Consider the following 70,874-nt stretch of genomic DNA (forward strand, 5'->3'; position numbering starts at 1 on the left):
AGAAGGAAGTTGGGCCAGATCGTCCGTAGGCTTCGTGTTCTGGTTACTATCACTTTGAAGCAAATTACTCCCCAAATTTAGTGGGGTCCATATGACGAGCATTTTATTTTGCTTAGGATACTAAGGGTCAGCAGGTCAGAAGGGCTCGGTTGGACAATTCTCGCTTGGGGTCCCTCATGCAGCTGCAGTCCACGCGGGCTGCAGACCTCTCAAGCTCATGTTCACCGTGCCGTGTTCCCAGGGCCCGCAGGTGATGGCGGCTGTCAGCTGGGAGTTCAGCCGCACCTGGCAGCAGAAGCACCTACAAACACACGGCTCCTCTAGCACCTGCAGTCTCGGGGCAGTTGGACTTCCTATGTGGCGGCTGGGTTCCCCCAGAACCACTATCCCTAGAATGCCAGGTAGAAGTGGCATGGCCTTCTTAAGCGAGCCTCAGAAGCCATACAGCATCACTTCCGCTGTACTCCGTGGGTCAAAGGAAACATTTACTCATCCAGGTTCAAGGGGAGGAGCATAGACTCCACTTGAAGTATTAAAGGATTGGGGCCACTTTTTTAAAAAAAGGATTTTATTTATTTGACAGAGAGAAAGTGCACGAGAGAGCGCACAAGCGGGGGGGGGGGAGGAGGCAGAGGGAGAGGGAGAAGCAGGTTCCCCACTGAGCAGGGAGCCCGATGTGGGGCTTGATGTGGGGCTTGATGTGGGGCTTGATGCGGGGCTCCATCCCAGGACCCCGGGATCATGACCTGAGCCAAAGGCAGACGCTTAACCAACTGAGCCACCCAGGCGCCCCCTGAGGCCATTTTTTTTTAAACCACCACATCCTGTGGTGTGTAGAATCCTTCAACCCTGGCCCGAGCCCTTATGGGTGGACTGAGGCTGTGTGGCTGGTTGCGGCTGTTTGCTGGGGGTGGCAGGACAGTGTGCAGGATCAGTGATACTCCCTTCTTTGGAAACAATGCCTTCTCTCCCCGCCTTTCTTGGTTTCTTTGGTTTTGGGGCTGAAACCATCCTTTCTGAATGGCTCTGCGAGAATGGCTCATGGCATGGGTGATGGGACCCCCAGAATGAGACGGGTCCCACGGACTTACTCCAGTTGCAAAAAGGAAGGAAGCAACTATTTAATGAGTACCTGCTGTATTTCAGTATGGAAAGGATTCTACACTGTATTCTAGGAGGTATTCCAGAAGGAGTTCATTTTTCCCTCACAGCAATTTGATTGTCCTCCTCCATTTACAAACTAGAAATGGCGGTCCAGAGGCTTGTGACTTGCCCAAGGTCATACAGTTGGTGACCAAGCCATGATTCAAACCGAAGCATGCCACCTGCCTCAGGCAAACCCAAGGCAGAAGGGGCTCTTCTCATGTCTCCCACATGTCTTCCTCCCTGTCTGCTCTCTCTACCCATAGCCCCAGCTCAGCCACTCACCTCCCCGTCAGAACGAACCTGTTCTGTGCCCCAGTTTTGTGTCTGTAAGTTGATATTCCCCCAAGGAGGATGCTCCCACCCAGATGCCAATGGTTGCAGATCCCTAGCACCCTGCGATGAGCCCGTGACAGGGGGAGCCACAAATTCTTTGGTCCCCTTCCCATCGGCAAGTGGGGTCTGTATGCCCTCCTATTAACTCTGGGCAGATGCGGTGATCACAGAAAACAACAGAAGTGACATTGTGTCATTTTCCAGGCCCTCACCTTAAGAAATTGGCAGTTCCTACTCTGTCTCTTAAAATGGCCTGCCTCTCTGGGTACCCTGAGCCATCACTTAAGAAGTCTGGCCACCCAGAGATGCACTATGCTGGAGAAGCCAGGTATAGACCCTCTTCTGGTGACATTCCCAGCTGAGCCCAGTCTGCCCGCCATTCTTACTGAGGTGTCAGCCATTGGGATGGACGTGAGTAAGGCTGCCTTGGGCCCTCCACACCAGCTTCTCTGCAGTTTAACACCGCTGAGTGACCTCGGTTGCCACCAGAAGAGTCACTCAGACAAGCCCTGCCTGAATCCCTCACCTCAAAAACCATGAGATATAATAAAATGGTTGCTTTAAGCCACTAAGATTTGGGGTAACTTGATACCCCATGGGGGCAACATGCATAATCTCATCCAATTCATTCATTATACCTATTTTACAGACTAGGACATTTAAGCTCAGAGGGATTAAATAACTTGCCCTAGGTCTCCTGGAAGGCGGGAGGCCCATCTGGCATTTGAACTTGAACTTGGAAAGTCGGACTCCATAGCTCCTTCAAAGCCACTGCTTCTTTGTGGCTCTAAGTGTGCCTCCTGGCGGGGGGAGGGGGTCGACATTTCAACCAAAAACACTCCCTTCAACGAAAGGATTGAATGAATTTACAAAGAGGGACATTTTCAGCATGGGGACTTTCTCGACTGAGAGGTACGTGGGGGGATTTGGAGTCTGGGGGTGGTGGGGAGAGGTGTTCCCTTCAGAAAACTCAGGACAACAGAGGTTGATTTACTCATCTTTGTGCATCCATCGTTGGCACAGGACCTGTCACTGTGGATGCTTAATAAATGTTCCTTCAACGAACAGACTAACCCACAAAGGCGGAAGTGCTGGTGTTAGGGAGGAGGGTAGGGGATCTAAGATCTGGAGCGAAAGGTTCTCCTGCCATCTGGTGGCTATTTCTGGAATGATACTGTTTTCTTCTAAGACAGGAGAAGGACATGGAGGGCTCATTGGGGGGCCTTGGCTGTGTGTGCAGGAGGTGAGGAAGCAGCATTGCCGACTGGAGCGGGGTGCAGTAGGGGGGCCTTACCTTCCACTGAAGTTTGCAAAAGATCAGAACTTAGTGTGTGGCTTGCTCCCCGTGACCCCTCGAGCCTCCTGCCATCCCTCTCCTATCTCCCAGCCCCCAGCTCTCCCCTGAGGTGAGTTTCCACATGCCCCCGCCTTGCAGAATGACAGGTATGGCTCTTCCTGGCACTTAGGTAGAGTTTCCCCATAAGTGGACACCAAACACCATCCTCATGTCAGACAGAGCCTCATTCTCCACACTTGGGAAAACCCAGAGCACAAAACGCCTCCCCCCGAAGCTGTTCACATGAGATTTTGTGTGCGGATGACTTGGACCCCAAGAAGGCCTGCCACAAGCGTGCATGTTGTTCAACACCCAGGATGATTCTTAGGAAAATAAACATGCATCCCTCCTCATTGTCCCCGAACTCCCCAGCCAGCCAGCACCCACAACCTCACTGCGGTCCTCTCTGCCCCATCCCATCCATGTTTGTCCCCCAGAGCTTCTGCTGGGATCTCTGGCTTCCCCATGCCCTCTCCCTGAGCCTGGGGCAGATCAGAAAGGCAAGAGGGGTTAGGTAAGAACAGACACTTTATTGTACACCATGGGCAGCGGGTGAAGAGAGGAAGGAGGGGATCTGGGAGTGACAATGCCTCGTCCCCTCCCCTGGGCTGAGTGGTCTTGACCCAGGGCTCTGGCCAGTCATGGGGCACATGGATTTGAATTGTTCTGAACTTGCATCAGAACCAAAAGGGATACCTGCTGTGTGTGCTTGGGTCTGTACAAAGCAGCGCTCGGGGTGAGGAGGGACCCTGGGCCCTTCTTCCCCAACCCCAGTCATCAGGCTCCAGTGAGGGGGCAGCAGGCCCCCAGTTTCAGGGCCTAGTGGACGCTCAGGGAGTCAGGTGTGTTCCAACCTGTTGTCTCTTCTCTTTTCCACCATGGGAGTACTCTGGGGGGGGGGGGGGATGCAGCTGTGAGGAGGAGCAGAAGGGGAGCCCCCTGCCCATAATACTGCAGGCCTGCTCAGGGCCTGGCACCACGCGGCTTCTAGGCCCCCAGCCTCAGCCTCTGGCAGGTGACTCGGGAATTCTTCTCCTGGCACTAGGAAAGTGCAAGTCCCCTCAGATTTATTGCTGGAGGGCCAAAGCCAACCTTGCTGGTATCAACTAGAGTGCCCTCCCTGTCCATCCCCATCTGGATCTCAGGCTTCATGCTGCCTCAGTGGAGAGGGCTCCCTGAGCAAGAAGCTGGTGATTGGGCCTGGAGGACAGGCAGGGCGGGGGACCAGGGGACTCTTTCGGGCACGCCCTGCCCTGCCCTGCCCTGAGTCCGCTGTCCCCTGTGGGCACTGCATGGACAGCACCAAAGCCAGTAAGGGATGGGGACCCTGTACAGGGATGTGGGGGCCTGCCCCTCTCCGGCCCCCTTCTGCTCCTCTGGGGAATCTGGGGCTGGATTGTACCTCATCAGATGCCCCACCTGTTCTTGACTCCCCCCTGGCCTCGCCCCGCTTCCGGCTCCCCTGAGGAGTGAGGAGAGGAGTATGAGTCAGAAGCACAGGGGAAGAGCAGCTGTTCCTTTCAGAACACTCTCAGAACCGTCTCAAGGACAAATGCGGGACAGAGGTGCTGTGAGCTGCTCTCCTGGGGTCTCACCATCTTAAGAAACCCTGTGCTTTTCCTCAGGATGAAGAGCCCGTGAGTCCAGTGGAACAGCAAGAGGTTGGCTAGAAAATAAATGTAGGGGCTTCCCCCCCTCCAAAGCCTCTCCTTCCCTGTTTCTGGCAAGCCCAGTGGTATGAAGGCAATGAGTCACCAGCAAGAAACACCTGCCTTTCCCCACAGCACCCTGCCCCGAGGCCTTCCTTGCCTGACAGAGCTGAGAGGAGAAGATGGCGGCCGGGGGTGGGGGGAGGGCAGGGTGGTCTTTAGGAACACGGTGAACACTGGGGATCACAAATCACCATGCACACGCCACACACATACACACGCGCACGCGCACACACTAAGCTCCAGGCCCTATGTCTAACACAGCAGAGACACAGCCAGGACAGGGCCTGGCCTACGGCAGAAGGCTGCAAGCATTACCCAGCCTCTAGGAACCAAGCCGATGGCCCGGCTCAGCCGCCCTGGTGCAGGCTGGCAGGCTGGGGCCTGGCCCAGCCACACGCTACAAAATTAAAAATATATCAAATATACAATGAAAATAGATCTGTACAGCACTGAGGATGAAAATAGTCCACCAGCCACAGTATAATATTGGGTTTGTCAGTTAACAGCATTTACACCCACATGTACAGATTGAATGTACAATAGAAATAGAATATATAGAAGAGTATATATAGTAGAGAGTCTCTCCTGGGGCATTGCTTTTCCTGTTGCTAAATCTGCTGAGATTAGGCAGGGGGCCAGGTAGGAGGTGTTAGGTGAGGGTGCCTAAGGCGGGATGTTGTGCCCCAAAGGCTCATGTCTTTGGGGAGATGTGGGCCTCCTTCTCCCCTCACACTCAGAAAGGACAGGTGTGGCCGGAGGGCTGGAAACGGGAGCGGATATGGAGGAAGGAATGAGTCAAGAAAATGGCAGGGTGGGAGGATGGACCCCCAGGCAAGGTGGGGGGGAGTGGGAGCAAGGGGCTAAGGGATGAAGGAGGGAACCCCGGGCCTCATCTGTCCCTCCCCGTGCTGAGAACACGAGAGGAACTCAGGACCTTCCGCGAAGGTGCCCAGGCCTAGCACTGTGGCCTGATGCTCTGCCCACCACAGGTCTCACAGATGGAGTTCTGCTGGCCCGGCCTGCCTGCCTGCCTGCCGGCCATCCATCCACAACCGCGCACCCATGCATCCATCCACGCACCAGTCCATCCATCGCTCTGCAGACAGGATTCTCCAGCCGGGCTCTGATCCTCCCAGCCTGCACTCTGAGGGCAGCCCTCTTCCGGGGAAGGCCTCAGGTCAGGGTGGGTGGGGGTGCTGGGGGTGCCCAGCCCGGCCCTTCCTCCCGGCAGCCTCCAGTGTCCACAGCACTGCCTGTGTGCCCTCCCCACCACGGGCTGGGCATCTTGGGGGAAGGTTCCCGAGGTTATTTGCACACGACGGGCACACCGCACGGGCTGGGCTCGCACAAGGAGAGTGAGCGGCAGCCCAAAGGGGCAGTGAAATTATCCGTCTTTCCCCAGGTGTGAGGTTTCCTGGGTACGAGCCCCTGAACTCCAGAGACCCCCCATTCCAGGAGAGAAGCTGCCACTGGCGAGAAAGTTGAGCCCCAGGTGAGAGAGGGATTGTGCTTCACAATTGCACTCCAAACCATCTGAATTGTGCTGTGAACCATCAGGTGTGCTCTGGAAACCTCTCTGTGCACTGTCCCCTCCTCTCTCGAGGAAGGAGGCACAGGCCACTAGTGTGGGCTCCCGGCTGGGGATGGAGAGGGCAGGCAAAGCCCTAGTGGGGGTGGGGAAGGGCCCGGGGCAATCCTCTCCCAGGCAGGATGCGGGACACACGCTGCCCCAGGCAGGGCCAAGGACGTGGGAGATGTCCCCCCAGAGCCCCAGGCTGAGGGGCACCCATGCCTAGCCCCCCTCCCGCTGCCAAGGCTGGCGCTCAAGCCAAAGTGCACCAGCTGTCTCGAAAAACAGAACTTGGGGACTTCTACAAGATTCCATCCCAAGTCTGAGCCCTGAGTCCCGGCACAATCGTCCCATCCCCAACCTTAAATCAGTCCGCCTCTGGGATGCCCCACACCGCATCCTACCCCACCCGGTGCCCTCACCACCAGCTGGCAGCACAGAGGGATGCCCAGGACCTAAGAACTGCAGGTGCCAGGAAACAGGGGGGGGGGGAGCGACCCCTACAGTGGCCACTCGCCATCTCCCCTGTGCTGGGAATCAGGGCTTCTGGACTGTTCCCGTTTGTTAGTTGCGATTTGGTGAGAAGATCTCAGGTTTGACGGGTTGAGAGCCTGCACTGGGGGCGGAGTCTCTCCCAGCCCCTGCTCAGGTGTAGGGGGAAGCTGGCTGGGACTGGGGTGGGGGATGAGGCAGGGCAGACCCCCTCTCCTTGGGCAGAGGGCCTAGCCTAGAAAGAGAGGCCAGGCTGGGACGAGCGGGCTGGATGGGTGTGAGGGGGCGGAGGTGGGCAGGGCGGGGTGGTGGTCACAGCTCCGACTCAGGGGTGCCAGCCAGGAGGTAGCTGCTCCCATAGCGTCCGTTGGGGTCGCCGCCGGTCTCCAGGAGGGACGTGCTGCCGGGCCCCAGGTAGGAGCGGTGGGTGGGCATGGGGGACGGCGCCTCGCTGGGCACCTTGCTGAGGATGAAGCGGGTCTCGTCGTTCTCCTCCAGGTTGGAGATGTCCTTCATCATGCGGCCCTTCTTGTAGGACACGGAGAGGGTGTTGGAGCCGTCGGAGAGCAGGTGGAAGTGCCGAAGGATGAACACCACAGGGATGGGCAGGGTCGCCACAACAATGAGGGTGATCAGGAGCGCCATGGCCCAGTTGGGAAAGTACAGGTAGCGCTCTGCAGCCTAGTGGGGGGGACGCAGGTGAGGGCTGTGACAAGCTCACCCTCCCGGGACCTCCAGGCCCGTCTCTTCCTGCCCTCTCCCCGCCCCGACCCACCATCCTGGCCAGGCACCAGCAGAGATGGAGGCCATCAGGGTTGCTACTTGAGTTAACTGGTCCCCTTGGTCAAGGGCCTGAGCTCCCCTGGGTCTCAGTTTCTACATCTGTAAAATGGGTGGGTGATTCTGCTCCACAGACACGGAGAGAGAACATGGGTTAGAACTGGGCAAGTGTGTCAACCTTTCTGAGTCTCAGTCTCCCCATGTGTGCTAGGGGATAATGCCTCCTCTCTCTCTGGGCTGTTGTAAAAATAGAGGCCCTGGCAGGGCCTGGCACACAGCAGCTACCCTATGAGGATTTCTCTCTATTGCCTGTTGCTTTCAGGTCCCCCCTCACCTCCTCCTTGATCCAGGCACTGTACCCCGGGGGCGTGACCCCCAGCTGGATGATGCTGGCCGTGGTGAGCACAGCCATACACAGGGGAGACACGAACTTCCACATGTAGAAGTAGAAGCGATAGGGCCGGAAGCCCAGCATCTCCGTCAGCTCCTGCATGAACCTGCCAGGTGCACAGAGGGCCCAGCGTTGGCATCCCCACCGCGCCTGAGCATTCCCCCACAACTGCCTCCTCCAGGAAGACTTCACTGACCACCAGTCCCTCCCTCCCAGGCTCTTCCATTCTTCACATTCAGGGCTCCCAGTTTATTATTCGGTGGCCCAGCTGGCTGGGCAGGCTCTGGTGTCCCCTGCTAACTTCCTCTGAATACCTCACGTCACACCCCACCCAGGGATATGTTATAGTCCACGGGACATGCCGGGCAGGCGGACCGGCACCAAGGACTTCTGCGTTCACCAGGCGCCCAGCCCCACTCACACTGGCCTGGCCCTAGGCCGCCCCTGCTGGAAACGAGGTGACGTGCACGTCCCTAGTGTCCAGGGGCCCTGACTTGGGGGTTTCTAACCTCCCGCTCTGTGGGGGGGATGACCATAGCTGCAGGCTGTGTATATGAATGTCATAAGAAAAAAATCATCTCTACTTGAATAACACCTAACTGAAATCTTGCGTTTCTTTCTGTTGTAAATGCAAGCAACCACAGGGGTATTAGCAGTACCTGAGACTTCGTCACCAATTGATTAAATGACAGATATCTCCCTCTCACATTACAACTGAGCCTACCGACAAACATCATTTATATTCCTCACTATTTCACAATTACCATTATGATTACCCTAGCAAGATCTTCTGACTTAATGCAGTAAAAAATAACACACATTCATAAAAAACTGCACATATATTACTGTATCAGATTTTAAATTGTATTTTTGCTATTTTTCAATTTAATTCATTTCCTATATAATCCTATATGTTTTATTTTGTCCACTTAAACAATATTCTGCGAAGGCACACGGGGCTTCACCAGACTGCAGAAGAGTCAGGGCCCCTTCTAGCCCTGGCTCCCGGGGCTTCTCCCGTCTCACCACGTCCCCACCCACATTCTTGTAAGAAGGACATGGCTGTAGCAGGGCCGTGAGAGAGCCTGATTCCAAGACCCCGTCCAGACATCAAGGGAGCCCCCAGCCTTGCAGAGAGAGTGGGAGGGGCCTGGCCCTGGGACTTCCCAGGCTCACAGATTTGTTAAATGAGGAACGAGGCTAGGGGCTGACAGAGAGTGTGGCTCTGCCCTAGGCTCAGGCCATGAGACCCAATCCTTCCTTACCGCTGCCTGCCCTTACCCCACCTGGCCCCACACTTCGGGCCGTAACCACATCTCATCGCACACCCCTATGTCGATCACCTGAAAACTGCCTCGGGCTGCTGAAGTTCAAGAACTCCTTGACAGCGGGGGCCTCCTGTATACTCACTCAGTGCTTAAGAAAGTTAACAGAACTCTAAAGAGTTGGTTGTCAGGTTCGGGGCTAACTTAAGGCAGTTTAGGGTAATGCCAGGACCTGAACCCAGGAGGCTCACGTGCTCAGCCTGGCTCTGCCTCTCACCAGCCACGTGGCCTTGGGCAGTCATGTCCTCTCTCTGAGTCTCATTTTTTCCTAATGATCTCTAAGGGCACTTTCAGCTCTGACATTCTCAGAAGCAGCCCAGGGAACGCAGCATTCTCCAGGGGGTCGGAAGAGGACAGACCCCTCTTCCCATCCAACCCCTTCCCCATGTCCCCCTTACTTCTTGGTTCCATAGATCCAGGCCACAGCAATGTTCTCAAGGATGACGATGACAGTAAGCGGCAGGGTGGCCGAGTAGTCATCAAACATAGTGACAAAGTAGTTTCCGGAGCGCTGGACGAACAACAGCCCCACGAAGAATGCAAAGACACAGCAGCCCACTACAGAGAGCCGGGAGGCCAGTGTGGGGGCACAGGTGCAGGGTAGGCAGGGCCCGGGGGGCTTGGGGGGCACCCAGGCCCCTCCCTTCCCACCCCTCCTCCCAGAAGGCCTTCAAGGGGGGAGGGATCCAGATGCTGAGGTTCTGAGCTCCCACTCCTTTAGGAGAGGAGCAGCCCAGGGCCGGGAGTGACAGAGATGGAACGGGGTGCAGGCCAGCATGGGGGAGGACACCCCTGCCCAAGAGGATTCAGCAGGCCCTCAGAGACAGGAGCAAATGACCCAAGGAAGAGGCCGCCCCCTAGCTCAGGTTTGGCCCAGACACCCAGACAGCCTTCTCCTGGCCCTTGAGTGCTCTTCTCTGGGAGAGAAGCCGGGCTCCAACTGCATCCCAGTGGGGGCAGCAGGGAGCCTTCTCAGTATGGAGTCTGTCTAAAGTCAGAGGAGTGTCCTGATTGTCGTCCCTGAGGGCAGCCCAGCAGGCCAGCGGCGGCTGCGAGGAGGAGTTACCTGTGAACATCTCCTTGGGCACCTTGAAGGTGTCGATGATGGGTGTGGTGATGCCAGCCATGGTCCCAATCATACTGCCCAGGCCCAGGTTGATGAGCATCAGGAAGAACATGACAGACCAGAACGGGGAGGCGGGGAAGTGCGTCATGGCCTCTGTGAAGGCGATGAAGGCCAGCCCTGTGCCCTGCACGGACTGAGGGTGGGGTGGAAGGCGAGGGCTCAGTGAGGCCCACACCACTCCTGGGAGCCCCTTGCCTCCTTATCTTTGCCCCTGGGGCTTTAAGAATAACTCTTCTCTCTTTCACAGGAATCTGTGCCCTCACCAAAATCCTCTTGCCTTTTGACCAGTGGGTCTCAAACTTGGGTGAGTGTCAGAATCCGTCCTACCCCAGGGAATAAGATACCGATTTAAAAGTTCACCTGTGGGATCTGGAAGCTACGAGTTGTACAGCAACCCCAGGTGATTCAAATGAAGATGCTCACATTTAGAAAGACGCCCAGCTTGAGACCTTCCTCCTCTAGGAAGTCTTCCCTGATTGCTCCAGTCACAACTATGGGAGTTCCCAGTCCTGAGCTCCAGACTTCCATATAGTGGGCTCAGCCTCAGCTGCCTAATGGAACCACATTGGAGCCTTTAAAATACCAATGCCTGGGTCTCACCCTGGAGACAGTGATTTGATTGGTCTGGGGGTAGAGCTGGGTATCTGGGTTTTATTAAGTTCCCAGGTGACTCTGATGGGTAGCCAAGAGAGAGCCACTGTGTTAATGCTTGGGCCCCTGCTCATGGGGCAAGTGACCACACGCTGCCCACTGACATCACTTCTCCACTGAAGAAGGGCAGGGTTGGCCTGGGATCAAGGGAGCTGGCTCTGCCCCATGGAAGCCTTGGCACCGTTTGGGTCCCAAGACCCTGTGGGCATGTCTCTCTCCTGTTACCCCCTCTAACAGAACAGTCACTCTGAAAACTTCCAGCTGTGCAAATGGGACTAGAAGCACGGTGTCCACCCCTGGGCCTGAGCATTAATGAGGGTGCAGTATCCCCGTGCTCTACCCCAGGGGCGAAGTCATCGTGGCAGTGGGAGCTGCAGGGCGGACAGTGGGAGGAGGGAACAGAAGCAGCAAGGGGTGACTCAGAGCATGAAGATCAGAACGCTGGCTCCCCTTACTAGCTGTGAGGCCTCGGGAACACTCCCAACTTACCGGCTACACAGCTCTAGAGCAGGGGACAATATTAATGCTCAATTCATAGCACTGTCCTGAGGGCCAAAGGAGGTAGACAGCAGAGGCAAACACTAACGAAAATGCTTATTTTCTGTGAGCTACGTACAAAGCACAGTTGCAAGGGCCTTACAAATGGCAGCGACCCCCCCCCCACACACACACACACAGAAACCCATTCAATGAATCTGAAAGTCGTTCTGTAGAATTCCTGTGATTTCTGTGATAGGCGCGTCTGCCTTATCTCCTCGTCCAGACAACCTACCTCCGGGCAGGGGTTTGGCTGATCCCTTTCTTCTCTCCCTCCCTGGATACATAGCAGGTCCCTGTTTCTCAAGCAAGTGAATGCATCCCTGGCAGCCTTCTGAGGCCTGTATGCGAGCTCCAGCCACCCAAGGCCCGTCTCTGGGTCCCACGCTCCCACGTCTGCCTTCCTGCCCACCCCGGAAAGGGCAGCCTGTCCCACACCTTGTCCAGCTCGTCCTCCAGAAGGCAGGGGTCAAGGCCCAGGGATGTGAAGCGGTCCTCCTTCACGGCCCTGATGACTTTGTACATCTCCGTGTAGTCCTTGGCAGTCAGGTGCGAGAAGTTGACGTGGGGAGGGATGAGGTCCCGGCTCAAGACGTTGGTGTGGAGGTACCCCAGGATTTTCTCGGCATTCCTGCAGCACAAAGCAGAGAGGGCCAGGTACAGAGGCAGGGGTGAGTACGGTCCTGGAGGCGCCTCCCAGACACCCAGGCAGGACACCCCCCCTCTTCCGCCTGCCCGCCATGGGCCATTGACAGAGACATCTCTGACACTGAGCCTGGGATCCAGGGGCCGGGAACAGAGAGAGCTCCACCACCCCCGGGGGTGGGGGGGGACAGGGACTCTGGGACTCTAGGTCACCCCCCGCCTGGGCAAGACAGACAGGAGGAGAGACGCCACCTACTCGACCACACACTTCTCGTTCATGATGTTGGCCTTGAAGCCCAGCACGGCAAACACCACGAGGGTGGCCAGCACCGAGGTGAAGAAGTTAATGAAGGACACCAGCGCAGCGTCGAAGTGGCAGTTGTTGTCTTGCTTGTTGTAGCTGGAGAAGGCGATGACACCCCCGAAGCCCAGCCCCAGGGCAAAGAAGACCTGGGTGGCCGCCTCCCGCCACACCTGGGGGTCCAGCATCTTGTCCAGCTGTGGGGGGAGGACCAGAGACACACAGATGATGGTTTCCCACGACACCCCTTTCCGCATGGCAGAGTGGGAAAGCTGGGGCTGTGTGAACTTGGGCGTCCCCCCTAGTCCCCACGTGCAGAACATGGGGAACGAGAGTATCGGCTTCAGAGGATGATTGTGAGGCTTAAGATCAAATAAATGCTATGTGCTTACTCAGTAACTTCTCAGTCAATTTTAACTGCCACCTTTGCTTACCTTGGAGCTATTATACTGAGGAATAGCTTCAGGGCCATTAGGTATGAGGCATGGCGCACAACTCCAGGGAGTGCCATTCACTTGAATGGTGCCTCCTAGAGTTGTGCAGTGTACAGCCTGCACACCAGTACCAGAAAACTAAGAACACCGATATTTCCCTGATAACCTCCTCCACTTCAAACCATGAGAAAGGACACCAACTTCTCCCTCCTGCCCACCTGATCTCCCTTTCCCCAGAAAAAAAAAAAAAAGGACCAATGTTCATTCATACACATCGACATACTCCAGATCACAGAAGGACCCTTCCCCCCTCCCACCCACCCAACTTAAAACACAGAACCCAGACACTTCCTGGAGAGGGGAAACCCCTGCCTGACCCTCCATGTGCCCTCAGACCTGACAGAACCCTGAGCTACACCAGCATGTAGAGGGCAGGGGGCAATTCCCAAAGTGCTTTTCGTATCCATTTTCCTTTTACTGTTTGCTCCTCAAGGGACCATGGCTTGGACCCAGCACGGGGCTGTTGAGTTGGACAGACCCAGGTCTAAACCTGACTCCCATCTTTAAATAGCTGAGAAGGCTTAGGAAAATGACAGTGCCTGTTTTATTTATTTTTTATTGTTATGTTAATCACCATACATTACATCATTAGTTTTTGATGTAGTGTTCCATGATTCATTGTTTGTGCATAACACCCAGTGTTCCATGCAGAACATGCCCTCTTTAATACCCAACACCAGGCTAACCCGTCCTCCCACCCCCCTCCCCTCTAGAACCCTCAGTTTGTTTTTCAGAGTCCATCGTCTCTCATGGTTCCTCTCCCCCTCTGATTTTCCCCCCTTCATTCTTCCCCTCCTGCTATCTTCTTCTTTTTTTTTTTTCTTAGCATATATTGCATTATTTGTTTCAGAGGTACAGATCTGAGATTCAACAGTCTTGCACAATTCACAGCCCTTACCAGAGCACATACCCTTCCCAGTGTCCATCACCCAGCCACCCCATCCTTGCCACCCCCCACCACTCCAGCAACCCCAGTTTGTTTCCTGCGATTAAGAATTCCTCATATCAGTGAGGTCATATGATACATGTCTTTCTCTGATTGACTTATTTCGCTCAGCATAACACCCCCCAGTTCCATCCACGTCGTTGCAAATGGCAAGCTCTCATTCCTTTTGATCGCTGCATAATATTCCATTGTATATATATACCACTTCTTCTTTATCCATTCATCTATCGATGGACATCTTGGCTCTTTCCACAGTTCGGCTATTGTGGACATTGCTGCTATAAATATCGGGGTGCATGTACCCCTTCGGATCCCTACATTTGTATCTTTGGGGTAAATACCCAGTAGTGATAGTGCCTGTTTTATGAGGCTCAGTTTTCCCATCTGAAAAATGGGAATAATAATACAGTGTCCCTCCCATGGTGCTTGTGAGGATCAGATGTGGCAGCAACAACTAATACCCGGCACATAAGTAGCAAAATTAATCCTGCCAAAATGCCTCTGACCTAGACGGGACAGGTTTTTGGTGTTTTTTTTGGTGAGGGGCAGGAATTATTATTCACATTTCGAAAGAGCGAACTGAGACCCCAAGGTGGAAATTCCTTGCTCCAAGTGACGGAGCTGGTTGTTGGGGCAGAGAAGTTACTCAAGTACAGATGGTCTGATGCAGCCCACGACAACGTCCTAGCACCGTCTCCTGACGCCTCTACTCCTCAGAGCATTGCCCCCTGGACCTCTGCTGCTGAGGTCGACCCAAGTGACAGACCAGGGAGACAAGGAGGCGCTAGAGAGTTTGCCATCCCTGCAGGCACCAGCCCTAGCTGGTCCTGGCCCAGCCGCCCCTCGCTGTGTGCCTGTGGCTCAGTCCTTCCTCATGGGCACACTGAGGCATCGGACTTGAAGCTATGTTACAGCCCTAGCCCCCAGGACAGAGGCCCAGCCGTCCATCACCTCAGCAGCTCCCTAGGCACATGGGAACACCTGGCGTCACTCCACATCGGAGAAGGTGTGGGCAAGCTTGGGGGCCAGAGGAGGCACTGCAGGCTGAGGAGGAAGGGGAGGACAATGGGAGCAGAGCCTTCAGGGTCAGTATGCAAATGGAGCCCTGGCCCGAAAGTATGTGTGCTCTGGGGGAGATTAAGGTCCCCTACCTTGCACAAAATAAAGTCAGCTCTGGTCCACCAAGAAAGCCCAGAACGCAGACATTCAGGAGCTAACAGCCCCCGACTTCCCTCAGAAGACGTGACCCCCCTTCATTTCCCCCCCCCCCCACTCTCTACATCCTCAGTGGTAATGTGTGGCCTCCCTGTGACTATGACTCATCCATCCAACACAGAGCACCTATGTGGGCCAGGCCCAGTGCTAGGTGATGGGGAGCCATAGAGGGCAAGAACAGGCAAGGTCCCAGCTCCTGGGGAGTTGACATTCTAATTGGAGAGGTGGCCATTGTGAAATGACCCCGCAAACAGATGCTGAGTGGCAATTAGGACAGGGGCTGTGCAGGCCAGGCACCCAACGCTCCGAGAGCCTGTAGTGGGGGGACTTGAGCCAGGCAGGATGCCACAGAAGGCTTCCCCAGGAGGAAGGGATCCTTGAACTGACATCTGAGAGATACAAAAGCAAGGCTAAGAGCAGGAAGAGCATTCCCGCAGAGGGAACAGTGTGTGCAGAGGCCCAGAGGTGAGGCAGGACAGAGGGGGGCAGGTGAAAGTTAAGGGAAGAGCCCAGGCTGCCAGAAGCAGCAAGGACAAGGCAGGAGAGGAAAAGGTGAGGCTGGGAGGCAGAGGAGTCAGACCAAAGGTCCTAAGAAAGCACCTAATCTGGGAAACCGCTAAGAGATGTAGAGGAGGAGGGTAGCAACCAAGCCGACCTTAGCCACGGACTGGAGATGGGGGGATGCTGAAGAGTCAGGTGTCAAGGCAACAGCCACACTTCTGGCCCGCCTACCTGGCGGGATGCAGATGGAGTCCGAGGAAAAGGGGCAGGTCTTGATGGGGTTGGAACAGGGCAGATCAAGGCATTCGCTGCAGAAATGCTGAATTTAATGTGTCTTTACACTATCTAAGAGGAGAAGTCAAGTGGGCAGGCAGACAAGTGGGTCTAGAGTCCAGAGAAGAGGCTGAGCCGGAGATGTAACTTGTGAGGAGCAGGTGTGCCGGAAGGAACTGAGGCCCTAACTGTGGAGCGCTGAGAAGAGGCGAGCCAGGGGCCCAGGTGAGGGGGTCTCACAAGGGAGGGAGAGGAGGTGAGCAGCCCAGATGGGAGGAAGAGCAAGAGAGGGCTGGATCAGAGGCCACAGGAAGCAAGCGGGCCTGGGAGGAGGAGGGCCCCGTGCGACCCGGAAAAATACACTAGGGTGAGCCGGTCCCGGGTGGCTCGGAGCATTTGGGAAGCGATGGGGCCCGAGTCAGGTAGGAGCCAGGAGAGCCGAGAAGCAGAGGGGAAGAAATGAAGGTGAAGTGGATAATCAACTCCTTGGAGAAGCTCGCCTTGGAACAGGAGGAGAAAGACGGCAGGTTCAGGCAAAGGCTATGAAAACTATTGATTTGTTGTCTCGTTTTTGTCTTTAATGCAGTGACTTGATGATAGGTAAAAGCAGATGGAGGGCAGGCGGTCTAGAGGGGCGGGAGCTGTCTCCCATCAGAGACCCTGGAGCTGCTCATGGAGGGACCAGGACAAAAGAACGGGATGGGGCAGGGCGCCTGGGTGGCTCAGTTGGTTAAGCGACTGCCTTCGGCTCAGGTCATGATCCCAGGGTCCTGGGATCGAGTCCCGCATCGGGCTCCCTGCTCTGTGGGGAGCCTGCTTCTCCCTCTCCCACTCCCCCCGCTTGTGTTCCCTCTCTCGCTGTGTCTCTCTCTGTCAAATAAATAAATAAAATCTTTAAAAAATAAAAAAATAAAAAAAAAAAAGAACGGGATGGGGCAGGCAAGTGCAGGCGGGTTGGGATGTTCCTTATCTGCAAGGGAGTTTCTGTCTCGGTGGCTCCTGTTAAACCCGTAAAGCAGGAGGCCAAATCATCTGTTAGGGGTGAAGTCGGGACTTGCAGACAGGTGGAAGAGGTTGAAAACAGTCACAGTGAAGTATGGAGAGTGAGACGCCAGGGAAATGGGGTAGGGTTAGCCCACACTGTTGAGGGTGCACTGTGCTCAAAATGGCCTCTTTACGAAAGTAGAATGACAGGCCCACATTTCCTTATCTAAAAGCCCTGAGGCCAGACTGGTTGTGGAATTTGGGCTCTTGTGCCTAACTCTCTTTTAGAAAGGTAATGTAGTGAATATGCCACATAATTACATAACACCCCCAGCAGGGTCTGGGGCAGCACCCCGTAATCAAACACATCAGTATTTTTGCAGCAGAATATGAATATGAATATTCACAGCAAGTGAATCAATAGAGACTAAAAATAGCCTCACATCTGTTCAGGTCATTTTGCCGCCAAATGAGTTCAAGGAGAAAGAAAAAACAACTTTTGTTTTTCGGGGCTATTTGGATTTTGGCATCTTGAGTAAGGAAACAGAGGCCTATACAGAAATTTGAAGATTATTTTAAAAAGGAGAACAAAGTAATCATTGTCCCACTGGGAAAGGCCTTCTGTATCTCCCCTCTCCTGGATGGGTTCTTAAATGATTCTCCCAGAAAGTTCTGGAAATGCGTGGAGGGATTACTTGTGCCTGGAAGGCATGCAGGTATTCACTGATGCTCACAAATGTCAGTCATGCCAGTTTCACCAATCAGCTGGAACCTAGGCATCTCCCTTGGGCTAGAAACGTAGACCTAATGGCTGGGCTCTGGGTGGTCTGGTGAGTTCCAAGCAGGAAGAACACAAGATTTTGTAAGAGAGGGTAAATTGAGATGGACACAGCCCTGGTCATCTCCCTTGCATGTGGAAAAATCCCTGATCATTCTCCACTGTGTGCTGGAAAATATTTTCCCCACTTTTTGTCCCTATCTCCAAATGCAGTGAACTTACTCTTGAAAAACACTGCGGTATCTTACCTCTGGCCTTTGCCCAGGCTGTTCCCTCTGCCTGGAATTCCCTTCCTCCTACCCACATTCTGGCAAAACTATTTATTTCTCAAAACCCGGCACAAATATCACCTCCTCTCTGAAGCCTTTCCTGATGCCTCTGGCAGAGCTTGTCATGGTCCTTGGGCTCTCCCAGCTCTGGTCAACCCCTGCATATCAGAGTTATACGTCTGCCTTCTTTTCAACACTTTGTGTTTCTTAGGGGCGGAGCCCATCTCCTGTTCATCTTTGAATGCAATGTCTGGTACACGGAAGGCAAGGAAAAGAGTTGGGGGTAAGAGAGACAGACAAGGCTGCTTCCTGAAGGTGAGCTGAGCAGGAAGGACCAGACCAGGCACTGTGAAATTGTCCTGGCCTTTTTGTGCTAGGATGCAGGCTTCTAGGACAAGAAGATCCTTATGGTTTTAAACTTCTACTTTCTAAAGCATGGCTATTTTAATGCTGGCTTCTTCTCCTTTCCTCTGGTTTTTCTACCTCTCCCTTCCCCCTCCCCTCCCCCACTCCTCCTCTTCTTCATCTTCTTCTGATGATTTTTCATTTTTCATCTATATCAGTCATTACTAAAGTTTTTACTAAAGGGTCTGAATCATCTGTGAGACCCAAACATGTCATTGTTAGGATTTTCATCATTCCCTAAATCTAAAAATAAGACATGGGTAAATTCCTAGGCCCAGCCACTGTTCAGGGCCAAGTTCCACAAATGTTGGCAGCTACCCTAGGGAGGCCGCCATCATCCCAAACTGCATCATTGGAGCTCACCCTATAACTTGGAGGACAGACTCTCAAAGGACAGGGTAGGAATGTCTTATATGTGATGATTTGGAATGGGAGTAAAAATTATTTGTATGTTAAGACTGTATTTGCTATTCTTTCTTCATTTTTAAAAATTATGGAACATTTACTATAAAATGTACAAAAATGGAGAAGATAGTATAATAAACCCCCATGTACCCAACACTCATTTTCAACAGCTCCCAACATAGGGCCAACCGGTCTCCTCTGTACCCCCATGCTCCATCCCTAGATTATTTCGAAGAAAATTGGTGGATCCAAATGTGATATTAATGAGGCCCCCAAAAAGAATCTGACACTGCCAAAACTTAACCTTTGAGGAGAAAAGTGCCCTGTGTGAGCAGCCCCTGGGCACCCTCCCCAGTGGGGCTTGGAGGGACTCCCGTGCTGATGGAGATGACCAGATCTCTATGTTCAGCTGCGGGTAAAGTGAGTCAGGCACCTTTAGGATTCAATGCCTGTTGTTCCTTGAATTTAAAGGGGCTCTATCAGGATTTCTGGGGTGCTGGTACATAATTCCAACAAGGTCCTCGGGGCACCTGGGTGGCTCAGTTGGTTATGTGCCTTTAGCTCGGGTCATGATCTCAGGGTCCTGGGATCAAGTCCTACATCAGGCTTCCTGCTCAGCAGGGAGTCTGCTTCTCCCTCTATCCCCTGCTCATGCTCTCTCTCTCTCAAATAAATAAATAAAATCTTTTTAAAAATTAAAAGCAAACAAAGGGGATCTATCAGGATTTCTGGGGTGCATGATTCTAACAAGGTCCTGATCATAGTGTCTACAGAAGATGAACCCATGGCCAGACCTCAGGAAGCCCAATGTCCTTTGCAAACGTCAGGGTGTGACTGCAAGAGGAGAGGTGGGAAACGGGCTCTCCCCACCAAAGACAAGACTCGCACCCCCCTTAGGGGTTGGGGGGGAGATACCCTGAAACACAGCAAGGGCTTCCTGCCACCTCCTTGGCACATTGGCTGAGTCACTTCCTCACACGGAGAACAAGGTGTTTTCACGCATTTGACTCAGCGGCACGAAGATGCTTTCAGAATCCACGAGCAGCTCCTGAGCTCCTGGCCTGACCCGGTGCATGACCGGAGCCCACGCCCTTGCTTCTCAGCCCTGCCGGGCACCTGCCGGTGTGCGAGCCAGCCGGGGCCGCGAGACACCAGATGGCACTGGAGCGCCGGGTTCCCACTGCCCAAGAACAGTGTCACCTTCACGAGGGAGAGAATAATAATCACTACGGCTTACCATGCGCTCTCCGCACGCCAGGAGCAGCCCTCCATGGTGTCCTGACAAGGCTGTCGGAGAGCTACCAGGGTTCACCCCATCTCGCAGCTGAGGAAAACGGAGTGAGTTCCCCAGGCATCTTGCCCCCGGACCACAGAGAGATGAGCTGGGATCCGAACCAGCCTGTCTGGCTCCAGAGCCCACCCTCTGGCAACAAGGCTGGCCTGCCCTGGTCGTCCTGCCCAGAAGCCCTCCTCTACTCGTGGGGGTCAAGGAGCTCTGCCCCTGGGCCTTCCAGGCCTCCCAGGACCCCACTTCTCTAAGGGTTAACACGCGCCCTGACCCGGGGGCTGGTCGGGCTCCCTGGTGAAGACCCCAGGGGTGGCGAAGAGAGAAGCTGATGCCAAAGCTGCTGGCAGCTCAGGTTCTGCCGGGTAGCCCCTACCCCCGAAGACTGTGCGGCTTTCATCTTAACCAATGACCCCGGACTTAAAACTCAAAGGACACACAAAGGCACAGTAAGGCCTCCTTTCCCCCACTCGATCCAAACACTCGATTCCTCTTCACTAGACGTGACCATGATCTCTGCTGCTTGCGTGCCCTTCCAGTGATATTTCATGCATCTATCAGTGACACACACCCCCAACAAACATATCTACGCGTGTGTGTATTCCTCCCCTTCCTCCCCTACTGTCCACACCGGAGATGTCCACCGCCCTGCCCCAGGCTCCACACTTCCTTGTCGTGCTGAGTTGGGAACCCACAGAGTTCTAGGGCTCCTGGAACGCACAGTCTGTCATCCCTCAAATCCCCCATCTCCACACCCCTTCCCTGGATGGTCCTCCCTGCTCTGATTCGGTGGTTCTCCAGCCTGGCTGCCCCTCAGAACCACCGGGGGCTTTCAAGAGCCACTGCTGCCTGGATACGCCCCGGTGATCCTGATTAACCAGTCCGCTGGCTGGAGTCTGGTTAGTCAAGGGTGGGCCTGAGGCCGCTGCTCCCCCTGCAGCCCGCTGGGGTGGAGGCTGTTCTCGTGCACGCCCATGCTGCCATTGGGCCTGGAGGTGGATGGGGTGCTGCCCGTTCCTCCAGGTCATCATTCTTATTCCACGGTTTCCTCTCTCTGTCCCGCTCTACTGCCATCAGGATTCTCGGTCCCTTCAGCTCCTCCCTTCCACCAATCCTGTCCTCCACCCCAGGCCTCGGGTCGTGCCATAGCGTCTGTCATATGCTCCAACGAGGACCTCAACATTAAGGACCCTGAACCCCAAAGCACCCCATCTTTCCAGCTCTTTTTAGTATCTTGACTCCAAAAATTCTTCAGCCTCACTGGGACCCACCTACATTTCACTGCCCCCACCCTGTTTGGAGCCTAACTTCCCTTCTTGATCGGCTTAGTCAAGGGCCCATCACTTGGTTAGTCCCTTGCTACCCTCTTAACTCCCCTGCCACCTCTCTCCATGGTCGTCCCGCGTCATTGCCTCCCGACCCTGGTCCAACCCTCCACCGACTCTGGGCGTGCCCTCCAGCAGCTAAGCATAGCTAGAGAAATCACACCTTGGATGAGTTATTTAACCTCCCTGTGTGTCAGTTTCCCCACGTGCAAAATGGCAAGAATAACCTCTGCCTCAAGGGTCATTATGAGCTTTAAAGGAGCTGATGTATGTAAGGTGCGGGTAACAGTGCCCAGCACCCAGTAAGTACCATCCACTGTAAAGCACAGGATTGTTCTAAGTACCCCCTCACTGTGGGAGATAGCCTGCTTTCAGAGGTATAAATAGGAGGAACTGTCCAGCTTGGAATTGGAGAAATATGAGCTACACCGTGCGGGCTGACTGCACCGCACACCCGTGCCCCCTGCTGTGCTGCACGCCTTCCCTGTCCCCTGCATCATCACCTCACACTCGCTCCTCCTTAGGCCCCCACCACCCCTCCACCATTCAGACCCTCAACCGATGCCCTCGCTTCCTCCTTCCCAGAAAAAAATGGCACGAGGGGAAGAGAGCTCCCGCAATGAGATGCTATCACTAGTCCACAGCTTTAAATTCTCTGATTCCCAAATTTATATCTCCACCTGACCGGCAGACTCATCTGACCAACTGCCTACTTAACATCTCCACTTGGATATCTTTTTTTTTTTTTAAGATTTTATTTATTATTTATTTGACAGAGAGAGAGAGAGCAAACACAAGAAGGGGGAGAGGCAGAGCGAGAGGGAGAAGCAGGCTCCCCGCTGAGCAGGGAGCCTGACGTGGGGCTTGATCCCAGGACCCTGGGATCATGACCTGAGCCAAAGGCAGAGATGCTTAATGGACTGAGCCACCCAGGCGCCCCTCCACTTAGATATCTATTAGACATCTTAGACCTGCCAGATCCCAAACAGCAGTCTTGAACCTGCCCCTCTCACCATCTAATTTCGTCTCCATAAATGTCAACTCCATGCTTCTAGGTGCTCAAGCAAAAGACCTTGGAGTCATCCTTGACCATTCTCTTTCTCTTGCCCCTCACGTCCAATCCAACAACAAATTTTGTTGACCCTACTTCCTAGATATATCCTCAATCCGACCACTTCTCATCACTCCCACTGCCATCACCTGGGCTCAAATTGCAGTCACCTCTCACCTGGATGAATTCTAGAACCTGGATGGATTCACCTGGATGGAGCCTTCTGGCAGATCTCCCTGTTCCACCCTTGCCCCCTCAGATTCTCTATGGCAGCCAGAGAGATCCTTCAAAGACAGAAGTCAGATCGTGCTGCTCCTCTGCTCAGAACCTCTAATGGCTCCCATTTCACCAAGAGTAAACACCAAAGTCATACCTGGCTCACAAGACCCTCGTGAACTCGCTCCCACTATCCCCTTGACCACATGTCCTTACCTCTCTCCCCACCCATTCCAGATTCACTAGCCTCCTTGGATTGGACGCCAGGCACATCCAATCTCAAGGCCTTTTCGTTTATCACTCCCTCCGAAATGGAAAGTGCTACTTCCAGATATCCACACAGCCTGCTCCCCCACCTGCCACGTCTTTACTCAAATGCCACTTTCTCAAGGAGGCCTTCCTTGAACACTGTCTGAAGCAAGCCCTCTCCCTGGTGTCCCTAATCCTCTTTTCTCTGCTTTATTTTTCTCCTTAGCAATACCACCCAACAAGTCCTTAATCTTATATCGCCTGTCTCCCTAAAATACAAGATCCAGGAGGGTTGGGAAGTTTGTCTGCTTGGTTCATGGCTGCGTCCCAGGACCCACAACAGAGCCCGGAACATAACAGGCATCCCACGAACATTTGCTGAACGAAGGGATAAATGAATGGTGGTCATTCAGGTTGTTTTCAATCTTCTGCCACTAAAACATTTGCTGTAGTGACCAATACTGTGCACAGATCATTTTGCTTGTGAGTGAATATATCTGTAGGACAAGTACCTGGGAGTGGAATTGCTGGGCCAAAGAACTTGAACAGTTGTAATTTTGATAAACATTTTCTGAAAGTTCTGGTGGTGAGAAGTTTACCATAATCTACGACTCTGTGTTGAGCCAGTCACATGGTGAATTCTGTAGCCCTCCATGCTGACTTGGGTTTTTCACTGGATGGAAAGAAAGTAATCAGGAGAGAAGTTGCCCGAGGAATCCAAGAACTTAATTAGCCATCAACATGAGTTACTGTCCCATCAAAGATGTTAGTGGGTCATCATGGTATCCTGGCCACATTGCATTTGTCACACACTCAGTGACTGCTTGAGGGCATGGACTGAAAGGCCAGATCCTATGGTTTGGATTATTTCTGATGTTGGAAGACTTTATAAGAAGACATTCAGCATATCCATGGAGAGCCTATGCTTTTTTCAAGTGGATTCGGAGATACCCTGGCCAAAAATCTTCTTGGACTCCGCCATGGCTGCCAAATGGCATGATCCCTGGGGATTTCATTCCCACTGTGGTCAATATAAATGGAGCAGTGCACAGCCTGGGCAGCTGTGTGCAATGACCCTAGCATTCGATAGCACCATTCTAGGTCAAGAACTTGAATTGGTTCCAGGGTTCCTCATATCTCAGCAGTCCTGTGCTGGCATAGTCAGAGCTCTGCAGCAGTAGTCTGCCCCGTATGGACAGTCAGAAGACTGAGAGTGGATCCACCCTTTTTGTGGATGGCTTGGAGGAATTTGTAAATAGGAGCCTCACCCAGCCATCATTACTAGCTTTACCTGCAGCACAGGCTATGAAGGGGGATCCTTGACGGAAGAGTTTGACCTTTGAGGCCCTTAGGCCTCCCCTTCCCTGTGCAACACATCCATTCAAAGTCAAGGGCAGCAGCTGCCCCATAGAACTGCTCAGTGAGCAAGATCTCAAGACGAGCCCACAGGCTCTACCCAGACTGGAAGTCACAAGAGCTAGATGGGCCAGGGCCACCTGCTGGGTCTTGGTAACCTGGCTCCTCCAGGGCCTTCCAGGTTCGGTTTCTTTAAACTTCACCTCAGGGGGACTCTGACCCCTGCAGATGCTAAAGTGGCATCACACCATTTCCTGAACATCCAGGAAAAGGTTTTGGAAAGGAGTGTCCTCTATTGTTCCAAGTGCACATCCACCATCTTGCAACCAGCTGATTGGCAAAAATGGAAGTCTGATAAACGTGGAGACACAGGGATTCTCCTATACAACTGGTGGGAGTGTTGGCCATAGCCACCATTTTGAAGAGCAATTTGGCCACCGTCCAGCGAAACTGAAGATACGCATACCCTTTGAGATAGCAATTCCACTCCTAAACACAGACACCCTTGGGAAAATTGTGCACGTGAAGACCTGTGCAATAATGTTTACTGTAGCACTCCTAGCCCCATGGTGAAAGCTGAAAACAACATAAATGATCCTCACCTAGAGAATGAACAAATACAGTTCAGTGCTACAGTGGACTACGATACAGCAGGAAAGATGGATGCACTAGAGCTACAAACAGCACTATAAATAAATCTCAGGTTACAGTGTTGCGCAAAAATAAAAGCTAAAGCAAGTCACAGGAAGTTGCGTATAATACGATGCCACTTATGTAAAGGTTAAAAGTATGCACAAATGCTATCCATTGTTTATGCATACGGGTATATGTATTACGAATTTTAAAAAGTGTATTAGGAGGGTAAATCCCAAATTCAGGATAGTGCTTATCTTTGGGGGAGGAAGGACATGGGATCAGGGCAGGCTATAAGGGCACTTTTATGGCCTCTGTAATATTTTATGGCCTCTCTAATGTCTATTATAGTATTATATATGTGTGTTTACATGCCTGAGACATTTCATGATTAAACAGATGTTTTAAAGAGTGTCTGAATCAAATAGGGAACAGTACTGTGTGTGCTGGGACCAGAAGCCAGTCTCATGAATCCCTCCCTTACTGGGCTCTCTCAAGATGGATGCCACCAAGGGGCCTGCCCATCTGGAGACCTGGGTGAATCTCCCCGTTTATGAACACCTCCAGAGTATACTGTTTCCTAACAAAGTCCAGTAAAATATAACTGAAAGACTCAAGTGAAAACGGTAGATTGATCATTATTCTAGAAATACAGTGGAAGTAATTCATAAAAACCACTGGCTTTCTTCTCATGGCCCTTTCCCCCCAAACATATCACTTGTTCACAACATCCTCATGTCAGCCACGTGGCTCGGGAGGCACACTCATGGTCAGGAGATTCACTAAGCTCTTCCTGAAGTGGACCTCCATGGTTGCAAGCCTCAGATGTTCTATCCAAGAATGCCCAGGGCCAATGGATTTCCTATCTGATGACTATGAGTGGTGTGTGTCTTACCCACTGCCATCCCCCAACGTCTGGGGATGTTCTAGGGATTCCCCATTAGATCTGGGTTCTTCTCCCTGTGTCATCTGTATGAACTTCTTGTGTGAACACCAGTGTGGGTGAGCACACGTGTGACACGGCACTGTGAGGGCCAAGGCTGAGGGCCTCAAGATGGTGGTGTTCTGACCCATGCCCATTGCCTGGAGTCTCACCAATGAGCTGGCTGCTCACTGATCAGCTGGCATTTGGAATTGGACCTCCCCAGCCTTCCCCGATGGGTTACTAATGTACATTGCTTGGGGCACCTTGAAGGGCATCCCATTCTGCATTTGAAATCTCCTTATTGCTCAGGGGACTAGCTCATGCCAGTCGTGGCCAGTGGGGAATAGAGAGGCAAGGCCATGTGGTGGCAAAGACCACCATCAAGAAACCTGCATGTATCTCTTCAGGATGACTATGGCCCTGGGATAGCCCTGTGAAATGTGCACAGTGGTCCCTCACTGGGCTATGGGGGGCAGGATGAAACGTGCGAAGATATGGATGGATTTGGTAAGGGTAAAATCATACCCCGCGTGCTCTATTATCCTGAATAAAACAGTAACACTGTTCCCCTGATTTGGGTACAAGCTGGGATTCCCAGCACGGAGATACCTTTTCTTAGGCATCTCCTTGGTTCCTGCTGTCATAGATCCACTGATGAAACCGCCCATGCTCCCAACCTCCATGTCCCAGCCAAACCTGCCTTCCCACCATGGCCTCAAGCATGCCCAGTGCTTTTCCACACTTGCTCCTGCAGTTCCTTTGACTGCAATGTCCGACGGCCATTCATTGAAATAGGATCTGCTCCCCGGTCACCCCTCCCTGAAGCTTCTCCCGATTCTACCCAAATTGAGGTGATGTCCCTCTCATTGGAAACTTGAGGGCAGGTGCATGCCCTTTCCCCAGTGCATGCCTCCAGGGGCCTGTGATGACTGCCTGACACATGACAGGTCCTTATGAGCGCTAAACTGCAGGACGCTGGCCAGGCCCAGCGGAGCTGTCGGTGTCCCCCAGACCCTTACCTTGGGGGTAAACATGTGTAGGATGCCATCGACGGCCCCTCGCAGCAACAGCCCCCGGACCAGGAAGCAGGCGAGCACCACGTAGGGGAAGAGGGAGCTGAAATACATCACCTACAGAGAGGACAGGGACCCACGGTGGGGCAGAGTGCCTCCTGAGGCTGGCACCCCCCTCCCCACTCACAGCTGGGGCACACGAGCCTCCTCTGATGGCAGGAGTAAGAGAAGCCCTGGGACCACTGGGCACAGGGCCAAAGCCACTGTGCACCTGGCACTAAGCCAAGGCAGAAGCAAGAGCACAGACAAGCTGGAGTCAGTATGGCTGGGCCTGGGGCTAGCTTCCCCCTTCCCAAGGGCTGGCAGGGCTGGGCCTACAGCCTCCTCACCCCCAAGGGCCGCCAAGGGGGCAAGGAAACCTCTCCTCTCCCCTCTTCACTTTTTCACGTCTCATGCCTGCCTTTCCATCCCTGACTCCAGCGGACCCCCTAAGGCTCTCCCCTGTCCTTAGAGCTCCTTTGACAGAAGGCATCCAGGAGGTTACAGACATGGCTCCCAAGCCAAAACATCAGAAAAGGTCCTGCCTCTTGTGATTATACACTGCGTGCTGTTTTCTAGCATGTGCATTTCTTGCACATTTCTGTATTCCCCTGTGCCCGGCAGAGAGCCACACAGGAAGGAGATGCTCACAGAGTGTTAGCTGCACCGAAACAAATCAAGACGGCTGTTTGGGTGGGATGGTGTTGAAGGTGAAAGAGCGTGTGTGTCCAGAGCTGGAGCACCTGAGTTCTGATCCTGGCTCTGCCATTTACCTACCATGTGACCTTGAGCTATTCACGTGACCTCTGTGCGCTTCCCTCTGTGCATCTATAAAATGGGTGTAAGGCTTCCTAACTCATAAGGTTGTTGTGGACCAAAAGCATTTGTACGTGTGGCAGTACCTGATAAGTGCCCTCAAGTGTCAGCTACTGTTTTGGCCTGTGGAGAGGCAAGAGGTGGTAGCCAAGAATACTCTACCTTCCCAAGGCTTAGCTGCCTTACTCGAGAAGTCCATGGAACCTGGAGCCTCAGACAGTTGGCCAAGGCTCCAGTTCCAGCTCTGGGACTGACTGGCTGTGTGATCTCAGGGGAGGGGCTTTCCTGGCTCCCGGCCTCAGTTTCCTCATCTGTAGAATGGATGGATTGAGCCACAGAGTCTCTCATGTCCTTTCCAGCCCTGGCAGTCCGTGAATACTGGTACATGACAAAGAAGAAAGGGCCCCTGCCTGAAGGGTGTGTGTGGGATTGGCTGGGCTGCACCCTAAGAGGGCATCGGAGAGCCACCCTCGGAGGCCCCAAGGCCCCTTCGCTCACAGCACCCACCTGCTCAAGGCGCCCCTTAGTTCACACACAGTGCACTGCTGATTTCCACCAAAAAGTGCTCAGAGCAGACTCTTCTAGGGCTTTTGCTTGGGAACCTAAGGGGCTAGGATCTAGACGAATGTCCCTGGGTCCGAACTCCTAACTCTCTTTCTCTTTAAAGTCTGCGGAGCAGGCCTGAGGTATCTGAGCACAGAGGTGGCTGGGGGTCAAGCACTGATTTTCCACAAGCCCCCTCCTAGCCACTCCTGGTGGGCTGTTCACAGGGAAAAATGATGCAGCAGTGACACGCCCATCACCTCCACGGCGGGTCTGTGTCGTCATCCTGAGCCACCCAGAGGCCAAGCCCACTCAATAGACCCTGCATGGCGTAACCCAGTGCCTTCAGCCCCCTGCCCGCCATGCTCTTCTGTGGCCCCCTGTGTGAGTCTGACTCCCTTCCTGCTCACCTTCCCCGAGGACTGGATGCCCTTGACGACGGCCATACCCACGATGCTCCAGGCCACCAGGAGACACAGGGTCATCTTCCAGTTGAGGCCGCCGCTCTCCGAGATGGAGTTGGATATGTCCAGGGCCTCTCGGTACCAGAAGTAGGTAGTGGCTGAGCTCTTTTCACACTCTGCCTCCACCACTGGAACAACAGCAAAGGCCAGAGGGCCTCAGGCGGGGCTGTGGGGCCACCTCCTCTGCCTGATCCCCACCCAGGGCAGCAGTGGGCGAGCCCCCGGCTGAGTGCGGGTAGTAGGGAGGGCCAGTGGTCCTTCTGGGCTAGCCAGGATCTGGCAGACCCTGAGGACTCCAGATGGGGCTCCAGATAGGGCCCAGGAGGCTTCGGGACACACGGATCTGCTGAATTCCCACACATGCCACCCCTGCCCGCCTCCATCCGTGGAGGGCAGCAAGGATTAGGCAGAACTGGCCTCAGGTTCCTTGGGAAAGGTCCTGAGCTAAGAGTCAGACATCTGGTTTCTCATCCCAGATCCTGGTGCAAAACACAGGAAAGCCACTTCTGGGACCTCAGTTTACCCATCTGTGAGTGGAATAAATCATCCAGCCTTTTATAAGACTGGCGTGCAAATTAAGGCTGCTTCCAGATAGGATGGTATTCGAGTAACACAGGATCATTGATAACAACTAAACAAAGCCACACTTTCCAGAGTTTTCCTTATACTCATTTCATTCAATTCCCTGAGAACTCTAGGGGATAGGCCATCAGAATGGGAAATGAGGATCAGAGAGGGTAGGTATCTTATTCAAGGTGACACAAGTCAATGAAATCCCGAATCTGTGCCTAAGCCTCTTAGGCTCCTTCAAACCCTTCCTGGGACAGGCTGGCTGGGGTCCCCAGGTGGGGTCCTATTCAGAGGGTTCCATACTTGCCTGCCACAGTCCCATTCCTGATGACAGGACATTCGCTCCACGGCAGCGGGTACTGGAAGGACTTGAAGAAGTAGAAGATGCTCCACCCGATGATCACATTATAATACAGCCCAACAAAGAGGCAGACCTGAGGACAAGGGTCCACGGTGGGGGGAGGGGTCATGAAGGCCGCAGGCTACTCCACCCCACCCCCACTCCCGGTCCAAGGCCCAGGCTCCCCCTGACCGCACAAAACACTTCGAGGTCTTGCAGGAGGCGGAGGAGGGGGAATGAGGCATGGGCTTTGAGGGCCTCCTCCTAATCCTCTCTTCATCTGGTATTCAGGGAATCCACAGAGGAATGTTTCAGATATTAAAGATCTCTCCTTTAAGCAATGAACTCTTAAAATGTTAATCCTTTCCAGTTTGAAATTCTTCTAAGATGCTTAAAGCATTTCCCCATCATTTCCTGATGACTCAGGATGACAATTCCAGAGCTGCCCTCCGGGACCATGGAGGCCGGCACAGCTTTTGTCTCTATAGACAACAGCCCCAGACTGCAGTGCACTTGAGGTTCTGCGGATGCGTCTTACTGGTGTCTTATGTCCTCCCTCCTCTTAGGACACCGCTCTCTCTTTGGTACTGGCCGTAGCCTGCCCCCAGACAGACATCACTTCTCGTGTCTCGGGAACACAAACATTAGCTTTGGCAGAATTCTACTTGAAAGAGGAATGCGTAGATTCGGACTGAGGGTCCGAAAGCTTTCTCAGAAAGCAATGCTTTTACACACAGGGATCTGCTGTGTCTGCTCTGGATGCTGAGAGGCCCCTTCTACCTCCAGGGGCCCAGCTCTGTTACGTTGATCAGTGTGAGAGCTGAGGGCCCCTTGCTGCCTCAGTGTCACCTGAGCTCTGGTGTGCAGGATCAGACACTCCTACGGCACTCCTTAAGGGGAATATAGACGGAGAGAGACCCCTACTTCTTCCGCTTGGGCGCTTTCAGGCTGAGGGGAGACCCACTCACACTCATGGGTACACACATGGCCAGCCCCAGGAGGAGACGCTGTGTTTAGCCGTGTCAGCCTGAGCAGAGGTGAAGCCCAGCAGGACTGCGGGAGCTACACAGACCCTCCCCCAGTCCCTTCCAGAAGCAGGTGTGAGCAGGGGCACCGTGTGCTTTACCCTTAAGGGAAGCTCAGTTTCCTTACCTAGAGAACTAAGCAGAGCCTTACCTCCAGCCCCGTGAATGAGCCTCACCAAGCTCCCCATCCAGGCCAGTGGGGCCTCTCTGGCTCCCACTGTTCCAAAGCCTCACCCCTCCTGGGTCAGCCATGGGCTCTTGTCTGAAACCTTCTCCAACTCTGTTCCTGTGCCTAACAAACTGGCAATGAGACCTCATGCCTCAGGGCGGCCTTTTCCTGGGCCACACTCTCGCCCAATTCAAATACTCTTCAATCAAGGAAAGAGGAAGGGCTTCCCTCACACGGGGCTGAAGGGCTGGTAAGCAGACAGAGGTATCCGGGACGGTCCACGTTCTCTGCGGTCCGGCCGCAGAGAACTCCAGCTGAGATGTCCCAGCTTTTCCTCCTCGGTAACAATTCCAAATACTATATCCTGCTTCAGAAAGCACAGCTCACTTTCAACGTAGGAAATGCGTGGCCTTGAGATGCTGGCTGTAAGCAATTCTCATGCGGAGGGTCTCCCTCCCTGCCCTTGACCTGGCCCAACTGCAAACCCCATTCCCGGGAGCGGCCCCTCAGCCTGCTGGTTCCTGCCCAGCGTGGGCCCCCGACTCACTATGCAGCTGGAGAAGCCGATGCCCCCCAGGCGGGGGCACACATAGTGCCACACGCCAATGCTGCCACGGCGGATCCTCTGGCCCACAGCCAGCTCCAAGAAGAAGAGTGGGATCCCGATGATGATCAGCAGCACAAGGTAGGGCACCAGGTAGGCACCTGGGGAGGAGAGAGGAGCGTCAGAGGGTGTCCGAAGCACGGCACCAGGGTGAGGGAGGACAGCCACGTCCTACAGTCTTACCCACCCTCTGACCATCCCCAAACTGCTGCCAGGCCTTGTGCTCCTGCAGGAGTGGTCTGGTTCCTACATGTGACCCACCATGCACTGGCCACCGGACCCCCCTTCTTCCCCTTGACTGCCCTGATCTGAAACGCTAAGGGAGGACTGCTCGCAAGGTCAGATCCCGAGAGAGACAGACAGATGCTGTACCGTCGCTCAGGAATTCACCGTCAAGTCCTGCACGGACCCAGTCGCGTCCTGACGTACTGTGTGGACACCTGTTCACGCTCCCTCCCGGCCCCCAGAGAAGCAGCCCCAGAAGGAGTGGGCCCCGTTCACTCGCTGCTCCCCAGAGGCACAGACCCCAGGCACGGCCTTCCCCGCCTCTGAAACAGATGCCAACGCCGCAGACCAGGCAGCTCCAAGGAAGCGGAGCCTGGAAGCTCTCCAAGGAGAGAGGGTCTGACAGGCACCACCATTAATCTACAGCTAATTGGAGGAACGAGAGAGAGAAATTAGCAGTTCAGAAAAGCATAGCTGGGAGGATGGTAATGAATAGACAGAACAGATCTTGATAAAGATTCCAGATGATAAATTAAACTCACTGTCCCTGGCCTCACTGCAGACACAGTCTCAATTCCAAGTGACAGGGCGTTTAGCAGGAGAATTAAAATCGTGTCTGGACACAGACGAGTGATCTGTCCTGAGAGTCGTGCCAGCAACCGCCAGACAGCCCCAGTCACCAGGGCCCCGGTGGTCAGCCAGCACCCCCAGACCAAGCCTTGCCGGTTGGGAGTATCCAAAAGACCCCCAGCCACACACAGCTCTGCCCCCCGAAATACGACATTCCATGTGTATCCAAGCTTCGGAAGAAAGCCGGGGAGCAGGCATTTCCTGGGCACAAGACCCAGCACTTGGCAACAGTCAGCTGTTTACTACGGGTTTACCCTGTGCCAGGCACTTGCAGTGGGGGGGTCTGGGGGCAAAAGAAAGCACAGCCACTATCCCAGGACAGCTCGCAGTCTGGGAGGCAGGACCCGCAGGTTCACGTGAGCAATGTCAGCACACGTGCACGCACACGCACACACGCGCGCACGCACGCATGCACGCAGACTAGTCACAGGGGGCCAGCTGAGCACCAGGCATGCCGAGGGAGGGCTCAGGGTCCAACAGAACTAATCAGGAAAGTCTTCCAGGGGCGGTAACCCACCCAGCCTTATATGACAGCATCTAATTCATTAAACATACACCTACACATGGCCACACGTACACATAAGTTCAACTTGGCACTAACAAGCAGTACCATCCTGGCGCTGAAAGGAGGGGGGGCCTGAAGGACCCCTGGTTCTGCCTCTTGGTCTTGGGTTTGGGGAAATGAGAGAGGAGGCACGTGACGTGCAGAAAAGCGAAGGGACACGACCTCACTGGTTTTGTATTTCAGCCATATCCCCTTGGGTGGGGCAAAACGGGCAGGGAGGCGGGTTTCGGGGTGTCCCGAGGGCAGGCTGGCGTCTTCTGTGAAGGCTTTTCTCCTCTCCCCAAAGAACCAGGGAGAGCCTCCACATGTGTGCTGTCCACAGAGCAGTCCTCAGCAAAGACCGGCCACGGGCAAGCCGCCACCTGCCACTGGGGCCAGTGGCCTGAGTCGGGCCCAGGGCACGGAGCTGGCAGCAGCTCTCCACCCCAAGCCACGGCCCAGCCACACACAGCGCTCAGCAGCTGGGGTCCGGGTGAGGATTTTTGGTTAGGCAGAGGTCCTTTTTCTTATCAACCCGTGTTGAAATCATTTGGAAATGCACCCTCTCCTGCCTTCAAAAATACAATTTGGAGACGTGACGGGATCCCCTATGATATTCCAGTGACTTGTGGGAACTTCGGGTCCTCCCTCTCAATAGCTGGGAGCACTGGTCAGGGTGTCAAGCTCTCAGAAGCTGGGCTGTGGCACCTCTGAGACCTCCTTGATCTCTGCAGTCTCCGTCTTGGTCTGTACTCTGGGTCTTGCTTCTGGCAAACCCTGAGGTTATTTCTGGGATTTGAAAGACCACCTGGTTCTCAGCCTGTTGAGATGCATACCAAGTAGGAGCTGAGACCCGGACCCCCGGGGCCTGACGTCCTGGGCCTGAATCCTAGCTCTGCCACTTACTAGCTGTGTGACTTTGGGCCAATTCCTTGATCTCTCTGTGCCACTTTTGGTCATCTATCTGAAGAGGATAATAATTCGGCAGAACCACATGAAACTGCTGATACGTGACCATCTTTGACTCAGAAAACACCCATTTCTCATGCTTCAATGCTACCCTTGCACGGGGCTGTTGTGAGGATTTACATGAGTTACTTCGCCCTAGTCAGCACTTGATGAACATTTGCCCCTTTTTCATAAAAATCAACAGAAAAAAAAAAAGCAAACTAAAAGAACGCAGATCAAAGGAACCGTCAGCATCGAGTGGTGCGAGCTAAGCAGAGTTCCAGAGTGCCCACCCAGATTTCAGCCAATTTACTGGCTCTCCCACGGCTCAAAACCACAGAGCTGCCTCTCTCCACCCAACAGTTTTCTCCTTCCTGTATCTGAAATAGGATCATTAGCCTCCTTCCAAAAATCATTTGGGATGACTTACCATAATACTCGTAGAGTACAGGAGAGTTAAAGGCAGAGATAAAAAGGGATTCTAGGAATCAGAGAGGATGGAAGAATGTGAGCAGCAACAAGGAGTGGAGAGCTCAAAATCCTGAGCACTAACAATGCTTTTCTTCTGGGGGTTGTCCACGGTGTCTGGCACCAGGGCGATGGGCTGGTGGTACCGTGAGGAGGAGACCTTTGGCAAGCCCACTGCCCCGGGAGTGTGTGTGGTGGGGAAAGGGACTCTGACTCGGCACCCAGCACCCAGGCAGAGCTGGTCATCTAAGCCACAAAGCACAAGGTTAGAGGTTCCCAGCTGGAGTCCCAGAGGCAACGTGTCCTCTGACGTCACCATGGATGCCTCTTGTCAGCATCTCTCAGCACATAAGAAAACCACACACATAGAACTATACCTTTCTTTGGGTTGGTCTTGTATCAACTCAGTGACCTGAGTCTGGCCATGCCACTCAGACCAAAAGCTCTAACTGGCAGTTATTGATTGATTGATTGATTGATTGGGGCGGGGGGCGGGGGGCGGGGAAGACCTTGTAAAGCATGGAGAGCATATGGTAAATAGACCATGGTCTAGTGGAAAAATAAAAGCCTCTGGCCTCAGTTATAACAGCCAGAGGGGCCATCTCACTTCCTGCCCTTCAACAGAAACTGGAACGGAGGGGAAGCCTTCAGCCAGACTTGGCCTCTGGGTCAGAGAGGGTGTGTTCTGGGTAAGAGGGAGTGTCCCTGGATGGGGCTGCATCTCTGGGAGAGGCTCCGTGGCCAGAGTCCCATGGAGCAGAGACAGAAGGAGTCAGGTTAAAATGTCTACAAAGCTGTGGCCAACCATCAGTCTGGGGTGTGGCAGTCCCAGGCCACGGGGACTGAGGCACAAGGGCTCTCTGCTGGCTCAAGTCACTTTCGCAGATGTCCCAGCTTGTAAATGTCATTGTCTTCAGCCTGCTATGTTTTTCTCTTTATTTTCTGTTAGCTTTCCCCTGGTTTCAAAACAAATTACCTTTGGAACACTCCAGCCTGCCTCAGAGGGGCTGCTACCCGGGTTTGATACCAGGGGTAAGATCCTCTAGGTGGATTAAAACGCAAGGGGTAGTATGAGGCCCCCTCCTATCTGGGAGACAGCAGCAGGTGTCCTCGGACGCCAGGGCCAAGCTGTCCAGGTTAGAATCCTTACTTTATCACTAGTTGTGTGACCTTGAGCAAGTCATCTAACCTCTCTGGGCCTCGGTTTTGCAGTCTCTACCATGAGGATAATAACTCCTTCCTCACATAGGGTATAGGGGGAATCAAGGGCTGAAGTGTATGAAATTGGTGTTTTGGTTGTTCCAAGATGCTCAAACATCAGCAGTTTCATGCATTTCAGCCTAATATCCAGTAAGTGTTAAACAGTGCCTGGCACCCGGCAAGCATTTAATTAGAATGGTCAACCGTTCCTCTTTACCATGCATCGGATACGGTGTTAAGCATTCCACACGTAAAGTTCATTTAATCCTCCCCACTCTGCCATGAGGCAGGATCTACTATTATTCCCATTTTACAGATGAAGAACAGAGAGGCGCAGAGAGATCAAGGAACTTGCATGGGGTCGCAGGGCCGACTGGCTGCACTGGGGTCTCCACGCAGGGCATCCTGGGCCAGAGCCCGGGTCCTTATTATCACCATGCCTGACAGCCTCTCGGTCGCTGTTAACCAATGGCTATTTCTGGGGAGCCTTCCTCTAGAATCCCGAGCTCCACCCGCCAAGGGCCCCAATTCTGCATCAGCAAAGGGGTGTTCCTTTTCACCCCTGGGCCCGGCCCATCTGCAGGGTGCCGTCAGGGCAGGCAGGGCCGCCTCTTACCGCCTCCGTTTTTCTGGCACAGGTAAGGGAACCTCCAGATGTTGCCCAGGCCCACAGAGAACCCAATCTGGGCCAGGATGTACTGCAGCTTGCTGTTCCAGGCCGGCCGGTCCTCCGCACCCAGCTCCTCATCTGCGGCCTTCTGCTTGCTGCCTGTCTCGCCCGCCACGTTCAGGATGCTCTGCTTATAGTCCACCGGCTCCTCGAGGGCCAGCAGGTCGGCCACCGACTCCGTGACATGCTCGCTGCTGTGCTCGCGCTGGGTCACCTTGCTGTTCTTTGGCATTGCTGCCGCCTGGGCCACGAAGCCCTGCTCCCCAGCACTCAGAGAAGGTGACACTCGGCTGCTGTCAGCTCCTTCTCATCCAGGGACCTGTGAGAGTGACCAGGTGAGCAGGAGAGGATTAGCTGACCACACCAAGAGAGGTGAGGAGCCCACATGGACCCAGATCCCCCATCACTCCAGGGCACATACTCAGAGGCCGGGCAGTGAGTGGCCTGGAATATGGAGCTTGCCTTCCTCCCCATCAGAGGGTGCCCACCAAGGAGCTCAAAGTCTGCAGACTCAGTTTTCCCACAGGCCCTCTCTGAGCATCACCAAAAGGTAAACCTAGGGATGCCTGCATGGCTCATCAGATAAGAGTCTGCCTTCGGCTCAGGTCATGATCCCAGGGTCCTGGGCTCCTTGCTCAGCGGGGAACCTGCTTCTCCCTCTGCTTGCCACTCCCCCTGCTTGTGCTCTCTCTCTCTCTCTCTCTGGCAAATAAATAAATAAAATCTTAAAAGAAAGAAGGAAGGAAGGAAGGAAGAAAGCCAAACCAGACACCAAACCCAAATAAAGGGCCGTCCATGACGGTACTGGCCCCTCTTATAATTGCATGTCCTAGAGCGTTCAAGACCCTTCAGAGGCCCCCACAGCCCTCCTCTCCCAGGCGGTGCAGGCTGGTGGCCAAGCCCTAGCCCTCCTGAGCTCTATGTAGCTAAGCCACCTGGTGGGACCCAGGGAAGCTGGTGTCTGCCTTCTCTAGGGTCTTTCTATTCAAACTACAGTTCGTGGTCCAGGAGCATCACAGGGAGCTTGTTAGAAATGCAGAATCCCAGGCCCACTCCCAAACCTACTGAATCAGTCTCTGTATTTTTGTAGAACCCTCAGGTGATTCAAAGGGACATTAATGCTTGCAAAAAAAAAAGGCTAGAGCTCTCAGCACGGGGACCCTGCGTACCAGCCCCCACGTCCCCTTCATTCCTCCAGCAAGAGCACTGACCAGGTTTTGCTAAGGATTCTAGCACCACTGCCTAGAGGTGTTTGCTGACTGCCAACAAATGCTGGGTCATTGCTCAGCACTGACATTATCTGAGGGCCACTGCAGCCAGTTCTCCATCCTCCTGTGACAGTTTTACAGCAGATAATGTCTGCACAGTGCGGGCGGCGGAGGCAAAACCCACCCCGGCTCCTGCCATTCCTCATCCGTCTTTCATGCCTCCCCTTAAAGAAATAAGGCACCAAGGAAATGAGTCCTTTGAAGGATAGCAACATGCTGCTATGTTTCAAAGCACCTCCTCGTTAAGGGGACGTTGGAGGATTTAAAATTAAACACACATACACCCCGGCCTGCCGTTGCCCTGCATCTTTCGAGGTATGTAAATTACCCAGCTCTGTAATTGCTTTACTAAAGGAAGGAGCCGCCTCTGGAAGCCGTGCTCCCGTCTGTTCTCCTCATCGGCGCCATCGGAACAGCATGGGCAATGGCACCTCGCAGTGGAAGCTTATCCCACACCTCCCGGCCAACTCCGGTAAAGACCCAGATTTCAAGGGGCCCTGGCCAGCCAGATCCTGTTACACATGTAGTGATGCTGGGAGACCCGACAGATGGGGACAGTTCCCCCCGGTCTGTGTGGTTCGCCAGCCCTCTCTGGGCCAGGCCGTGGACCACAGCAGCAGGTGACACCTCCTGCCTTCCTCATCCAAAGGAGACAGTGAGTCTTTAGTGACTACTCCCCGTCCACCCCAGGAACAGTCAAGGTCTTGGGCTTTGGAGTGACTGAGACAGACAGTCTGCCTAAAAGACCTCAGAATTCCCTATAAGAAATGCAGCTCTCTGTTGGGACCTCACTTCACTTCACATCGGGTCAGTGGAACATTCCACCGTGTCCCGGAGGGAGTGTGTGTCCACGGACCCTTCATCCCTCAGCTTCCCCTGGCTGCCGCATTGCCCATGCTACATAAGGGAATGGTGCCCCTAGGTGTTAGGCAATGGGGAGGCCTGTGTTCTTGCTGGGGTTGCAGGATGAGCCCCTCGCCTTCCCCAGTCAGCAGGTCCTAGTCGCCAGGGCACTCAAATGGAGAAAACCTAAGGCCCATGCAATGTTTGGCTGGCTGGCTACCCCATCTCCCCTATAGCTTAAACAAGAGTTTTTATTAAAAACTAGAACTGGGAGGGGCCCCTCGGTGGCTCAGTCGTTAAGCGTCTGCCTTCGGCTCAGGTCATGATCCCAGGGTCCTGGGATCGAGCCCCACATAGGGCTCTCTGCTCGGCGGGAAGCCTGCTTCTCCCTCTCCCACTGCCCCCTGCTTGTGTTTCCTCTCTCACTGTCTCTCTCTCTCTGTCAAATAAATAAATAAAATCTTTAAAAAAAAACAACTAGAACTGGGGAGAAGGGTTGGGGTCCCTCTGCAGACAGCAGTCACCAGGGTACCAGCTCAGAGCCTAACTCCAGGTACTGTGGCTGCAGTGGGATTTGATCAGGACAAATCTGCAGTGCATTAAGCATGATTTACGCCCGTCATCCCACAACTGGAGAAAATCAGAAGGGATTCCCGCAAGTCTGCAGAATTTATCCTGATGCAGACCAACTGGAGGACAAGCTTCTCCATAAATAGCCGAGAGAGTGGCAGCTCTGGTCACCAACAGAGAAAGGGCTGCAGAGGGGCGATAAGCCTTATTTAAACTAGGAGGACTCAAGGACAAAATCAACACATTCTGGTAAAGGCAGGGAAGGACACCCGCAACAGCATCATAGAAACCCTAGACATCGGCTCAGTAGGAGCTTCTTCCTTCTTCCCAAGATGTGTGTGAGCATCCTGCATCACAGGAGGGGCGCCGGGTCCTCCTGCGCCATCAGGTTTGCAGGGCGAAAAGTGCTGGTACAAATTTGCAAGTGAGCCCCTGGGCTGGGCAGCAATCACGGCTGGAATCTTCTGTGCCCAGAAACACGCTCGATGACAGCAGAGTCTGACACTTAGAATAGTAAAGCTTGAGGGGCCCTAGCAATATTCTCATTTTCCATATGAGAAAATTGAGGTCCAGAGAGGAAGTGAATTGCCCAAAGCCATTGGGTCAGACTCAGCATGCGGGGTGGGGAACAGGAAGAAGGCGGTGGTGGTGAGGGTCTGGGTTTGAGAGCTCCCATTGCATTCATTCATTCATTCATTTATTCACTGAGTGACATCCACTTACTGAGTGACTTCTCTGTGCCAGGGTCTGTTCTAGGCGTCAGGAATGCAGCAGCAAACAAAATAAGCAAAGTGTGTCCTCCTGTGGCGTTTATATTTCTTGTGGAAGGGCCAGATACTAAAGAAAGAAAGAAAGAAAGAAACGTACAATGGCCTGTGGGGATACATGATACAAAGAGAAATAACATGGTGGGGGGCGGCGTTGCAAGCTGGAGGGCCGCCATTTTATGGTCTGGAAAGGCATCCCTGAGGAGGGGACGTCTGAGCAGAGGCACTCAGGAAATGTGTGTCAAGTGAGTGAGCGAACAGACGAGATGGGAGCACTCAACCCCTGCCGGTCTTCAAAGCCCCTGCCCCCCACCACCGCAGCCGACTATGGGGACTTGGTGCGCTGAGAGAGGTGGGCAGCCACTTCACTTTAATGATGCAGGTGGCAGTCTTCTCGGGGGTAGAAAGGGTCTACATGATGACAGCTCCCCACTCGGAGGGAGGCTGCTGTGGGGACTCGGTGAGCGGGCGCATCCAAAGTGCCCAGCGCTGGGCCTGGCATCAGGAAGGACCCTGCTGCTGGAAAGCCTTGCATTATTTGCCTTTATTCATTTAAAAATATGGAAGCTCCCCTATTTCTATTTGGTCACAGAAATGCTATTGCTCCTCAGGAAAAGCCAGAGTGAGTTTGCGGAGAAGTGGGGGAGGGGGTGGAGAGAAGCATTTTCCACCCACACCATCTCAGGAATGTCCAAGTTTTGTCAGCAAGGACTGGTGCCCCCCCCCGGAGGCTGCTGGGGCGACACCCTACAGAGCCCAGCCTGCCCCCCTCACCTGGTGCCACAGGGAAGCAGGTAACGGCTAGACAGCGCAGGGTCTTGGGTCTAAAGATCAGCAGTGTTATTACTGATAGACACGCGGCCTCACCTTAAAGTCTAGCAATATTAGTAGTCGAACGACAGCTCATATTTGTGATAGTTTGAAACCACTTACAGTTTTTACTCAGTCTGCTGGCGTGGTCTGGGGTGGTGACACTGCTCAGAAGCCCGACTGCACGGGTTCAAATCCCAGCTCCGTGCTCACCAGCTGCCTGGCCTGAGCTCTGTTTCCTCAGCGGTCAAAGGAGGACCACCGTGCCCACCTTACGGTGTTGTGGGGAGCATCGGTCGGGTGGGTCTCAGAACAGGGCCGGCGCCCAGCAAGTATTCACAAACGTCGCCTCTTCTTAACATCTCATTGGATTCACGGCCAGCCCAGGGCATGAGCGGCAGCCGCGTCCCAGGGTGGGACAGCACCTGGCTCACATCACGAGGCTGTCGGCACCCACGTCTCCTCACTCCTGTGCTCCCTCCATGTTATAAAGAGGATGGGGCACCAGTGACTTGGAACGACCCTCCCTTCCTGCACCCCCCAGCTCCCTGGGAGTCCCTGGGCTGGTGAAAGATCAGCTTTCAGACCAGGACATGGGAATCCAACACATACCCAGGCAACAACCCCGAAGCATGACCTGGGACAAGCAAGATCAGAGAAGGACCCAGAGGGGCAGATTCCTCTTTACCCCTGACTTTACAGGCCATGGAGTCAGCCATGATCCAGGTATCAGGAGGCCAGCGAGGTGCTGGTCCCGACGAACCACCAACCAACCATTGCAAGCTGGCCCCGTTGCCCTGACCTCTCTAGGCCTTGGTTTCCCTGTGTGTAAAATGGGTTGGTCTGCATGATCTCTGAGGCCCTCTTCAGCTCTGTCTATATCCAGGGGGTGTCCCTCCTGCACATGGGTGTGAGCAAGGCGTGACCTGCCCCGGGCACTTGACACCACAGGTCCTCCCGCCTGTCTGTCTTAGCACCTCTGTCGGTGGAGGGCTCGCTGGGGTGTCGTGGTGACGCTCTGACGGCCAGCCCAGCCAAACTCGAATCATGCCCCTGGAGGAGCGGGGGTGGGCCGAAAGCTGCTTTCGCCAGCAGTACGTCAGATGATGGAGTTCCAAGGTGCGCTCTGAGAGGAATACCTCAATTACCGAAAGCACAATGCAGGGGGGCTCGGGAGCCCAGAAAGCCCACGGGGCCAGATCCGTCACTTAGCAACAGAGGCTAAGCTTCCAGCTCAGAAGAACATGTGAGAGAAGCAGCACGGAGGGAGTGAACCGTGAATCTTCTTAAAAAGAAAAAAAAAATAGTGTGACGAAGAGGCAGACAGGTAAAAATATCCCAGGCCAGAGGGCTGACAGCCCCACAACTTTTCAAGCACAGCACTCAGCCATCACCTCAGGCGACGACCTGCGACCGCGGCCAGGCCCAGCCCCTCCGTTCCAAGCAGCCAGAGCCGGGGGCCTTCTGGAACGCTGCATCCAGTCAGCCCCCGAACAGCCGCCTCTTGGGGTCAGCATCTCTCTTGTTCGGGAGGGCTGGGCCAGGTAACTCAGGGGACGAACGCAAGGGAATCCCTTATTTTCCAAGCCACACTCCCAGGGGGTCTGTGAGGTGGGGCCACCATCTTCAGGAAAGCAGAGAGCCAAGGTGACGACAGACCCCCCCCCTCCCAGGGCCCCGCTTCCCTGAGCCCCATGGGGCGCACCTTGCTCTGCCACCCTTGGGTCTCGTGGCTCTGGGGACAGTAGTGCACATTCTTAAATGTGAACCTCTACAGTGGAGAGCTGGGAAGAGCCCCCCGGAGGGGAGGGCGGTGGGAGAACACCCAGCCGCCTCGGCCATAAGGCCAGGGTCCAACTCAAGGCTAATGGGTGGTGGGAAGGAAGCCAGGTTGTCTCTCAGACAACTTGACAGCTTCCTGATTTTCATTTGACAAGCCCTTGTGGCCCAAACTGCTCTCCTAATTACCTCGGAGCCTCTGGGCTTCAGCTGAGCCCAAAATGGGTCGGACTGTTATCAGAGACACAAATTGTCCTACAAATTATTTTTAATTGTTTTATCGAAACTTCTGGCAGTCACCTGGGGCAAACTGCTCCTGACAGGCCCTGGCCAGTCTTGATGGGTCTCCTTGGGTTTTCTCGTCCAGCTCCATTCTTGACCTCCCCCTCCCTCACCCTCCATCCCAAGGGCACAGAGCCCCTACAGCATGTTTGACCCGTCCTCGATTCCCATCCCCCCACCCCGCCCGTGCTCTAGTTCAGACCCTTCCTCAGTCAGACGCCTGCAGCAGGCTTACTGTCCTCTAGGCCTTCAGAGACAGCTTCCTGAAATACCATGTCGTCCCACTGCCACTGCCTCGTGGAGAGAGCCCGCGGCCCTGGCCAGAGGCATTTGCAGCCCCTCCACTGGGGCCCCTCCATCCCCCAGCCTCGGCTGTCACTTCCTCCCCCCGGCCCCTCTGCATAAAGCCCTCCCCAGCCTCTGCCTACTGAAACTTCCAGTCTTTGAAGGTGCATGCAGCTCAAGGTCCATTGCCTCGCCTCTGTGACACGTTCTGTGATGCTCTAAGGGAGAACTAATGCTCCTTACTTTTCCCTTCTCTGCACGCAACTTGTAATACCCTTCCACGCTTTTACCATTTGGCTTTCTAGTATAGCTACCGGTGTGCATCCTTGATTCCTCTTCTAAACAGGGAGCTCCCCGAACGCAGGAACCAAGGTGTGCCCAGCTTTGTGTCCACCTGCCCCTGCCCCCAGCCCAGCCTGTGCCTGCCACACACAGGATGGAACAGGGTCCCTACAGATGTTCCAGGGCCGCTGCCTTCCCCTCCTCCGAGAGCAACCAGCTTCCCTGTTGAAATGCTAACCACTGCCTTCACCTTTGAAACAGTGGCAAGGCTGAAAAGCTAACACAGCTGACCGAGCTACATTTAAACCTACTAGGTGTCGGCCTGCCCCAGCCCGGGTGACTAATCGGGTGCAGGCCTGCAGCCCATGTGGGGAGGACCCCAGGCCTTGGAAGCCAGTTTTCTGTTCTGTCATCATCTGTCAAATAGGAAACAGTGCTTACCTACCGACTGCATCTGGTTACCACACGGATAGAAAGAGAAAGGAAAAGAAAAGTTTATCGAGAAGTCAAATAAACAGAACGGTAATTTCTGACTCCATTTCAGAGATTTGCTGGGTTTCTGTTTTGGTCTCCCTCCTGTATCTCAAAGAATAACATCTTTGGTTCTGCAAGACCAAATCCTCATGTATTACTATTATATGTGCTCAATAAATATGATATGAAGGAAGTGAACGAGTGAATTCACGAGCGGATGCATTTTGAAACCCCTCAATTTTCCAGAGTCTGATACAATTTCCCAGCTCCCAAATTTTCCTATTTTCTGATGCAATATTCTGATCCCAAGAAGACTTGATGACCCAAAGGTGCCCCAAGTAGCAGTTTATTTTTTTTTATTTTATTTTTTTTAAGATTTTATTTATTTATTTGAGAGAGAGAATGAGAGAGAGAGAGCATGAGAGGGAGGAGGGTCAGAGGGAGAAGCAGACTCCCCGCCGAGCAGGGAGCCCGATGCGGGACTCGATCCCGGGACTCCAGGATCATGACCTGAGCCGAAGGCAGTCGCTTAACCAACTGAGCCACCCAGGCGCCCAGCAGTTTATTTTTTATAAGAGAAAGAAAGAATGAGCTGGGGGAGGGGCAGAGGCAGAAGGACAAGCAGAATCCCGGCTAAGCAGGGAGACCTGCAGGGAGACCAACGATGGGCTCAATCCCACAACTCTGAGGTTATGACCTGAGCTGAAACCAAGAGTTGGACGCCCAGCCGACTGAGCCACCCAGGCGCCCCCCCACAAAGTGGCAGTTTAAAGCAAAGGTAAACTAAGAAGTCTGGCCAGCACTCACTGGAGTTTTGCCTCTTATAAAGGATCTACTCTGTGCCTCACTTTCTCCACTTTGTAGACAGGGTCCGTCTTCACCTCAGAGAACTAAACCCTAGACAGGCACGGTCTCGGCACAGAGCATCCCACCAGGCTGGTGGGACCGTTCCGAACAACTCAGGCAAAGGAGCCAGGAGAACCTTCCGCGGCCTGTCTCACCTTCCTGTTGCATTTGCCGAGCGTGTTCTCTGCAGTTGGCATTTTGTTTTCTTCGTCAAGGAGGACGGGAAGCAGGAAAAGGGGCAGATGGTCCAGAGGGGGAGGAACTGGCACTGGAAGACGTGGGTGGGGCTAGTGCAAACAAAATCTTTTGGTTCAGTTTTACCATTTCATGTGAGGGGGAAAGGCATGCCCGGTGGGTGTGTAAGCAACGGCAGCCCCATGGCCGCCCCACGGATGCATTAACCTTGTGCCAGAATTTAGGTGCTAAGGGAACTTCTGGGTGGGGGGTAGTAATAAACCACAACCACAACCCACCGCGGAGACTTCTTGAGGGCTGGCTCTGCGGCAGCCGCTGTTAAGCCGCAGCTTAAACCCTGCCCATCACTGGATGAGGTTGATTCCACAATTATTCCCATTCTACAGATGAAGAAGTAGAGGCTCGAAGGGATTAGTTACCTAATTCCATTGAACTTAAAACCCTTTGATGCTGGCACTTTCTTGAACTTACCAGAGAGGGTCGGTGGAAGGTTTTCACCCAACCAGGTCACCACTACCACCTGACCAACAGCTATTTTGAGATACCACTGATTGTACCTCATGTCCTGAACTGAAGAGGTGACAACGTAAGGCAAAATGCAACTTGGAATTGATGAGATAAGGCAACTGGTTCATAGATACAAGTCAAAATCTGGAGGCCCCTGGGTCCACACCAGCACAGTCTGGCTCTGGGGTCTGACTCTAAAGCACAACACAAGCGCAGAAAGATGGGCTTTGGAGCCAGGGAAGCCTGGTTGGGGTCCTGCTGCTACTTACTAGCTGTGAGTCTTCAGGAAACTACACAACCTTCTCGTGGTCTCCGCTCCTGGATCTGAAAAGATGGAGCAGACGGCCCCAATCTCACAGAGTTCTCACGAGGATAAAATGAGCTAATGTGGGCACCAGCCACCCCTTCACGTGAGCACGTGGGGGAGATGGGCTTGACCAAGTCTAGAGGCCCGCAAGCTGCCCACTGTCCCGCAATGCCCTGGCACCAGAGTGTGACAAGCACGTGGGTCCCCCCGCCGAGGCGGAGGGGGCTGCTGGGGGGTGCAGGTACTGGTGCTCCAACTGACTTCCCACTTCTACTTCCTTCATCCAGTATTTCCTGAACACTAACTATGTGCTGGGCCCTGTTCGAGCACAGCAGAGAACAGAGCAAACAGTGTCCCTCCCCTGTAAAGTGACACATAAAAATCAGACAAATATATAATTAATACTGTGTATATAGACACATACCTATAGTATAGATAAAGATAGCACATAAATATGTAATAGTGAATGTGAGGGGTTGGAGTGAGACAGGAGAATAAGAGGACACACTCTGATAAAGACAGAGTGAGAGGATGAGCCTTGTGAATAGCCTCAGAAACCATTCAGGGCAGAGATACTAGGAAGTGCAAAGGCCCTGAGGCAGCCTGCTTGGTGAGTACAAGGACCAGAAAGAAGGGCCTGGACCTAGAGCATCCTAAGCAAGGGAAGAATGGGAAGTGCTGACAGGAGGATAGCTAGACTCCAGAGCAGGCAAGACTTGCAGGCCATGGAAGGGCCTGTGTTTCCTTTCAAGGCTAACAGGGAGCTGTTTTAAATGTTTGGGCAGGGGAGTGATGTGACTCAACTGTTTTTAAGGACAAGTGAAGAAACAGGGAGGGTAGGTGAGAGGTGATGGTGACCTGAGCCAGGTTGATGGGTGAAGTTTAGGTTTTAAAGAGACAGGAAAACAGAGGGCCCCAGGATGCTGAAGAGCATACCAGGTCCCAGACAGGTAGAAGACCCATGAGATTATCCCAATTGGAAAAAGACACAATTTTTAAAAATCAGATGTGAAAATAAAAAGTCCAGGAGCAATGAGTGAAAACCTCACTACCTTCCTTCCTCATTCATGGGAGGCTCATGGTGGTAACAGATGGGTCCACACAGTATCTGTCCAAATTCTCTGACCTGGATTTTCTTAAAGCCACTATTTTATCTTGTTTCAGGGAGAGACGGCAGGAACCAAGGAGGTCCAATTACCTGAGTTACCCACCAGACTGCTGAAGAGCACTTGAAAGAATAGTGATCAGAAACCCTTAATTACAGTCCCAACATGATGTCTCTTTTCTGGGAACGAGAAGGGTTTGTGACTCTTTCCTCACCAGCCCTCAGTGCAGCTTTGTGGATGGGTGGGCAGAAAAGTGCTCCTACTGGGAACAGGTCACGGGACAGTGAGATCACAGTGAAGGGAGACAGTATTTTTTTAAAAAGATTTATTTATTTATTTGAGAGGGAGGGAGAGAGAGAGAGTGCACAAGTTGGGGGAGGGGCAGAGAGAATCCACAAGCAGACTCCCCAGCGAGATAGGGCTCAATCCCAGGACACTGAGATCATGACTTGAACTGAAATCAAGAGGTGGCTGCTCAAAGGACTGAGCCACCCAGGCGCCCCAGGAGCAAATATTTTTGAAGACCTGCTATGGCTTACATACATTATTTATCCCCCCAAAAAACTTAAGGTAAAAAGTGCAATTCTCATTTTACAAACGAAGAAGCCAAGGCTAAGGGAAGATAGCTATCAGGTACAAGATTACCCTGCCATGAAGTGTAAGAGTGGGGATTCAAACTGTGGTCTCCCAAGTTCTGTAGCCCATTTCCTTTCTGATATGTTGGCGCTTTTCAAACTTCTGTATGTCATAACACACAAGGAAGAGAATGCTGGTATGGCACACTGGGGTAAATGGAGGAGGCCGTACCACCCTAGGCCACTCCAGGCTATTCCAAGACATGAAGGCATCATTATTTCTGGGCCACATGCTACCCATATGTGGCACTGGTGAGGAAGTTCTCCACTGGGTCATGCTGCATTGCAAAGTGATATCCCTGAATCTCATTCATCACATCAACAGTGAGGTGAGTCCTTCTACCACCATTTCTCCGACGTTAGGAGCTTCTTCATTTGGCCAGGTCCTTTCCTAAAGCCAATGACATAATGCAAGTCGGGGAACTGGTCAAGGAGATTCCTTTCAGCTGTTCTAAAGGAGTCCCCAAATTCCTAGCCAGCAGGTCTTCTCGGTGGTGTGCCAGGACCGTGGACAGCGCCCATCAGGCCCTTCTGGGAGCTAATGCTGGGTTGCACCGGCTCTCCTTTCCCTAGACAACCCCCTCCCCACCCCCCACCCCACCGCCCCCAGGGAAGAGAAGGTCCACATCCTCACCAGATACTCACCTGGCAGCACCTGATGGAGCCACTCCTGCAGGTCACTGTTCACATTCCTTGAAAGGTAGCTTTATCAAACAACACTCCTGACCTGGAGAGGGATTTATAACCACAGGGGCCCCAGAGTCTTATAATTAAAGAGAAAATGCAACCAGCAGGAATTTGAGGGTGTGGACCAATGAATTCTATTTGTGAGTAAAAGAATAGGTGGCAAGTTAGTGGTGCACAGAATCCAGAGGAAATTCTAATTTAACCAGTGATTAGAAATGATGGAATACAACGAGAGGCAACTTGTTATCTCCAAATGAACCAGGAGTAGCCTTGGAAGATCAAGCGGCAGCTCGGTGGGACAAATGCAGTGGATGAGAGATAAACTCCAGGGCCCAGGAGCTGGGGCATTATTCCCTCCAGCCCATGCCTGCCCCATCTTCACTCCACAAGAGGCCCCAGCCAAATAGGGCTTTAAGTCTCAATTCCCAAGTGGGAGGCTCAGGCTGCTCAGGACTCACCTGACCCAGAATTAATCTCCAACAAACTATACCTGGTCATGAACATGAGAATAAGGTAGTACAGGAACCCATCTTGCATTTGAGCTTTTGTTCTCACCTGTAAGTTTTCTGTACACAGTGAATATCTAGTTGTTTTAATAACTGGATTTATCCATAGTTGAACCATGTTTTAACTTAAATAATTACTCATGGGGGTGGGGGAGAAGGGGAATTTTCAAAGGAATATATCTGCACAAAATGGCTGCCTGTGCAGCAAGGGCTTCTGGGCGAACTCTTCGTGTCCTCTGTGGGTGGGGTGGGGGAGCATTAATGCTTACACTCCAATTATCCACCCTCACTTACAGGAACTTCCCCAAGATCAACGGTGGTCTGGAGGTAGGATAGGATAGGATAGGATAATACGGGCCTATTCTCCCAGGGCTGGTGATTTCTCAGAGGGAAGAAATGAAGAAGCAGGAAGACTCAGATGCCAAGTTTCCCAGAGCAGCCACGGACTCCAATGGCAAAGCCCCAGGGGTGAGGACAGTGGGCTCTCCATGGGACAAGACTAGGAAGCAAGCAGCGTCCCTCTGAGCAGCCCAGGCCAGCAGCTGCTGTAAATAACCTTGGAGTGTTAGCAGTTTTGCCCTGGGGTCTGGGGCCTCACCAGAAACTGCTGCAAGTCCCTGGCATGCACTCTCCAGCAGAGAAACCTGACACACCAGACCTCCCACCAGGGCCCGGCCGCCCTTGATTCTGCAGATGCAGACATCCTCAGGGCAACATCCAACCTGCTCGGACTCTTCCCTCACTGCTTCAAGCACCAATCCCTGACTTGGATAAACTTTAAGGAATGAGGTCAGGAGTGGTAGAGATCAGGAAGAAAAAGACCAACGGGGCAATAAAGCACCACAGTGGAGTCTGGGATCTTCTGCTGGATTCCAACCCACCTGGCACCACAGACCAGATTCCACAAGCCTTGGAAGTTTACGTATGTTCATTCTCTACCAAATTCCCATTGGTGGAGGCTCATTTCCCCCTTCCTCGGGGCACTAGCTTAAAGAATCAGACCCATAGGCTTAGACCGCCTCATTTGGATAAATGCTTAGGTAGCCAGCAAATATTTATTAAGAACTTACTGTGAAGACATATCACATAAGTGGTTCAGAACATAAAGTTTGGGTTCTGTCAGACCTGAGTTCAAATTCTCAGATTGCCAGTCACTACCTGTGTGACCTTGGGCAAATTATTTCACCTTTCTGAACCTCAAGTCCCACATCTGTAAACTGCAGAGAGCAATATCCATCTCCTGGGATTGTAGCGAAGATTAAATGAGATGGTGTATGAATAAAGCACTTAGCACAACACAGAAGCCTCAGTAAAAACCTGGATATTATCACTGTGTGCCAAGCATGGCGTGAGCTGCTGGAATCCAGAACTCTGTCACCCCTCCTAAAAGCACGCCAAGAAGGCCTTTCCCCACAAGTCACTGGCCCGCCCGTCTAGGGCAGCGCACCAATACAGACCCACCTGCGGTCTGTGCTTCTGCCCTCTGGACGTCTGGGACATGAGGTGGGGGAGGATGATGTAAAAGGACTTCGTGGGGGCTGACAGTCTTTTCCCAGCCTCGTGCTCCAGATGTTTGGCTGTGAGAACTTCTTGCAGCCCAGCCTAGGAGCAAGCAATAACTCAGATCTGCTTCCAGGAAGGCAGCTCAAATCCATCTTTCCTTTAAACTCTTCTGCTGCTTATCTTAGCAGCCTTAAAGGGACTGATGATGAATTGTCCCGCTGCAGCTAACTTAGACAGGAAAGGAGTACGAGGGGAGGGAAGGTGCACAGGCAGAAGGAGCCTGCTTCTCAAGAATCCCCTCCTCTCTGAAATTTGCTCCCAGATCCAGTGGGGAGGGCATCCATCCAGGGTGCGTGTACCCCCCCCACACACACACACACTGCCTGTAGTAGATGGAGTCCCCTGGGCCAGCATGGCCTCTCTTGCTGCACTGGGGATCCCCTTATTGCCTTTACTTTTGAGGCGCACACATCTTAGCTCAGCACCAAGTCTAGACACGTTACAGAGAGAGCGAGGGGCCAGGATCCCTCTGGGGAGGCAGGACACACACTCTCCTCTCCAGGATGGTTGTCATGCAGCTTCCAACTCCATGGTGGACAGGAAAGGTTGGGGGGAGGATGGCAAGATCTGATCAAAGGGCAGGGACCCCTGATCAGAATGCCACAGACTTGAGAGAAGGCCACAGTCATGCACAATCCAAAAGAGTCGAGGTCTGTGCGGGAGTCTCACGCCGGAACTGTTGCAGAGAGCCGAGGGCACCCATCAGACCCAGCACTGCTCTGCCCGCCGCCCGCACCCCACCCCCCATAACCCTGTTCTTACTCAGGGTGTCCTGCGGAGACCTGAAGTTTGGGAAGCAGTCAGTTTAAAGTTGAATTATGGGTCCTTCTCAACCACACGTGAAGCCCTGACACTGTCATTTGTCTCCACACCCCCTCTCAAACCAAGGCACAAGGGCAGGGAGAAAAAGAACCACCACTGGTTATGGGCCATAAAGAAAGGGGTGGGAAATCAACATTTTTATAAGCATCCACCAGGTGTCCAGCACTGGACTCCAAATAAACCTGAGGAAAAGGCACCATAAGCATCCCTATCTTGTAACTGAGGAAACCAAGGCTCCAGAAGTAAAGTGACTTGCCCAAGGTCACCCCATGCTGGCACGTGGCAGAGCATGGGGCCCATTTCTGACCACAACCACAGAGCCTCCCCCAGAGCCTCTGCTCCAATCCCCCCACCCCAGCCTGGCTCTGCCTGGGGGGCCAGTGCTCTGGGACTCCTGCCCAGGAGCCAGGCAGCCTGAGTTCTGCTTAGCTCAGCCTGAGGACTTGCCCACCTCTGTGACCCTGAAACACTGGGAGCTCTGGTGTTTCTGCTTACAAGCCCTGGTATAGAACTCCATTCAACTCATAAACAGCTGGCACACAACTCTGTGTGTGACTCAGGCCAAACGAACTCACTCCAGTCAGCGCTGGTGGGCACGATTTGCCTCCTGCACTGAGTCACTCAGGCCAAGCTGCAAGGATTTGCTGAAACTCACCACCTACTTAGCTGCAGCTGCTTCGTTAGAGAAAAAGCCAGCACAGGAGCCAAAACCTCTGATGGTCCCAATGGATGGGCCACAGCCAAGGACAAGCAGGTGTGACCTCAAAGCCCTTCCTGCTTGGGTGACGGGTCCACCTCACTGGACCGTGGGATAATGTAAGCACAGCATGAAATACAAGAATCCTGCACCGTTAACCTCAACACCCTCTGACCTGGCTCTGCAGACATCAATGAGAACGTCCAGCACAGCCTAACAGGCTCCAGCTCAAGTTTTGGTTGGAATATTTTTGGAGCCATTACAGGATTTTCTCAGCTCCTGGAAGTTCCTATTAACAAGGACAGCGCCCTCTCAAGCATCTTCCTTCTCTATACCATTGTCCTGTCTCCCCAACCCAACCCTCCTGCCTCATTCTCACAACTTAATTGCCCCCAAGGAAGCTCTGTTTATAAATTTCCTAATTCCTAAATGTTTTTCAAAGAAGGAAAGAGGAATGGGATTTAAAAAAGAGAAAAAAAAATTTTTTTTAACTCCACTTGACAGCAACCGGGTCCTATAAGGTGAGTGTCCTCGGGATTTCCTAACACTTAGAGCCCTGACAGGGCTGTTGGGCTTTTAAAAGATAACACTAGGCTTCCTTTCTCAGCGGCCGCGCCCCTGGGGGAGCGGGCCTCCCCAGACTACTGTGAGCATAGCTTGGGAGCACGGTGCGCACAGGTATAAATGTGTCAGAGGCCTCTCCCGGAGACGGTCCTCCAGACCTGCACCCGGCGCACGTCCCCCATCTCCGCCATTCGATTGCCAGACGCGCTTCCCTCGAGGGAAGATGGGCTCCCCGCTAGCTCCGAATTGAGCGAGATCCAGCCCTAGACTGGGAATTAAATATTCATCTCGGGCGTGAGCGCTCTGCTTCTCCTGCCAATGTTACTGTCAAGGTCAAGGGCCTGAAGCCGAGCGGCTGGGGCTGGGGTCTCCAGCCGCGCAGAAGCCTCCCCGCGGGAACTGCGCCCTGGGCGCGCAGCTCCGGGCGGCCACACCGGCGGGGCCTCCAGCCTGGTCCTCCGCGGGGCGCTTGCCTCTGCAGCTCTGCCCGATTAGCTCCGGAGTTCTTGGGCCCTCCTGAGCCCGGGAAGCAAGAACCCGTTGGCCAACCCGCGAGCGCGGAGCTGGGCACCCCCGCTGCGCCGGAGGAGCGCGGGCCCCGGGGCTCTGTCGCCAGGCAACAGCGGCGGGAGCGGCGGGAGGAGCGCGGGGCCCGCGCAGGGCCGGGCGGGTACCTGGCAGCGCCGCCTCGCACCTCCGTCCTTAGGCCTTCCTGGCTGGGGCGGGGCCGGCACAGCTAAACTTGCGGTGGCTGGCCCCGTAAAGCCAGGCGGGGCGCGGCCGGCGACTCACCTGTCCAGCGGCACACCGGCCGAGTGAGTAGCTGCGGTCCCCGACGGGTGGCGGGCGCACCGCCCCTCCCGCGGGCAGCCCGAGTCTGGCGGCGGCGGGCACCGGCCGGGGCTGGGAGGGGACCTGGAGACGCACGTCCGCGCACGCGACTCTGCTCGCTCCTCGCTCCCTCGGTCGCCGCCGGCCCCGGCCCAGATCCCGCCCGCGGCGCGCTCGAGCCTCTGGGGAGCAGCGCGGGGACCCAGGTCCCGCGGCGGAGACAGCCGAGGGCCGCCCTCCCTGCGCCTTGGCCGCGCCGGCTCTGTGGAGCGGAACGGAGCTGGGCGGAGCGCAGCGCGCACTGTTCCCTCGCTTTCCGAAAGGCCACCCTGGCGGCGGGGCGCCGTGACGCAGGCTTGACTCACGCGCGGGTCCGCGTCAGTGCGAGGCTCTGGGGCCGCAAGCGAGGCTTTGATGGCCGACGACGCAGGCGGAGGGGGTGGGCAGGGGGTAGGGAGAGGGGCTAACCCGGGAGCGGCCTCTTGAGGCGCCGGCCCAGGGGGCCCAGAGCCTAGGACAGCATCACCAGGGCTTCTGTCCTCAGAGAGGAATGGGGCCCCGATGGCCAATGACCTCCGGAGTCCTGGGCCTTATTTCTTCACCTTTTCAGGAGCAGCTCTTTGGCCGTCCTTCATGAACTCAGCTCCAGCCAAAGTGCTTAGTCCCCTGTCCTAGCCACTTCCCCTCCCTGTCTTCGCTCATTTTCCCCCTACTTGCAATTCCTTTTCCACTCCACCGTCCTTCCGTCCTACCACCCTGCAAGACCATTCCCTGTGCAGTTCAACTTCAGTACAGCTGTGGAGCTCCTCTTGTATGCCACGGGCAGCAGGGGTTGAGAAGATCAGAGAACGGCCGCTGGAACCTCTCCGACAGACAGAGAGGGGTTACCTAGATAGACAGAATACCAGGCCGAAGGGTTGGGGAACCCTACAAGATGGGGAAAGTAGGGGATGATGATGGGAAAGGAAAATTCTGACTGGGCTCTGAGGAAGGCCTTGAGGAAGCAAGTTGGGATCCTAGCCTCAAAGTGTGGGCAGGACTTCCACAGACAGAAAGGGAGAAGGTTGGCCCTTGTGGAGGGGAAAGTATGACAAGGACAAAGATATCAGAGAGTGGAGAAGGTGTGCAGGGGAGGTGACTGCCTGAGCTGGAGGGGTGGGGCAATAGGGGTAAAGTTAGGGAGGTGGGAGCCATCCTCCCTAGCCTTGGAGGGCTGTCTGCATGTGGAGTCTGGGATGAATTGTCTCTGCTGTAGGGGACCTTGGCATTAGAGACAGTATTTGGAGGCTGATTCTCAGTTGTCCTACTGACAGGCAATACTCTGAAGGCTCTGAGATTTTACCCTTGGAGTCTAAAGGGTGAACTTGCCACGGTTTCATGGATGCTGGCAGAAGACATGAGACTCTGGGGCCAGAGACAAAGGACTTCATTACCCATGGTGCAGCAGGAGGCAGGAGCTTCACTTTCAAATCAGTTTCCCTTGATCTCCAGATCCCATGGGAAGGGCTGGTGATCCTGCACATGCTGAAGAATTCTAAGTTTAGAAACCCTAATCCTTTATAATGGGCTGCAAGCAAATCTGCCAACTTTTGCCCTGGAGGGAGACATTATTATCTTAGCAAACAAGCCCATCCTCCACTGAGGGAGACTGTATCTTCCAAAGCTGTTCACTATGCAAATATCCTCAAAAAGATAGTCTGGAGCAAAAAGCCACCCGTGCCTCTGCCCACAAGACTTGCAGAAATGTGAGACTCCCATGGACATTTATCTCCCAATGGACATCTATCTTTTCACTCAACAGCTACTGTGTTAGCTAGTGTTTACCTGGGGCTGTTCTAGGCCCTGAGGATACAGCAGAGAACAGGACAGATAATGATCCCTATCCTCATGGAGCTTACATTCAAGTGGACCCAACCAATAACACGGAGTGGGGTGAAGGGGCATGGCAGGAAGTAGCAAGTGATCCAGGAGGAGTGCCAGAGGTGAACAAACAGAATGTGACACCGGACCTGGTGGGGGATGGAGAAGAAGGATGGGGTCAGAGATAGGTGGTTTTAGGGCAGGGGAACTCACCGGCGGGTGGTGTGCTGATGGGGAAGGATAGGACTTTGGACCTTACAGATCTGTTTTCTTTCATCCTGACTACCACTTACTAGAGACCTAGAGCAAGTGATATCACATCTCTGAGCCTCAGTTTCCACATCTGTGAAATGAATAATACATGCCCCATAAGGTTGCTATGATGATCAGATGAGATGATTTTTTTAAATATCTGGTATTACATCTGATATGTGTGCTTAAAAAAATGACTGTTATTAGTGGTATTATTAGATAATTTATTATTATTAACTAGGATAGGGAATCTCAAAAGAGGAACAGATTTGAGGAGCAGTAGGGAAGAAGGTAATGAGATCATGGATTTGGGACATATTGAAAATAAAATGTCCATGCGATATCAAAAGGATAACCCGAAGATGTCCATTGCTTCTCTGCCTGTATATCACATCAACCCAGTAAAGCCCCAACCTTGAATGAACTCAATACTTGGTTTCTCTATGCCAAGTTCTCTAGAGAAAAACATACTATGGAGCACACAGGTGTCCCTCTGCTTTTCATGGTTACCAACCCCAAGTGGGCTCTCATGTGGCACAACAACCTTCCTATGATTCTCTGGTCAACCTACTTCTCCATTCTGTTGGAGGCCACTGCAGCCTTCTCCACTGTCCTAAATACCCACTCTGCTGTCCCCCAACCCCACCACATAGGTCCCTGCCTTACTTCAGCCAGAAGCCCCCTTGGATTTCCACTGACAAAAGCAGACCTGCACCTCCATTTGCACCTGCCCTCTCCTCTTCCTTCCTGATAAAGCAGGGGAGAGTCTCTCCTGCTCCCTGAGAATAGCCCCCACCTGCCCACTGGGTCCCCTGGCCCCACCCTTCTTGAGAGCCTCAATCACTGTGGGTTATTCCTTCTCTCCTGTCTTGTCAACCTTTGCCTTTCTCCTGGATCCTTCTTAGCAGCTATCTTCCTTTCACAAAGTCACTAAAGCTCCCATCCTTACCTTCTCCTTTTCTTCCACATAACCTGCTTCCATTCCCTCACTCCCCACTCACTCCTCAACTCACCTCTGCCCATCATGCTGCCAAGACGGCTTTCCTCACTAAGGTCACAGGGGACTTCTATGTCACTAAATCCATGGAACAGTCTCCAGGTCTTCATCTCCCTGACCTCTCTGTGATTCTTGTCTTGGCTGTCCTCTCCTTCCTTCTAGCACTCTCTTCCTAGGGTTCCACATTCCCTGGCTTTCCTCCTACCCTTCTGGCCACCCCCCAGTTTCCCTTGCTGACCTTTAAATGCTGGACTTCCCAGAGCCCTAGCCTTTTCACCCTTTGTACCCCTCTCCTAGACCATCTCCCAGACCACTGACTCTCACCTTTACATCTCCATTCCAGACATCCTCTGAGCTCCATATACTCAACTTCTTACTCCATCTTTCCACTTGACTCCCTTGGAATCACCTCCAACACAGATGTGCAAGAAATACATTCAACATTCAAAGTTCTACCCTGTAAATATTCCATAGTTCACTTCTTGCTCCTCCTCTGGTCCTCCTTGGCTCCATGAATAGCTGAGCCAATCAGAAACCCAGTAATCATCCTTGAGACCGCCTCTATGAAATCTGCCACTAAATCCTGGAGATTTCATCTTCTAAGTACCTCTAGAATTTGGCCACTTCTCTTTCATTCTGCTGCCATCCAGTCCAGACCAGAATAATGGCTCACCTGGACCCTCACCATCACCTCCTGATTCTAATTCCAGTCTTGCCCCCTTTCTCCACACAGCAATGGCACAATCTTTTAGAAGTCCAGATATGATCACACTCTTCTCAAGCTTGCAGAGTTTGGCCCACATCTTCAACACATCCTTCCAGACTCTCCCTCAGCCCTAGCCTCGCTTCACACCCTCCCCCATGGCCTTCCCTACAGCCCACTGCCTGCTCCGACCTTCTCTTGGCTCTCCTACATGCCCATTCTTTCCTGACTTGGCCTTCAGCCATGTCCCCTCTCTGCCAGAGAGCCTCTCAGTCCCCTTCTCCTCTTCCCTCACTCCCTGCTCACCCACCCAGTTCACCTCAAACCCTAATTCGTCACACCTCTCCTGACCATGGAGAAGAATTCGATCAATCTCCCAGGTAGACATTTCTTCTCCTTTGTAGCCCTTTTCATGATTGTAATTGGATGCCTAGTGGTGTGACTGTCTGATGACTGATGGTCTCCCTGGCTGATGGGTAAACCCCTTGAGGGCAGAGACCATGTCCATCTTTACCACAGGGTGGACTCTCCGTAGGGATTTGCTGAAAGAATAGATAAAGTGTGGTTAGAAATATGGGTGTAAAGTCCAGGAGAGAGGGCTGGAGACATAGATTTGGATGTCATGAGCGGAAAGGGGATGCTGAAGTGGAGGGAAAGGCAGCCCTCCAGAGGAAGTACATAGAAGACAATCGAGAGGACAGAACTTGGGGGGCTGTGCCTGCTTCTGTGGGGCAGGAGGAGCAAGAAGGATCAGGAAAGAAGAGAGAGGAGAGTCAAGAGGTGAGAGGAAATGCTATCACAGAAGAAAGCGTTTCCAGAAGGAAAAGGCCATCCACAGTATCAATATTTGCAGTGAAGTGAAAGAAGATGAAGCCCAGAAGGTATCCCTAATTGAAGATCCCGACAGGGAGAGGGGAGAGAAAGCTTCCACCAAAAAGTCTTCCTGAACCCTCCAGCTCTCAGTGGCCATCTCCCCTCTGAAAATATAGAAAGTTGATTCTTCCTTGCCAGGCCTATAGCAAGGTTTTTAAAGTATATAGTATAATATTACGAGGTAAGACTATTAGTATCCCCAGCTTACCCATAGAAGAACTCAGGCTTGGTGTCCAAGTCATACAGTGAAGTCCATCCCAGGTCCAAAGTCCTCCCTCTCAACCTCGACATTTAGGGCTTTATAATGTAGGTCCCCCTTCACATGTCTATGCCTTGCCTCTCAAATTAGAGTGTGGCTGCATGTGGGGCTGGGACCTCTTCCTCTTCATCTCTCCATGCCTTGCGCTCCACCCCCCCACCCCACCCCCACCCTCCCAGCAATACAGGACTTATACATAATAGGTGCTCAGTCAAAGTTTACAGGCTGGGCAACCCTGTCAAGTATGGAGGGTCCAACACAATGACCTGATCCGTTCTTCTAAATTCTGGTCCTGCTTGGAAGAGGAGACACATTTACTGGTTAAGCTCCCTTCCCCAGCTCTTCCTGTTCTACCCAAGCCTGTCTTCCTGAAAAGAAAGACCCTGAAGTCATGCTCCTAATTTTTATTTCTCTCTACATGAATCCAAGGAACGCTATGACCAGAATCATTAAGTAGTAAGATGCAGGAGGAAGTGTTGGCCATGGTTTTTTCCAGGACACAGGGAAAGAACCCAAATGGCAATTCACTTAAATTGTTTGTGTTTCTGAGCATCTGAAACACACAGATGCTGAGCTATGATCTCCCCTTTGTTCTGAGTGGGAATGATTATTAGTTTTTCTAGTGTGGACATTTTTTAAAAGGGCCCCAACATTCTTTGACTGTGTTCTCTTCAAGAAGTGTTGCTTGTATTCTCCTCCTTTTGAATCTGGGATCTGTGATGCCCAAACAAGAGAGGGAAGTTGTGTATATTTCTGGACCCAGGCTGTAAGAAAATGGTAGCTTCCATTCTCTCTCTCAGGATCCTTGCTCTTAGAACCTGACTGCCATTCTGTGGAGCCCACAGAGAGGCCCACGTGAAGAAGGGGCCCCTGGCCCCCAGTGTGGGCTGAACTCCTGACCTTGCCAGCCAAGCAAATGAGTCATCTTGGAAGCAGCTCCTCCAGTCCACTCAATCCCCCCAAGCTGACGGTGCATGGAGCAGAGACAACTGCCTGGCTGAGTCCTTCCCAAATGCCTGACCCACAGAAACCATGAGATAGAGAAAGGTGATTATTGTTTTAAGCCGCTGTGTTTTAGGGTGCTTTGTTACACAGCAATAACCAGAACAGCCATGTAATTGTTGAATAAGCATGGAAGCAGCAAGAAGGTCACTGACCACATGCTACTTTCACACCTTGGAAGCCTCCCTCACCATGACTTAGAAGCAGAAAATGGGCCTTTTTCCATAGCCATCTCAGGAACCCCATCCTCCCAGATTCATTGAATTAGATCAGCAAAGGGGAAGAGCAAGCCTTACCCAAGTAGTGTTTAAAATGTAAAACATAGCTGATGCTAAAGTCCCCACCCACCCCGGCACAGTATGTGTCTTTAGAATAAATGCTAGGCCTATTGTAGTTCCTTGAGGATGGTTATCCCGTTATGGCTTCTGAGGATAAATCCAATCCCTGTGGTATGTGGAATTTCACCTGAATGAAGAGAGAAATGCCGTATTAACTCCCTGGAGGAAATGGAAATTGGAACCTAGAACAGGAACTCAGATCTTCTGCCGGGCTACCCCCACTCATGGCACCTCTGCTTCCTTACTTCCTTTTCCTTGCCTGTGGCTGCCATCCCTAATCAATTGTACTTTGCTTTTCCAATGAGACCCTATGGGCTTCATCAGCTCACCAATCAGTTGGAGTCGGCCGAAGAAGTGACACACATCCGCCATCTTGAGTTAGAAAATGAGCAAGAAAGGGAGTCTCAGCTCTCAGCGGCAGGGATGCGGAAGCAGTGTGGGGCAGTACCACATGAGTGTGTTGGAAACTCGGCCCCTGTGGACTGGTGCCAGAGCTCACAGTTTCAACTTCCCCCCCGCCCCCCCACCCCCCACCCCCTCCCCCCCTCCCCGTCACTAGCGTGGGACCTCTCGGGACCCAGTGTTCCCACCTGCGAAATAGGGATAAGAATAGCGCTCTCCTGGGCGCCTGGGTGGCTCGGTCAGTTAAGTGTCTGCCTTCAGCTCAGGTCGTGATCCCAGGGTCCCGGGATCGAGCCCCGCATCGGGCTCCCTGCCCCGCGGGGAGTCTGCTTCTCCCTCTGCCTCTACCCCACCCCCCTGCTCGTGCTCTCCTCTCTCACCCTCTCTCTCTCAAATAAGTGAATAAAATCTTAATCAATCAATCAATAAAAGAATAGCGCCCCCCGCACAGGATGTTGAGCATTAAAAGGAACACGTTTATACCAGCAGCTGGCACAGAGTGAGGACTCCACAGGTCCACCGCTGCTGGGATCATGATGACAATGTTGACAATGGTGACAGTGACAATGACACAGTAAAGAGCTGGGCCACAGCTTGGAAAGAGGTGCTTCTGGCCAGAGCCCTCTGTCCTGGGGTCCCGTGTAGATGGAACAGAACTGAGCCCAGGGAGGAAGCTCTGCTAGCAATCCCAGCTGTCCGGAAGGTCACCTGTCCAAACTTGAGCCGAGTGTAAAGGAGGGAGCAGTGGGACCCTGAGCGGGGCAGGGACTTCCCTGGCAGAGTCAGTACACAGCAGGCAGCTAGCTGCCCCCTCACCTGGCCCATCTAGTGCAATTTGCAGGGGGGCAGCGTGAGCAGGCAGGCAACAGCCCTTCCTACTGCTCCCAGCCCACCTGCTCCTGTCTCCGTGCTGTGGGTCTCTTTGCAAATCCATCTAAATCATATTTGGGCAAAGCTCCTCTCTATCCGGCACTGTGCTAAGCTCAGTCAGCTCACGGCTGAATTCCCAGGCAGGGTTTACACCATCAGCCAAAGACAACATGGAAGGTGTTGAAAAGCTAAACAACTTTCCTCTGTATTGGCCAGGGCCTAACAAAAGCCCCAAATCAACCCCAGCGGTGAGAGGACAATGATAGACTTCATCCACGTATAAGGGAAAGCAAACTTTCCTGAAGGACTTTGTTAGCACCTGGGGGTTTATGTTCAGCTCAGCTTTTGCCCTGAGCATCAGGTCTCCTGGAAGAAGGAATAGGATTCTCTCATGTGCAAGTAGCACATATGTACATTATATGTAATAATTTAAGTAAGAATCTTTGTAGAAACAGCACAGATGAGTTCATTACCTTTTACATATTTGTTTCCTGTTTCTCCAAATCCACCATTCTTGGTTCCATCAAGGGTTTATGTGAAAAGGTTTTGTATATTTCAAGCTATAAATAGGAAGCAACAATGGGAAATGGCTGCTAAAGCAGCTAACTTTTTTTTTTTAAAGATTTTATTTATTTATTTGACAGAGAGAGACACAGCGAGAGAGGGAACATAAGCAGGGGAGGTGGGAGAGGGAGAAGCAGGCTTCCCGCCAAGCAGGGAGCCCAATGCGGGGCTCGATCCCAGGACCCTGGGATCATGACCTGAGCCGAAGGCAGACGCTTAACGACTGAGCCACCCAGGCGCCCCTAAAGCAGCTAACTTAAGCTTGAGCTACATGAATAGAATTATCATTTTCCGATGATGGCACGGACATCACAAGTCCATCTAGCTTCCTCGCTGGAGCTTGAGGACCACTGTAGAGAAATAGTGAGCAAGCAGGGACGAGCTTGTGAAGGGTCCCACCATGTCCCCAACCCCACAGACCTAGGTCTGGATCCAGCTGGGCCTTTTAGAAGCTGTGGCTTAGGGAACAAGTGAGAGACAAAGCCAGAAGATGAGTTGGATTCTGTAATGTGTTAGGCTGGAAACCTCTACTTAGGTTGAAAGGTGAAAGGGAGCCATTGAAAGTTTTAGAGCATGGCAGTGCCATTATGGGTATGACTTCCTAGCTAGACTTAAATGGGAGGTGGCAACCCAGAGCCCTTCAGAATTATCCCTGCCCCCTGAGAGGAGACTCCCATTTCTATTCCCAGATCCTACCTCCCAGCAACTTCTAGAGAGTCTCTTCATTCCTGACCGGGAATCCACTCCTCAGTCTCTAAAGTGGAAGCTTCACTTCAGGTTCTGAGAGAATCCCAGTGGTGAGCAAGTTGGGGGAGGTGGGGCAGAATTGGGGAGGAATGTGAGGAAAGAGAGAGGCAGGGAGAGATCAGAGGCCCCGGAAAACCAGGGAGGGGCCTCCCAATTCTTTCCTGCACCCCACACCTCACCTTCCTCCACTAGGACTCAAGCAAGCCACTGAACCACTTGGGTCCTCATCTCTTCTTTCGATGTGAGACAGTCAAGCACAGGATGGAGGAGAGGAATGAGCAGCCCTCCGCAGGAACAGGAAGCACCCCACAAATGCAGGCCAGGCCCCAACCCCAAGGCAACTCCAATCATCTGCTTATTGGAACTGCAACATTACCCCAGAGAATCTGACTCCACAAAGTCCTTATCAAGCAGGATGGGGTGCCCTGACTAAACACAGCCCTGCATGAACATCCAGAGTACAGATCAAAACAGACCTTTGGGATGAGTGATTCTAAAGTCTTTCCCCCTTACACAAGGACTCGCCTTGCTCTCTTTTTCTGAGGCAGTGTGATTTATCTGACTATGTATAGTCAGATAAATCCAGGTTCTGAACCAATCTTGCCAAGGGATCTTTGATGATCACTTAATATCTTTGACCTTCATATTCTTTATCTGGAAAATGGAAATAATATTCAGTTCTCTTATCTCACAAGGTCCTTGTGAAGATTAAAGAGATAAATCAAGGCAGTATTATCGCTGTTGCTATTGCAATAGCTCACAAAACACTACTGTAAGCATCTTACACTTACTAACTCACTGAATCATTAAAAAGCCACTTACCTTGAGTTTTAAAATATAATGTGCCTTATCCCCTTAAAGGCTGAAAGTTTTAAAATAATTTGCAACGGAAAAACTTAAACAGTATAATTCAGCAATATGATTAGATGCAAAATTAACATGTAAAATATCTGTAACATTCAGATATACAACGATCAGTAAGAAGATAATAGAAATGCTTCCATTACAATAGCAAAAACAACAACAACAAAAAAAGAAAAATACTTAGAAATAAACTTAAAAAATGTATAGAAAATCCTCATGAAGAAAACTCCCAAATGCCACTGAGAGATCCAAAAAAACAAACGAACAAACAAAAAAATAAGTTTGGACAGAAGAAAACAGGTTTGGACAGAAAGGGAAGACAAAACATAATAAACATGTTAATTCTCTCTAAATTAATCTAAATTAGCATTAAAATGACCTCAATGAAAATAACAAAGGATTTTTTTTTTCTTTTTAGCTAGATGAGCTAATTTGAAGGTTCACATGTAAAAAAGAACAGCAGGAATAGCCAGGGGAATTATGAAAAAGGATTTGTGTGATGTAGGGCATTAACCCATTAGGTGAGAAACATGTTATAAAGCTACAAGTTTAAATTCGTGTGGTCCTGGTATGAGAAATACATAGGCAGAACACAGAGTCCATAAATATACTCTGACTTAGTCATTTAGATTATGATAAAGATTATATTTTTTTCAAGTGACTAGGGGAAAGATGGATTTTCTTAAATATTGTATTTATTTGAGAGAAAGCACACATGCAAGTGTAGGGAGGGGCAGAGGGAGAGAGAATCTCAAGCAAACTCCCCACTGAGCATGGAGCCTGACATGGGGCTCAATCTCACAACCCTGAGATCATGACTCTGAGATCATGACCTGAGCCGAAAACAAGGGTCAGACCCTTAACCAACTGAGCCACTCAGGTGCCCTGGGGAAGATAGATTTTTAATAAATGGTATTGATTTGGCCACCAGAAAAGAAGTAAATTTGAATGCCTTCCTTACTCCTTACACCAAATTATACATGTACCAGGATTAATAAACGTAAAATTAAAAAAAAAAAAAGCTATAGGAATGTATCCATTGCAGTACTTAGAGGGATATTTATAGCCTTAAATAGATGTATTAGGAAAGAAGAGAGATTGAAAATCAATAAGCCAAGCAACCATCTCAAGAACTTAGGAAAATAGACTCAAAGGGAACAGAAGGAAGAAAATGATAAAGACAATGTAGAAATTAATGAAATAGGAAAGTAAACATACAGTAGAGAGGATCATCAAAGTCAGAAATTTGTCCTTTGAAAAGTCTAATTTTTTTAACAAAACCATACAAATACTAAAAGAAAACATGGAGAACTTATTCTGATGTTGGGTGGGGAAGACCTTCCTAAGTATGATATAATCACTGGTTCCCTTTTACCTCCTCTGCTTTATTGTTCCCCAAATCACTTATCATCATCTGGCATTTGGTTCACTTTTCTGTTCATTTGCTTGTTGTCTGCTCCCCAACTAGACCAACACTGTATCCCCTGCACTTAGAACAGTCCTGCCCTATAGTAGGTGTTTAGAAATATCTATGAAATGACTGTTTAAAAGAGGGGAGAGGTATTTCTTTAATATATAAAGAGTTCCCAAAATCAGTAAGAAAAAGAGAGAAGGATATAAGTAGAAAATTTGTGGAAAATAAAATACAAGTGGCTCTTACATTCACAAAAAGATGTTCCATTTCATTCATAATAAGAGAAATGGCAAATTGAAAAACAATGAGACATGGGCAAATAAAATTTTTTAAAAAGGTTGGTAATAAACAAGTTGCTAATTGGAGATGATTTAAATTGTACAATCTCTGAGGAGGATAATGAGACCATATTATCACAATTACAAAGGCACATACCCATTGCCAATTAAACCCCATCTACCAAAATTATGAAGGCACATACTCATTCTGAACATGTGTTTGTTTAAAGGCATTTGTTTAAAAATACTCCCTGCAGCAGTGTTTGTAAAAAAAAAAAAAAAAAAGGAAACAATTTAAATGTCTATCAACAAGGAAATGTTTAAATAATTTATGGTACCTCCACACATTGAAATTCTTTGCAGCCATTAAAATGAACAAATCTGCTCTATATGTTCTGATTTGGAAATGTCTCCAAAATGCACTGTTAAATGAAAAAAGATGCAGAATAGTATGGAGAGGGTGGGACGACTTGTGTATGCTGCACATCCTTGGAGAGGCCTAAAACATTTCTGGAATGATACATAAGAAACTGATAATAGTGCTTGCCTCTAGGGTGAGGAACTGCATGGCTGCGGGCAAGCAAGGAAGAAAGATTTACTTTTCATTGCGTACCTTTTGAATTTTAGACCTTATGTCTGTACCATGTATATTTGGTCTACCCATATCTGTTTCTATATGCATATGAGACCTTTAGGAGGAAGGGGAGGCCTGAAAGTGGCCACGGTCACTTCCTCTATGGAGGGGGCTTGGAGGTTGGAGGACCTTGGAAGGGAAACTTGGTACTGGACTTAGTTCGTTTTAATTTTTCTTTGACCATGTGCCTGTATTACCTGTTTATTAAAATAGCAAAATGCATTTCTCCTTTCTCCTCTAGACTGTCCCTTTCTGCCGCTCTCTCCTGGACTCCCACCTCCCCTCCTGTCCCCTGCGCTCAGGCACACGCAGCTGCTCTCTGCAGCAGGGCACGGTGGGAAGAGCATGGACTGTGGGATCAGATCCAGATTCTCATTCTGACTCGCAGCTCCTCGTCCTCACCTGTAAGAGGGGGATAACAGTCATATGTATATTATAGGGCGTGCGAGGATTAAATGAGATAACATATGTCCAGTGAGTGAGCAATAAGCAGTAGTTACTGTTAGCATGAACTTTGCTTTTCTGGGACATGGCTCTAACGCCCATGGAGGGCTGGGTGGTGGAACCTTTGAAGTCGTGTGCTTGGAAGTGTACTTCCTCCCTTTTATCAGCTACCTCCAAACTCTGAAGGAAGAAAGAAATGGTAAAGGCTTTGAGGAGTCACAGTATCTTCTAATATTTACTGAAGAGCGAGGATACTCTCTTATTTGTAAGGGGAGGTAGGGGACGATGAAGGAGGATACCCCAAATTGCCCACATGCCCGCATCCTGGGGCCCCAAGCTCCCAGCCTGAGACGAAGCACTGTCCTTTGGACATGGGAAGGGCGTGGGGGAGTCTGATATAGTAGGAGCAGCATCCTCTAGGAGTGGAGTGAGGAGGGGAATGCGCCAGGAGACATAGGAAAGGAGGGGGCTGTTTGCCCCACAGGCATGGGGAGGGAGAATCGGGTGCAAAACCTGCCTCACCCCAGGGCCAGCACGCGGCTTTCAATACCAGAGTCAAATATAGACCCATTTCCATAAAAGCACCAGCCTGCTTCTATAAATACCTCAGCCAGTTTTCCGGGGTTCTCATGTGACTTTGATGCCTACCGACTGCGGGGATCCGTCACCATGGTTACCAGGCCATGTGACCAGCCACTCTTCATTCATGGCAGGTTGCCGCATCCTGGACTGGGGGTGGGGTGGCTGGCGAAGGGGGGCTGGAGGGAGGACCGAGGAGAGGGACAATGGGGATGAACAATGAATAAAGATAAAGTGTCCGGTCTTGGGGGAGACTTGCAGAGCTCTAGCCTTCCTGCAACGATGCTCTGACAGAATTATTGATCTCTCCAGGCTGACTGTCAGGGAAGAAATATTTTTACCCGAGAAGCAATAGACATCCTTGCCTGAGTCCGAGAAGCGAAGGTTCAGAGCTGGAAGTCACCTTAACAATCCTCTAGGCCTCTATCCTTGTTGTCAGATGAAGAAAACCAGGCCCAGAAAGGTGGAGTGACTTGTCCAAGGTCACACAGGGAGTCAGTTGCTAATCCGGAGCAAGAGTAGGGTGTGTGTCAGTAACAGGCTCTTTGCCACCTAACTGGGGCTCAGCTCTGAGCCGGGGGCTGCGGTGGGCCACAGAGATAGAAGTGTGACTCTGGTGAATGGAATTTAGGTATCTTTGCTCCCACCTGGCTGGGATAGGTCTTCCAAGGGAGGTGCAAACAGAGCTCATTTAGTCTGTGCCAAGGCTTGGCCCCACCCCCCTGGCTGATAAACGCACAGAGAGCGGCCAATAAATCAGGAAAAGTCCTGTAGCGTCGAGCAAAGCCAGATGTCATCCGCAGTAATCTATGGAAATCTTTTTTTGATGGGCATGTCCCAGATCTGCCCCCTCCAGCTGAATCCCTCAGACATCACCATACCCTGCACCCTTCCTTGCTCGGTGCCGGGGACGAGATGAAGAGTTAAGAAAAGAACGCTCCTTGCCCCCGCAGAGCTACCATGCTTAGGTACATATGGACAAGCAAACAGAAGAGAATCGTGTTAACAAACAGCTGTGCTCGGGGACGTTCTCAGGTCTGGAAGCAGGACCGGCCGCAGAAGTTAGGAAAGGCTTCCAAGAGGAGGTGGGGAGGAGGACATAGCCTGGCAGGTGGATGGGAGGAGCATTCTCAGGGGATGCTGGGAGATGGGACGGGACCTGAGTGCACAGGGTTGGGGACAGCGCTCTGCCTGAGGTGGGCCGAGGAGGAAACACTGGCCGGGTGTTGGGGTAGGACGCTGGCGACCACAGAGCCGATTCACATGATTCAGTCCCATGGGATTCCCAGGCAGCAGTGGAGGGCCCAGGAGGAAATGGATTCAGAGAAGACAAATACTGAAATATTCCTGAAGAAGACAGAGAGTGAACGCAGACCTCAGCTGTGGGTTCTGTCACCACGTGGTCTTGGGACGGATGTCCAGGGGGCCCTACGGAGGTTCAAATCCACCGTGTGGGAGGCTGGTAGCAGCTGAGTGGCCTGGTGCTGGCTCGCTCTCCCTTATTCTTCACCTATGCTCTCCATGGAGCTGAGGACAGAGAGCCCACCTGTCCCACCCCCCTCACAGACTGAGAGCCTGAGCGTGGGCTGACCGTAGCAGCCCATCCCCAGCCTCCAAGGCTAAGAGCAGGTACTCTGATGAGGAGGCCAGGCCACCCCGGGTACAGGCCACACCTCCTCTGGGCTTCACACTGGGCCAAGCACTTACCCTGGGTGTGTTTACTTCACCAGGACCTCCAGCTGCTGGAGTCCAGAGACCAGGCCGGGCCCTCAACCCCTCCCCTGGCTGGCAGCAGAGGCCTTGAATGCAAGCACATGCTCATTCGGTGCTGGGTGGTATTGAGCCCGCAGTGCAGACAGACCTGAATCGGATTCTGGGCCCCATCGCACACTTGTGCACCTTTGGGGGGCTTAGTCAGACTCTTGGGCCTCAGTAGCATATCCGTGAAAGGGGATAATGACCCCGACTTTGAAGACCAGTTGGGGAAACTAGAGATAAGGAGTACACAGTGCCTGGCACGCAGCAAGTGATTGTAGAAGACAGTCGTCTCTGTATGATGGGCACATGGGTGGGGGCACTTCCTCGTGGGTCCCCAGCTTCGCACTCTCTCGCCCCAGGATTCTCCTGGGCCTTCCCCCTAGCTAGCACCTTCCTGGGCACCAACCCTTCTACCCAGAAGGTCCTCTCGTTTGGCTCCACTCATCAGAAGCCTCTCTGTCCTTCAAAGCCCCATTTCAAGGGCACGCCTCCCTGCTGGCTTGCCCGGTCACTTCCAGCAGACAGGGTGTCCCCTGGGTGGATTTTACCAGCACCATCACTAGTCACAGTCCCACAGTGCTGTCCCTCAGCACACAGCACGCCCTGCCTTCAGCAGCAGGAACAAGAACTCTCATCGTGGAACACCGTTTACCATGCTAAGGACCTACCGTAATGAGACAGAGAGGGTAAGTGACTCGGCCATGGCCACACAGCTAATAGGTAGCACAGATGGAAGTTAAACTCAAGCCTGCCTGGTTCCACAGCTTCTGCTTGGAACTTACTCTTACTTGACCATCTTCATGCTCTCCCACTATAATATAAGCCAGCACGGTGTGGCAGAAAACAAAACCAAACAAAACACAGCTCCTGGGGTCAGCTGGAAATGGGCATAAAGCAAACCTCTGCCCCCGACAAGTTGGGTGACCGTGTGTAAGTCCTTAACCTCTGCATCTGCTTCCTCACCTAGCGTTGTGAGGGGTTTAGCTAGATGATATGACGTGCAGCGGGGGGCCCATCCCGTAACAGCGAGTGTCACCCTTCCCGCGCCCTGCTTTCCCCAGGACGCTGGCTTTGCCGCAGGAGCACGGGCTGGGACTTGAGAGCATGCCAGCACCAGCCCCGTTCTAAGGCTGCTGGGTATCTTTTCATTTTCTTCCTGACACCACCACAAAGCAGATACTCTTAGCATCTCCATTTTACAAAACCAGAGCTTCCAGAGGGTGAGAAACTTGCCCAGTGTGACATAACCAAGCCGCAGAGCTGGGATTTGACCCGGACCCATCAGACCTCAAAGCCCGGGCTCTGAACCATGATTCCATGTGGCCTCTCCGCAAGGTAAGGGAGGGATGAGTCCTCTTCCATTTCTGCTGCGAGGTAGTGAAAGCAGGGATCACAGCGTCCATTTTGCAGATGGGAAAGTAAGAGCCTGAGGATGTTAGGTGACTTGCCCAGGTACCAAGCCAGTTGATGGCAGAGTCAGTTCCAGAACTCAGGGTTCCTAAACCCAGTGCTCCACTTTCTCTCTCGCTCCCTGATGCCTGTGGCTGAGATTCTTGGGATGGAGACACCAGGACCCTGGGACCTGGGCCAGGAAGTTGGCCACAGGCCTTAGCCTGGGCCCAAGAAGCCTCCAACCATGGAGGAATTTGCTTTGAAGACAAAGGATGACTCCTGGCAGGGAGAGTCATTCCTATTTCTGTTCCAGACAAATGGTAAGCTGCTGAAGACTCCATGATAAATCTCTTTGCTAAAGATGATGCATCACTTCAGGCTGGTTATATGCACAGTCTTTGGACATTATACAAGTCAATTACCGAGACCAAGTTCTCAGCACTGAGCAGAGATATTTTCATCAAGTGGCTGTAACAGAGCCAGCGCCTCCCAGGGATCTGGCTGGGAAGATGGTCCACTTTGAGGCTGATCCCAGGGCAACTGCAGACTGGTGAGACCTGCCCCACAAGCCCCCGAGGAAAGGTGCCCCCACCGCCATCATAATGGCCATCGGGCTGTGCTTGCCCCTGAGGTCACCCCAAGGCTGCTGGGCCAGCCAGGATTATTCTGTCCAGGATCCTAGTGCCCTCACTCCACACAGCCTGGAGTTGGGGAAATAAGTGTCCACTCCGGGCCAAACCCCAAGTACAGAGCTGCCAACAGGGCCTTGCTTCCCCGGCCCTGGAAGCACTTCCCCCAGACTCCAAGGAGCTCCTTCCCTGAGCCCAGAGCACTCCCAGGTCATCTCACAGCTCACTGATGCTGGCCCCTGGGAACAGCTCCGGGCCAGCAGATCCAGCTTTCCCTCACCCCCCAAACCTGAGAGCGCACACAGCTGGTAGTCTGGTGTCAGGAATTTTAAAGCTCCTATGTTTGCTGCTCCTAGAGGGTCTTCCCCTGGCCTGAGTGTGGGGTTGAGTGTTTCAGATCTACAGTTTGAGGTCCTGGCCAGAACACTGGCCTGGAAAGTGTGGGCTTCACTTACTGCTGTGTGGTTTGGGGCAGGTCTTTAGCCTCTCTGGGCCCCAGTCGCCTCATCTAAAAATAAGGCAAATGGTTCTTCCTAGCTCCAAAATGCTAAGCTTCATTCTCTGGGATCCCAAGAAGGCGGTTGGAGACGACTGGAGCATAAGAGGAGAGGGCTGAGGGTGGTAACTGATTAAATGGAGAGAGCAGGGGCCTGAGTCACACAGAACTTGAATGTCATGCTAAAAATTTAGGTTTTATTTTAAAGGTAGTGGAGAGCCAGGGGAAATGTTTAAGCATGGGAGTAGAATTGCCAGATTTAGCAAATAAAAATACCAGACAGCTAGTTAAATCTGAACTGGGCATCCTGTATTTTCTCTGGCAACCCTGCATGGGAGGGACAGAGAACGCTCTTTGGCCCCCGAGTGGAGAATGCATTGGAGGGGGCAACACCGGAAGGCGACAGACCATGTAGGACGCTATTATTATATTCCAGGTAACAATTACCAAATTGTAATATTTGTTGAGCCCCTGTTTTTTGCTGGCATGAGGTACTGTGTGCATACTGATACACCTAATTCTCATAACAAGGTGCAATATTTAGTATCATTTCCATCTGACAGGCGAGGAGACTGCCACACAGAGAGGTTGACTAACTTGCCCAGGTCACACAGCTACTGGCAGAGCTGGGGTTGGAGCCCCAAGCCCACACACTTAACTGCCACCCCGGGAGCCAGGAGAGCTTGAACCCGGGCCAGGCAGTGGGAGCTGGGTGACAGCCCCTGGGTGGGAGTTGGGACACCGTGACCGGCAGAGAAAGGAGAAGGGAGCTTGGGAACTGCAGTGTGTCCCAGCGACCCTCACATTGTCAGATCCCTCGACATTTTTCCAAGCAGGAAGAGGGGCTCATGAGCAAAGAAACTAGCACTTCTTCAGCATCTACTGAACAAACACCAGGCAGGGTGCATGGAGAGCCTCAAAGTATTTAGGGAGCATAATGAACAGGGCATGGTGGTTGACTGGGTGTGGA

The 70,874-nt window shown here is 52.5% G+C and overlaps 1 protein-coding gene across 1 annotated transcript; it reads right to left on the minus strand.

Annotated features, from left to right (window-relative positions):
- Positions 1-3,279: 3,279 nt before the first annotated feature.
- Positions 3,280-52,835, minus strand: SLC6A17 (solute carrier family 6 member 17). The gene is made up of 13 exons (XM_045895375.2): positions 52,511-52,835; positions 39,328-39,441; positions 35,870-36,242; positions 31,182-31,339; positions 29,408-29,534; positions 28,477-28,658; positions 26,675-26,785; positions 12,301-12,542; positions 11,838-12,030; positions 10,152-10,344; positions 9,484-9,643; positions 7,704-7,866; positions 3,280-7,270 (listed from the first exon to the last, which is right to left on the minus strand). The coding sequence occupies exons 3-13, from the start codon at positions 36,153-36,155 to the stop codon at positions 6,902-6,904; spliced, it is 2,184 nt and encodes a 727-aa protein (XP_045751331.1). The 5' UTR covers positions 36,156-36,242; positions 39,328-39,441; positions 52,511-52,835; the 3' UTR covers positions 3,280-6,901.
- Positions 52,836-70,874: the final 18,039 nt, after the last annotated feature.

This window comes from Mirounga angustirostris, unplaced genomic scaffold (assembly GCF_029215605.1).
Source record: "Mirounga angustirostris isolate CCGP_5_RB_7025 unplaced genomic scaffold, mMirAng1.0.hap1 SCAF_4, whole genome shotgun sequence".
Lineage (NCBI taxonomy): Eukaryota > Metazoa > Chordata > Mammalia > Carnivora > Phocidae > Mirounga > Mirounga angustirostris.

What these genes read in the sequence shown, in the direction of transcription:
- SLC6A17 (XM_045895375.2), bottom strand. Translation starts at nt 36,155, where the DNA reads ATGCCAAAGAACAGCAAGGTGACCCAGCGCGAGCACAGCAGCGAGCAT. An exon ending in CAGGAATGGGACTGTGGCAG is followed by an intron (nt 28,659 to 29,407) that starts GCAAGTATGGAA and finishes CTGTTGTTCCAG; the next exon opens with TGGTGGAGGCAGAGTGTGAA. An exon ending in TGGATCTATGGAACCAAGAA is followed by an intron (nt 7,867 to 9,483) that starts GTAAGGGGGACA and finishes TGCACCTGGCAG; the next exon opens with GTTCATGCAGGAGCTGACGG.